The sequence below is a fragment of the Pinus tabuliformis genome, chromosome 7 (assembly GCF_031772625.1).
Source record: "Pinus tabuliformis cultivar Carrire ecotype Pingquan chromosome 7, CPIR1, whole genome shotgun sequence".
NCBI classification, from domain to species: Eukaryota; Viridiplantae; Streptophyta; class Pinopsida; order Pinales; family Pinaceae; genus Pinus; species Pinus tabuliformis.
This window is the reverse complement of record NC_142293.1, coordinates 1295876740-1295948828: the sequence shown is the minus strand read 5'-3', so window position 1 is coordinate 1295948828 and position 72089 is coordinate 1295876740. Positions and strand designations below refer to the sequence as shown.

At 35.7% G+C, this 72089-nt stretch overlaps 1 pseudogene; it reads right to left on the bottom strand.

Moving 5' to 3' along the window:
• Positions 1-62113: 62113 nt before the first annotated feature.
• Positions 62114-63376, bottom strand: LOC149252250 (cytochrome P450 750A1 pseudogene; annotated as a pseudogene).
• Between the last annotated feature and the right edge of the window lie 8713 nt (positions 63377-72089).

The following is a 72089-nucleotide window of genomic DNA, read 5'->3' as shown; positions in this document are numbered from 1 at the left end:
CAACCGAAAGACTTTGTATGGCGTTCGACATCAAATCATTTATTCACACCATTCAAAATTTATTGTAGTACCTTGAGGGTCATTATCATTATTGGTGATTCCTCTCGCGTCTGTTAATGGCTTACATCATTCGCTGGTAATCAGATGATGTCTTCTCATGTTCGAATTCAGATCATCTATTCACATGGTTAGACTTGTACTTGAGCAAAAGATTGAACAAGATTGAAGACCTCGAATCTAGTTTCATCCATCTGGGCTGCGATATTTTCAGGAGTACTAAATCAAATGTATAATGGCCTTACATTCATGGTCATCCATTCATGGGTCTATATCTGTAGATGACTATATTTGTACATGTAATGAAAGTTTATAAGTTGAGCATGGGTATGCCTTCCCTCACCAAGTTCATGAGAAAAAAATCAAATTATCATGATATATGTATTGTAATTGATCCAAGTCACCTTCCGCTTCAAAACCTCCTCTCCACATGAGAAAGCATTTCACTCGACATACATATTTACGACTTCATGCTTTAGGGGGCAACTATTACAGATCCATTTGAGCACATCAGCCCCAATCTATAGATCAGTACTATTAGGGCCCATCAAACTCTAATTCGGTTGTTACATGCCCTAAGTAAGTCAACCATCAGAATGCCTAGCTTTCCAAGAAGTTCCATGACTGAAATCATCCAAAAACTGCCTCTAAGAAGATCAGCTTAGGTAGGCCTCCATTAGGGTGCACTGCAGTGTAGTCCATACACTAATAGGGTGCTATGCAGCGCACTTGAGCCCTATTTGACCTGTGCTGGACGAATTTGAGCAAAATTGCATTGGGGTTTTCAAATATTCTTATCCATTGGATGTATCTAGAAGTTTTCCAAGTTTATCTACTCCTTTGAACTCGAATTTGGATGAGGTAGGGAAATAAGGGACATCAATCCCTTTATCCCTTGCTCCATGGAACTAAATGCTAAGTTTGGGAGGGCATTCATTATCACCATTTATGGCATAACTTCCTTTATTCACCTATAAAAAGACCACTCATCTAAGTGATAAGGGGCTATAAATCATTGAATTATAGGGAGATGTTGTTATTATGAGACTTGAGTGGATTTCAAGTATTGTGATGATGTCAAATGTCTTGCTTTTTATGAGGAGAGGATGGGATTGAACTGGAGGAGTGATGCTGAATCAAGCAAATTGGGTTGTAACTCTTCCTTTTACTAATAAAGTGTTCAAAGCTTTTTCCATATGCTTGTGTTATTCATTGATGCTTTCATATGTGTACTATGTACTTGATTCCATACTATGTTTAATCAGTAGATCATTATGATATGCTTTGATCGGTTTTTTTCTTCTGTCTGTGTGAAGGTACTTTTCAAGTGGATTAAGTACGGAAAGAAGTGACAGAATTGGTCAAGGGAGATAAGGAGTAAGTGAAAGCTACAGGTAGGCTTCTTTACCTCTTATTTAATCTATTGGTCATAGAAAAAGTAGAGAATGCTTTGCACTATTGTTCTAGACTTAGCTAGTAGTCTAGGGGTTTAAACGTTTATCTGTAGACACTAAAACTTCCCAAAACAAGGAGGCCCATTTTAGACCTCAAAATTCCCCTAATGCAACCTCTATCTCTTAAGATAAAAACTTGGCTTTTAAAAGTGGTTTCTAAGGTGGAATCCTTATTTTTGTCTATCCTTGCCTCATGGAATAGAAGTGATCCCATCATTTTATCAACTGACAACGTTGTCAAATCTTTGGCTTATTCAATAGTTGTTATGACAACATCAAACGTAGTAGACAGATATCTAAGGACCTTCTAAACCACTACTTGATCTTTAGTTTCATCGCCATAAATATTTTATTGGTTTACAACAGTCAAAACCTAACTCGTGAATGAATTGATATCCTTTGTTTCCTTCATCTACAAATTTTTAAAATATCTCCTAGTATTATATAACTTAAATATCTCTCACATTGTATTTATTGAAGAAATAGTCATAATATTCTGGAAGACTGCTTGCTCCACACCTTCTTGGATAAGCTGCATTGCATTGCATTCTTATTTTTATCTTTCCTCAATTTCTCCCTCTCTGCATTGGTGAGGGCTCATTCTTATGCTTCATTTTGAGGTTCCAGAACTCCAAACCTAACATACTCCCAAACATTATGAGCCTTTAACATTGTCTCCATCTTAATGGCCCACATATCATAGTTATTCCTTGTAAATGGTGGAAACTGGAACTGGAAACTAGATAAAACCATCTTTAAAAATATTCCTCAAATAGTAAAGAACCCTTCCTTTATAAAATCTTTTCTCTTTAATATATAAAAATAAATTTTTGAAAAATCCCTTTTATAAGCTTTGAAAAGCCCCATTTTGAAAACGCTTTTTAAAAACTCTTTTAACATATTTAAAAAAAACATCTATAAATAACCACCACTCATATAACACCTTATGAATAAACCCATTTTTTTTCTAACTTTGTAAATGGGATTGACACGTACTATTTTAACCCATAAAGAAAGGAGTAGTTTAACTAGTCGATGATTTCCCCTTGTTTTTTTGCGCTCTCCTCACACTAGAGATTATCCTCCAACAACCTCAAATTTCTTTTTGATTTTAGTTTTTTATTCTGTCACGATGTCTTCTCCCCAACTCCTTTGAATTCTCCCATAGTTTAACCATTTTCGTTGTCGGACACCCATCCATCTGCATCCATGGATCCATCCAACCCAATTTAAATTTCAAATTTGAAATATTGGTGGGCTTGAAAGTACAAATTTGATTTGAATATGGGGACTATTTACCTATTCTAATACTTCCATGGGATCATTCATATACTATCGACATTGAAATTATAGTGATTGAAACAACCAAAACTAATTCCAGTGCCTAGGTTATCGATTCCAGTGATTTGATCAATTTATTGAATGAAAATTAATTTTGCAGGTCTCTTGTGAGGTAGGGTACTCATTTTCCTGGTATTGGAGAAGAAGAACCCACCAAGAGCACCAGTTAGGATGTTGGGGATCAAAACACGATGATGCGAAGAACGGTAGAAGGATAACATGGATTTGGTACCTACTGGTACCACTACTACGAAAGGAAATTAGGAGAAGAGAAATGAAGGCAAAGATTATTTCATGCTCATTCCCATTGATGGAGTCCCTAAATCAACATGTATGAATTATAGATTCATCTATTCCATTTGATTGTAGACTTCTTATAATGTTTACTATTTAGATAAATCTATGGGAACTTCAAGATATAACAATAATGGATTATTCTTTGGGATAGTCAGAATAGTATGAACAACATTTGTAGAAGAGAGGAGTTCAACGAGATATCAAGAATTCATTCGAACGGGATTGAGTGTTGCTACAAATGCAATTCTCTAAACTTGCAAAGACAACCATGTTATTCATGGAATTCATTCATGGTGTTTTGTGTCTCTGGGTACTTCTGGTGTTTGGTGTATGGGTACTTCAATTAATTAATTTATAGTTATCAGGTAAAAAGCAAGGAATCATGAGGATTTTTTTAAGAGAAAACCTTAGCTTCAGTGAATTTATCTAAATGATCAAGTTGAAAATTTGAAGGGGCAAAAGCAAAATTAAGTAGCTTCATAAAGTTTTATTTAGTTATAGTTTTTGACCCAGTTGTAGTTGTTCTTTGTTGTAACTACTTTGCGACAATTCCCTATGATAGTGGTGGAAACTTCTTGTACTTTGTAGCAACTCATTTTTAGCTTATCACAATTAGGTTAGAATTATCACAATTATGTTAAAGACATTGAAGTGGCAAGTCAAAGTGATCACTTTTGACATTGGTAAACGGTGGGAGACAACAATAGAGCGAGGGAGAAAACGTCGTGATCGAATAGACAACTAGCATCACAAAGAAATTTGAGGTTAATGGAGGAAAATCACCAGCCGGATGAGGACACAAAAAACAAGGGGAAATCATCAACTAGTTAGACTACTCCATAAGGAAATAACCCTTGTGTGACTCCTCTATAAAACTTTTCAAATTTTCTTTGACTTTTATGATGATTAATGTGGCCTTTTCAAAGGTGACTAGGATGTTGCACTTCTCGATAGACTGCACCTGCGATAGTGATCCAAAAATTCATTTTTCCACACCCTTTATACTGGCAATGTGTAGGTGTTACACCAAACTACTGCACTTTTAACACTTTAATCATGCAACACTTCTGCAAAGTATTTTTTTTTTTAAATTGTCACCTTCTTCACTTGGCTCTATTCTAGCTTTCTCTGTAGGCTCCACAGATCTTGTATTCATTCCCAACTCTTACACCAAATCATTGGAAAGGCAGAGGAATAAAGGCACAAATTTGACACACAAAAACAACACAAGTTGCTGCTCTTCTATTGATGACAAAAAACTTGATGATTACAATGAATCCGATGAGGGGTATTTATAATTTTTCAACTAGTGACTCACTCAAATAACTTCAACATGCAAACACCGTCTAAATTTGACTTTACTAGATATAAGACTGAACTAGAACTCACTCACACTTGACTCAGTTATCTCTCACTGGCACTAGTTAACTCAAACTCTAAATTTGGACTGCTCTTCATGCAAGATTAATTAGCTATCTTTAATGCCCGTGCATGTCTAGTCATTTTTGTAATGAACCAAAATGTGAATATGCAAACAATTACATAAATTTATGCGATTAATAATCAACACATGACTATCCAACTAACAAACATAGAGTTTCGACCGCGATCAGGGTGTGTACCAGTGGTTGGGAACTCGAATAGAGGTTTAATGAACTGTATCCCCGATTACATTACCATCGCCCCCCACTTGCTTGAGGTGATGGGTGTGGTGGCCCTTTGCATGATGGCATGTAGGGAAGGTGGGAAAGGTGGCAGCGAGAGTTATGTTAGTGATGGCCTTAATAGTAGTGAAGGGAAACAGTTGGGTGTTGTAGTTCGAATAGCTTGTGGATGAGGAGACTGGTGAAATTGACAGTTTCTGTGATGTCATCCACAACACCAAGCACATTGTCTTCCTTCAGGAGTTAACAGTTATGTACTTCGATATCTCTTAACCCTCGCAATGCTGACTTGTTCTAGTTTTTGCTTGACAATAAGGGGGAGTATTATGGGTGAAAAATGCGAAACTGAGCAACGCTGGAGGAATTGGGGGTGGAGGTTGGTGGAATTTTGTTGGTCTTGTGTTTGTGCCATGCACCTGCTGGGTATTGTATCCATTTCCCTTAGCTCTGAAATTCTTCTATCCTACATGGTAACCCTGGGAATACTTGACAGAGGGCCAAGTGGGGTAGCTTGTAGGGGTCCTACAGGTATAGGTAGAGAGACAGGCCTGGGGGGTAGAGTTTTCCAATCCACCCGCAGTCTCAGAGATGGCCCTTGCTTTATATGCACGTGTAGCTGTTGGGAGATAAGTAGAAACCTTGGAAGAAGGGGAAAGGTAAAGAATTATGGGAGGGAAGTCTGGCAAGGGAACAAAGCTGGCTATGATAGGAAGATAGGAAACAACGGTGCCATGGGGCTTTGGGATGAGGGGATGACTAGGTTGGGCTCTTTGGTTATGTCCTGGGTAGACGGGAAAGGGTATGCATACATGAGTTGGTTGAACAAGGGCATGTGGTAGCGCTGACCAACCTGTAATTGGATACTGGAAGCTAACCTACTTAAGGCCGAGAGGGGGTGTTTTTGGCGAAGGGGTAGCATTGGGGATGGTAGTGGGTCGGTCCCCTCTAGGGAATTGAACTACGACCATGATGGCCCCAACACTACAATTGATGGGGAAGGGGAGGAACAGGGCGGGTTGGCAAGTTGTAACAGTACTACCTGTGTGCAAGACTACTGTTATATTCCATTTAATTGTCACCATTAACAAATTGTTGCAATGAACAGGGTTGGGACACCGCAACCATGGCTCGTCCTACGAAAGCTCGTTGTCATGGAAGAAGGGTCCAAGCGACCAAGAGGGACAAGGACCTCGGCACGTCTCAGGCCCGCAAAGGTAGGAAATATGTGGAAAGACTTATCAGTGAGGCGGAAGAGGCATACCGTGAAGGCACAAATGAAGGTATCCGTAAAATTCTAAAGGAATGGGAAGATGAAGTTAAACACAGAAGCAAGATAGACACGGAAATGGAGGACTGCAAGACCCTTGTCCCAGACCCTGGTAACACTAGAGGCAAGATCACTCAATTCAAACAGAGCCAATACCTATATTGGTTGATGAAAAGCCTGCTCGGCAAGGCTATGGAGAAGATTTCGGTGGGCATGGCTATCATTGTTCAAGGCATGCTGAATTATAAATAGGAATTTCAGAAGGCACAGTTTCAACTGCACAAACAAGATGTTAGACTTGGCAGAATTGAGATGCACATCCCTTGTATCTTGGAACCGACCGAACTGTTCGGAATGAACACCAAAGACCCAACGCTAGTGGAATCAACTTCTGTCGAACAACATGACTAGACAATCTCTCTTGTTAGTTTTGTTTATATATGCGGATAACTTTTACACTTCCTTATGCAAGTATATGTGTAGGTAGATATCTAGAGTACGGAAATAAATCTGAGACTTATATAGCTTGGATAGAAAGACTAAAACTCTTTTGTTATTAGATGACATACAATGCGGATAGGTGGCCAACAGACTTGGTTTCCCACTAGGTAAGTTGACGCCACCTAGCCAATCTATGTGGTGTAAATTTGCTTTATAAACTAATGAAAAATGAGGATCTACCAAGCTTAACAAACAAACAAAAAACAAACATAGAATTTCAAAAGAAACAAAAGCAAAGACAACTTACATGTAATGATGATATTCAATGTTATTTCGGAGTTGAACGCTATTTGACTCCCGCTAACCACAACAAAATTTTGGGGATGACACCACAACCAACTGTAGGCTCAACTACACATAATCTTTTTATAGTTGGCCACCGCCAAGCCCTCAATCAACGTACTACTGCCCGGGAATCATTTGTCCTCTAACACTATTCTCCCAAAAAATTGATGAATCTCATATTTCTTGTCATCCATTAAATAGACCAAAAAAATGGAAAAAGGTCTACATGTACACATTCCATGTGTCAACATGTCAACTTTTATTTCTATATTTTAAGTTTCACTTAATTTAATATTTCTCTTAGTTTAACTCTTTCTTATTTTTTGTTAATTTTACTTATTGTTATTATTTTTATACTTTACTTATATATATTTATTTAAAAATCCAGTTTATTATTTTCTATTTTACTAATTTTTTATTATTATATTCTCTTATTTTTATTATTTGTTTACTATTATTATATTTTCTTTATTATTTACTATTTACTATTATTATCTTCACTTTTGTTTGCTATTTATTTATTATGGTTATCTTTTATTTATTGTTTATTATTTATTTACTTGTATTTTTATATTATATTATTTATTATTATTATTTTTATTATTATTAAGTACATTACAATTTACTTAAAACGCATATAATTATTATTACTTTCTCTTTTGTTTACTATTTATTTATTATTGTTATCTTTTTTATTATTTATGTACTTATATTTTAATATTCACATGTTCCTCTTTCATAAATCTCTCATGCTTGAATTCGAAAGAATCTGCCAACCACACATTGACATCCCTTCGTAGCTACACACATTCACAATCAACGCTGCTTTCTTAGGGATAGAGTACCATCCTACTGTACCAGCCTGGAACCGCTAGCGGGGCCCCTGGGTATAATCTTAGCGTCTCTTTCACTACGCACTGGAGGTATTTCATCCTCACTACATCGGATTCAATCAATTATGGTATTTATAGTCGCCATAAGGTCTATCAAAGCTCAGTTTATCCCGATTATATGCGTGAATGTAGATGGTAAGTGAATTTCAAATAATCGTGAAGTAAATGGTAAATAAATTTCAAATAATTCAAAACCATGCACAAATTCATTTTATAAATGGTGAATAAATTTCAAATAATTCAAAACCATGCACAAATCCATTTTATTGGATCTTAAGAAGATATTAGATCATTCAGAATTTTTCAATAGCTAATTTTAATGCTAGAATTATTTTTTATATTAAATTTACTTACGGTATGAAAGTTAATATATTTGTTTGTTTGCTGCTGTTTTTAGAATGGATCACTTTCCAATTTCACCATAAAATTTATGAGAATTTGTTTTTATTTTAACAATGCTCATTTTCTACATTAGTCAAAACAAAGAAAAAAATGTTTTTTTAATTTTTGAAATTGAGCTTGATGGTACCTCCTTATAATATCTTAGTTTTCCTTTTTCCTTTCACATGTCCATTATTTCTCCTAAAATTTCGAAGTAATAATAATTTTAATATTATTTTTATTTTGAAAAATTATCTTCTCTTTTATTTAGCAATGGTCCAATCAAGACAATACATCCCTGCGCTGAAAGTGGGGATTTTGGCTAGAGTTGAAAGCAATTTTAGGAAACCTCTTCGTCTCCATGATGTTTAACTTCTTCTTATATACAAGATACCTAGTCATAATAATGCTTTTAATGGGGAAAGACTATCTTCAATCATGAGGACATGATAGGGAGTGTTACATTTAATCTTGATATTTTAGGTTGTAAACTACTGTAAGGTGTGTTCTATCTTCCTCCATGTATTTTTATAGATATTGCAGCTGTGCAGTGAAAATTTTAAGAAGCCCCCTAAATTTACATGTATAATAAATGGGCGAATCTCCATGGTATATAGGAAAAATGGAAGGCGAATTTATCAATAATATGATATGTATATATAATTTTTTGGCGAATCTCTCACCAGGAATGGCGAATATTTTACTCAATTATAAAATCTCGTGTTTATTGAATACACAAATGAAATCATTGCATTTTTTTAAAATATCTTTTGAAATAAAAAATTATCGAAATTACATATCGTTAACCTAGTGGGTGTAGGATAAAATTCACGCGTTCCATTCACAGAAAGCATGAGAGAAAACCTAATACTATATATAAAACCAAGAAAAATTCAAATTCATCACTTCTAGGGACCTTGTAACCACCTTGCCAATACACAAGTATGTTCCTATTTGCAATTAGAAAAATTACCCAAATTACAATCTATTTACTCCAGCATATGTTGGAAAGTTATAGAAGGATGACTAGTGCAATCAATCCATTCCTTTTAGCCCTACATTTGTTTCAGTTTAAAACAGAAGTATACAAATATACTTGTCCAATTTCTATGCTTTAACCATTCACCTTAAGATGTTTTTACAATATAATTTTCTAAGTCTATTTAATATCTTCATTATCCTAAAAACCAACCTATATCCATCTTAACTCCATAACTACCACTCTTAGGGGGATGAAATCTATTTATCCCTCTCAACACTTGGTAAACCCAGAATTAAGATGGATCTAAGATGATAGAATTTCCCCTTTAAATAGTCTATGCTCACATGACTACCATGGTATTACCATGGGTCAATACCATGGGTTATCATAATCCTGGAGCTTAAAAATTACTATTACTAATTTATAAAAATTAATAAATCTAATAGTTGGTTTTTATTTTATTTTTTATTTTAACCAAGCTAAAATGTTTAACATACATTAAATTACAACATCCATTTTTACTCTTGATCGGATCAAATATTTTTTCACTCTATGCTAGTTTGCATATCGGGATATTTGATACCTCTATTTTTTCACTCTATGCTAGTTTGCATATCAGGATATTTGATACCTCCGGGGGTTAGTAGATCCAGAGTAAAGATGGATCTATGTTGGTTTAATTCCACCATTTAAATATGCTACATTCCAGGGGAATACCATGGGTCAATACCATGTGCCACTTTGGTGAATACCATGGGTCAATACCATGTGTCATTTTTATTTTTATTAATACCAATATTAGGTTAATAATGTTTTTTTTCATGGTATTAATAACAATCTAGTCCATGGTATTTGTTCTATAGTATTTTTCCCATAGGTTTCACCTAAATATAACGCAGTTTTTGAGTCTTCGTAAATATAAGGTGACTTTGGAGTAAATATAAAAATATGTTTTATTTGTTTACCATACCTCTTATTTATTTATATTTTTATTAATTTACCATACCTCTTTTACAAATATGGTATTTGGCCCATAGGATTCGCTTAAATAAAACCTCTTTCTTGAGCCTTCATAAATAAAATGAGGGTTATGGACTAAATATAAAAAGAGGTTTTATTATTTACCATGCGTCTAGTTTATTTATATTTTTATTTGTTTACCATACATTTTGAGTAAGTATAAAAAGACGTTTTATTTATTTACCATACCTCCACTTTACTTATATTTTTATTTGTTTACACCCTTGCATGTATATAAGGTGACTTATGGAGTAAATATAAAAAATGTTTTATTTATTTACCATACCTCTCATTTATTTATATTTTTATTAATTTACCATACCTTTTTTATAAATATGGTATTTGGGCCTTTCACCCATAGGATTCACTTAAATAAAACCTATTCTTGAAAATGGGCGAATGGATTCACTTAAATAAAACCTATTCTTGAAAATGGGCGAATGGAAGTTTGTAACTCCTAATTTCAAGGGCTAAATTTACCTTTTTTACCCTCTCCCTTAAAATAAGGTGGGCTATTTGGGGTGATTTGTAAAAATGTACTATGATACAAAATATTCGCCCACTAAAAATTTAAAACCCTTTAATTTCGCCGAAGGGCGAACATTCGCCCCTAAATTTTCTATGCAGCTATGAACTTCATACCCGTATAAAATAATAAGAGTGATAAGAGTCTCAAGGAAGAGTTTATGTTTATGCCATATCTAAAAATATGCAAACTTATAGTTATTTTCAAGCCCATAATAAGTTTTCTATCATGGTCTTAACGTATCCTATTCAGAAGGAAAATATCAATAACATAAGGGAAGAGGGTTATAACAATACTATTGAAGTGTGGGCCAACACAACCTATATCTTCAATTAAATCCATTTAAATTTTACAATAAAAGCAAATCACCTCAATCATTTTTTTTTGTTATTGATGTATGATATCCTATATATGATATTTTTACATTTTATCTAGAATCATTGGTTCCTAATGCATCATAATATTTTTATAGAAACTTAATGTCTTTATATTAAAGTAGTGTGTCCTTATTATTTTAAAATAAAAATTATATTCTAAATTTTTTAAAAATTATATTCTAAATTGAGGGGAAAAATATTGTAATTAAAATTTTTAATTAGTTCTATATATATTCTATTTAACATTCAAAAATAAAATATAAACAATAAAAAATATCACATTATATTTTACACTTTAAAAAAATTTACACAGGAAAAAAAATTGATCCCTCTCTAATATAAATCTTTTTAAAAACTAAAAAACTCTCAATATTGTAGGTCAACTACATGCTACACCTTCAAAAGAAACAAGTAATCAAAAATCTAAAACATGTCTGAATACAACAAAAACTTCACTTTGTGTACTCGAGCAAATCACACTGATCATTATCCTACTTCCACTGGCTGCCTTCGAGAAGAGACCAAAATATGGGAAACTGACTGCACCTAGGAACTGAAAGTGATTACACCGCATTTTACATTTCTGGCAAATTTTATCGTATGTCATTATAGTTGAAAAATGATACCATTTTCGACTGTTGTGATCTGTGTTTCATGATTTTTTTACGGGAAAAATATACTAAAGTTTGAACAAATTATCTGAAGCTCGTTTGGCATTCAGGCTCTTTTTGGTTCAGTAAAATCTTAGATTGGAAAATTTATATAACATATGCTTTCTTCTTTCCAACTATAGAGTGTAGCATTCAGAAAGGTGTGGTATGGATTTTTTTTTTCAGAGAAAAAAAGCAGAATTTTATTATATTAAGATAATATAATAGTCTTCATGAGATACATAAAGGTGGCTTATGAAACCACGATCTAGGATGTAGAGCATAAACTGAGGCAGATGGTTCAAAAAAACTCCAAAAAGCAGATTGACATGATATTCTGTCATTACAATGGGGCATATATGCAGCCGCATTTTGAGTCAGTATCACCATATTACAAAAAGCAAAAAACTATTTAGATGGAATCAAAAATCCAGCTAAATTGAAATAGAGTCATATATAGCAATGATGCGATGGAGGATATTAGAATAGGGAACTTTGGAATCTCGGAAAATTTTGTGGTTCCTCCAAATCCAGGCACACCATATCATAATGATGATGAGAAAACACATTGGCTTCTGTTGGTTGCACCACCAGGCGAAAACTGCATGGATAGAGTCAAAAATAATGTGAGGAAAACCAAAAATATTTGCTAAATCATACCAGATATGTTGTGAAGACCTGCATTGGACAAACATGTGAAGATTTGATTCTTCGTTGGATTCGCACTGTTAGAGTCGGTCGAGTTATCCCTCCGTCAGAGATCAAAGCTCTTTTGCATTTCATGATTAGGTGTCCCATCAGTTTTGGTCAGTTGCATTTCGTTAGGCATGCCATAACTATGATGGAGCGGTTTGTGTCATTCATGCCCCTCGTGCTTGGCACTGCTGGTTCAGGCCTGTTTATTAAAATAAGTCTTCAAAGGTCATTTACAATCATGTTTTAAATTTTGAGGTCTTAGGTCTAGGGTTGAGTCAATTTTGTCTTGAAAAGTCTTATAAGACCAGCAGGCCAGAGGGATGTCTTTGATAGATCATCACTTCAATAATTTTCATCATTGTACAGCTGAATTAGGACTTCTCTTCAAAACTCTGTTTTGAAGATAAGTCGCCATCTCATTTTTGTAAAAATTATCAAAATTTTCAGTTCTTCAATCGTTCAAGTGCAGCCTTGGTCTCCTTTGCCAGAGCATATCAGAGCTATCCCTGCAAAAAATTATCATAGAAAATCATTATTTCAACCAATTTTAAAGGGGAAACCAAAAAGGTCAGAGCCTATTAATTTTGAAAAAGTGTCAACAACCAAACATAAGAAAAGGGGTTTTGGATTAAGCAAAAATTGATAAGGAGTCTATATGAAGATATTTCTCCTCATTTGTAACCCATTCCACATTCCAAGAGCAAAGAGCATTGTTCTCAGGTGATTTTGTGAGTTTGTGAGCAAATCAGGCCGTTTACAGGTGTGCGCTGCATGTTGGGGTGGCACGCTGCGCGTTGGGTGATTTGAGCCAGTGCAAAATTACACAGGTGCTGCGCGTTGGAGCGTGCACTGCGCGTTGGGGTGGCGCGCTGCGCGTTGAATCATAGCCAAAGAAAAAACTTGTCTATGCGCCCAGTTCGTATCTAAACGCCTCCAAAGCTGCAAGTATGTGTTCTATAACTGATTTAATCAATTTGATAGTGTTTATAGTGTGTTTGAAGAGAGGAGATGATGTGTTGGGTGTAAGAAATCAAATGAAACCCTAAGCCCTTAGCAAAATCTTTTTTAAGGGTATGAAAGGACATATGGGTAGTGGTGAAGATTTTTCTGCCCTTCCTTGGTGAAACATAGTTCCATGCCCATGTGAAAGCTTTGAGCCAAACAACACTTCATATTTTGGTCCATTTGTCAAACTGTCCTTATGACTGTTTTATGCCCAATACACTAAAACAGAATGTTCATTATGGCATAAGTCTCATGATATTTCGGTTGGTTTTTGAGCATGTATTGAAAAAGTAATTTCACCACACCTACAACCTACTATTGCAGACAGCATACATTTTGCAGACATTGTGTTTTCAGAGCTATGTCAGACACAGATTCATCTTATGAGCAGGGGTATGACAGTGATTCTACAGCAGAGGGTAATGTGCCACGAAGGTCTCGCAGAGGTGGCAAAGGTGGTAAGCCTCGTAGGGAAGAGCCTACTTCTTTGGATCAATTGCAGGCTTGCCCACTTGCAATGGATTGTTTTCATCGTCAGTCATGATCTCACTATTGTGAGCTAATTTCACAAATTCAGCATCATCGTGAATTAGCTCGTTTGTTCATTCTACATTTACATGATGGCCATGTAAACCTCGCAGGAGTTGATTTCATTTTGTCACCAGAAACTATTGCAGAGGCCACTGGGATACCAAATGTTGGAGAGCAATGGAATAAACTTCAATAGTTAGAGAAATATTACTATCAACCATACATCAAACCTGGGTATATGAGGCACTTGAGCAACATTTTTCCTTTTCAATACCTGAATGATCAGTTTGCACCTTTGATGAAACTCATCATTTGGTATTTTAGTTGTGAGGGCAGATTCTCCCGTCTTTATGCGTACCATGTCCGTTTGTTGATGCATTTTACAAGGGTACGTATAATGAACATTCCATACTTCATGTTTCGCAACATAGAGAAGATGGTGCCTCTTGTACAAAGGAAGACCCCAGCACAACAGCATAATAGTATTTATCATTACGCGTTGATCAAGATCGTAGTGGTTCATCAGTTGGCACAACAGGGCATCACTTGGGAGGATTTTATTTCTCGAGACCTTTTCACAGCACCACAGCCACCTCCTGAGATTGTTCATGATGAGGGAGGGCCTTCACATCAGCCAGACATTCCTGAGATAGAGCATGTCAGCGCTCCAGCATGTGTGACATATCAGCGAGGACACAGGGCCTTATTTGCATCTACACGACGAGTACTATCTCCACCTGGGGTGGAAGGGGTCTCGTTGACTTCATCAGCACGTCGAGTATTATCTCCACATGGTATGGAAGGGGTCTCACCTTCTTCTTCGGTACAGGTACAGGTTCAGGATAGACGAAAGGAGCCAATTTACGAGGAGGGCCATTCAGGTGGTCATGATATTGATGTTGCATTGAGTGATATGGAAAAGAGCGAAATTGATAGATTGAATGAGAAGTTGCTGAAGGCAGAATGTCAGATCAAGTACTTGGAGCAGCGCAATAAGCAGTTAGAGGACGAGCACACACTTATAGAGCTGCAACGAATCCATGAAGACCGTAGGTTGGCCCGTAAAAGACCGGGTGATTTGACACCTGTTACGCGGCAATTTGTGCTTGAGAAGGTCAACCGACACCTGGAGGGGTTGTTGGCGAAGGCCAATAGAGACAAGGACTTGCTTCATCACATGAAGAATCATTACTGGGCCCGCATGCATGTTTGCAAAGCGAAAATGAAGATCCTTAAGAGGCGATTGAGCAAGGCACTTAAACGGCAGAAAAAGCCCGATCCACTCCAAATTTTGGCCGAGGCTTCATTGGCGGGGCACAATACATGATAGAGGGTCATTACTCCGAATTTGGGCAAATTCGGAGAAATTTTTGTCATTTTTGAAAATTTTGTCCTAAAAACAGGTTTTTTGGTTCAACGGGTAGCGCGCTACCCCTAACATTGGGAGGTCCAAATCACAAATGGTTTGCATTTTTGGATTTGTCATAATGAAATGTACCTTCTCAGCTATTTCCGAAGCATTTCATTGAGATCTGGATGGTCAAAAGGCTCAAAAACACCATGAAAACCACCTTGCTGCCACCTTTTGCCACAGCAGGAAGTACCTCTGGGAGAATGCAGTTTTGAGGGGGAAAATGAGCTCCAAATGGGAAAATTCCACTTGGGTTGGAAAGCAGACATCCAGGGCTTTCCAACAAGCCAACCTGAGCTCAATTTGGATGCCGGGAAGTGCCTCAAAATCAGCCTAAAAAGTGCACTACGCGTAGAGATCAAGGCGCTGCGCATTGAGGATTTTGGCCAATTTTTCACCTTCCAGCTCAGGAATTCGGCTAGTTTTGACCATTTTTGACTTGTGATAGGATTTTTCACCCTTCTTGATGTAATTAATGGAACTTTATGTTGACTTGACACTTCTTTACCTATTCTAGATGATTCATTCATAAAATAGCAGAAAATTTAATGAATGAATTGGTTTCCTAGCTTATAGAGGCAAGTTGTTTTGACTACCTAGATTGTAGTGCTTTGTTTAGAATTTGTTGAAACAACTCCTAGGATGATGAGCTCGACCCCTAGAGGCAAGGGAATGTGTTAGTTTGCCTATATTATGTATTTTATTAGTCATTTTCAGGGTTGGACTCTTTGGGAAGAGGCTTTGAGACTTTATTGTACATTTTACTTCAGCATTTTGGCAAAGGGAAGACCAGGGTTTTGCAACACTATTTGGAATTCTTGTGGCTTTATGTCTTGATGGTGTGCTTCTTTCAGTACTTGTAAGTTTGTTATGTGTATCATTTTCCCTCTCTCATCTTCTGCAATTGAACAAATGAAGTGTTAAGGTAGAATTCATAAATTTGCTATGCTCTGCCTTTAAATTTGTTTAATTTTCCATGTTTTCTTCAGTTTAAGGAGAATCCTTGAGACTTCCTTGCTCTCCTTAGCTCCTCACCTGTCTAATCTATTCACCTCATTGCTTTAAAAGCATCAAAACAATTACCTACCTTGCTCCAATCAGACCTCTGCAGAAACTGTGTCTCATTCCCGCACCCAAAATTGCTTTTCCCTTTGATTCAACAAAAACCCCAAAAAATCACCTTAAAACCTCTGCAATTAATATCTAACCTAAGATCAATATTCCTTTTTGGTCATCTCAGCCCCTTTGAAAACCTTTTGCCGAGATAGACCCAAAGAGAGCCCTCTCCTGTCCTCGTAGGGCTAGCTACGAGGCTGAGCGTGGTATGATGTTGCCTCGAGTTTTGCCTTCCTCAGCCTGAGGCAGATTTGAGCGCTAACATAGTGGCGACCATACTGGGGAGAAATTTGTTATTCTTTGCTGGTTGATGTGTTTATTTCATAAGTCTTAGACGGAGTCTGAAGATATGCCAGGTAGCCTTCGAAACGCTTTTGCTATGCATAAGCGAAAGTAGATAAACGCTGCTTCAGTCGATCTCCGGTGAGCTTGTGAATGTAGCACTTCATTTGCAATTTACCCCAGTACACTTATTTGTTCTAGACCTTGGATGGTTGAGTCTAGCAAATTGATAGGCTGAAATTTATTGTGTCCCTTTGATTGTTCCGAACAATTCCACACTGGCTTCTAGAAGATACATGAGATTAAATCCTGATCCAGATCCACCTCCTATTTACGAAAATCCAAACTTGATTCGAAAAATCCTCCGTCAAGAAAGCTCGGCGACTCCCTTGGTTAAATCTCATTCATGTCCTGCAATTTTTTAGTATCTTGAAGAACTTGACTTTGACAAGAAATTTGAATTGTCGCTGTTTAAAACTCAATCCAAAAGTGCACTTGATTCTCTCGTTCCAAATCCTGACTTTGATGCAGCTCTTAAAGTTGAAAAACATAATAAATTAATTGAAAATTTTATCTTGAGGCACCTTCAGAGTGACATTCAGGCTGCAAATCTTGCTGATTTCTTAGAAGCTGCATCTGCGAATATTGGATCTGCTGTCACGGCTTCCGCTTCGAAAAATCCCACCGAACCGCCTTTCATTCCCACCATTCCTGTGCAACCTATAATTACTTATTCAGAATCTGCAGCTAATTCCCCTCCTTCATCCCACATCGCTTCTCCTCCGCATACACCACCTCATACTCCTCATACTTCGGTTACATCTACTCCACCAACTACTCCCAGACCAAATCCGCCTAGAGCAATGGCTGCTCGGTTTGCTCCTCTCGCTCTTCCTCAAGATTTGCATGATATGCCCGCGGATTATCAGAGTAAGATTCCTTTATTTGATGGCACTCCTCAAAGTGTGTCCGCTCAGCAGCACATAGACAAAATGGCAAATTTTTGTGATTTATATGAGATTGATGAAGAGGATGTAACTATGCGGTTGTTTGTGCAAACATTCGGAGGAGAGGTAAGAAAATGGTTCAGAGGCTTGGGAGCCAGAAGTATACCTACGTTGGCTGAACTTCAGAGACAGTTTCTAGATCGCTGGGAACTCAGAAAGGATCCACTTCAGATCAATGTCGAGTACAATAATATCAAACGCAATCATGGTGAGTCTGTCCAAGACTACATTATCAGGTTCAATACAGTTTATAATGCTATTCTGGATGATTTAAGACCATCTAGAAAATCAGCTATTCTCAAATTCCCTGATGGTTTTGATCTGGAGATGGCTTATTCATTACAGGATAGAGATCCGCCTACTTTAGAAGATATGCAAAAGATTGCTGTTAATGTTGAGGCGAATCTGAATGACAAGAGAGCACGGTTAAAGGCAGAGAAAAGAGTGACTATAAAGGAAGAATCTACATCAGAACCGCCTTGGCTTCGTGAGATGGAAAAAATGTTCAAAAGAATCAACCTTGACAAATCAGAACCGCAGATTCGTAATCCAAATTATCGTGGTCAGCGACAACCTCAGTTCAGAATTAAGCAGCGTGAACCAAGAGTACAAGAGCTGGCAGCCCAGCAACCGATCAAGACTCCTCTTTTGCAGAATTTTGTGAGTCAAGATTCAGATGAAGATGCTGATGTAGTAGGGGACCAAAATCACTTCTTTACTCCTGATGATCTGCCCATTTACATCACTGAAGAAGAAGAGTATGGAGAAAGTTCAGGTGCCCAACAAGATGAAGATTTTATCTTAGCTAATGATGCAGATTTAGATGATTACCAAAGAGGATATTTGAATGCCTTTTCCACTCAACAGAAGCAGTATTCGTTGAGAAACCGAGATGTGCCTATCAATCCAATTCAGAAAAGAAAAGAAGCTACAGCACCAAAGACGGATTCACCGATACCACAAAAGAAAGGAAAGGAGGCAATTGATCCCACAACTAGCAAGATATCAGCAGCAAAAAGGACAAATCAAGCAAATATAATCAAAGATAGGAGAGAAGTTCCGGTCAAAGAAGTCGACAAAGTTTCAGCATTTAGTTTGGAAAATGAAATTTCCAAATTAAAAGTATCTATTCCTTTGACTGAAATCATGAAAAACAGCAACTACCGAGGTCAAGTGTCTAAAATTCTGAATTTTGATCCCATGTTTGACACGGTGAACGTTGAAGATGATCAGCCAGAATTGATATTCAGGCCAGCATTGGATGGTGAGTCCCCTGATAGTGATGTTCCTCCCTTTTATATCAGTTTGATATTGCATGAATATGTTTTGCACAATGCTATGTTCGATTCGGGTGCTTCGCACAATTTGATGCCAAAGGCGATCATGGAGAAGTTGGGGTTAGACATTACAAGGAAATATCACGATTTGTATTCATTTGATTCCAGCCGTGTAAGATGTATCGGGCTCATCAAAGATTTGGTTGTTAGCTTAGATCAAATCCCAGCGAAGAATGTCTTGATGGATGTGGTTGTGGCGGACATTCCTCCACGTTTTGGTATGCTACTTTCAAGATCTTGGGGGGCTAAGTTGAAGGGTACTCTACAGTTAGACTTTTCTTATGCTACAATTCCAGTCTTCGGTCAAATGAGAAAACTATATCGAGAGCAAAAGATGAAATACATGATAACCAGCAAAGAGAAGCGAATCAATCATCCTGTAAATTATGTACATACAAATTTGGAGTCATTTGTTTTATTTGCTGATAGTTTTAATGATCTAGATAGTCAGTTACTTCAGGCGGAAGATATACCAGAGATCACTGAAAATTTCAGAGAAGTTCTACAAAAGGAAAGAGGAGAAAAGCAAGCTGAAGATAAGGGGCAGCAAACAGAAAAAACAGAGCTAACACAATTTCAACACTTGGAAGAAGATGAAGATGGTCTTTGGACCATGGATTCTGATGGCGTAGTAGGTAGTGATGGTGCTGGTATTGGTGTGTGGATTCGAAGTCCCTTGTCCGCTCAAGACAAAGTTCCAAGCAAGGTGAGAGTGTGTTCCTATAAACTAGCATTTGACTGTTCAAATAATGAGGCAGAGTATGAGGCTCCCATTGCTGGCCTTAAGATTCTTAGAAAGCTGAAAGCGAAGAAGATTACAGTCTATGGTGATTCTGAGTTGGTGATAAAGCAAGTTAAGGGTGAGTTTCAGGCCAAGCATCCTCGTATGAGGGCATATCGAAATGCAGTCTTAGATATTTTGAAGTTATTTCCTGATCATACCTTGACATGTGTGCCTCGCATACAAAATGGTGTTGCTGATGGACTTGCTAAAGCAGCAAGCAATTTAAAAATTCCGATGAATTCTAGCAACAAGTTTGAGATTCATGTGAAACATCGTCCCACCGTCCCAGACAATCAGCGATGTTGGCAAGTCTTTCAAGATGATGAAGAGATCAATCAGTTTCTGCAAAATAAGGGTAAGTTCAAAGATACCTCAATAGATACTGAACATGATGATGGTAGTGATAATATACAAGTAAATCAAATGGACGTGCTGCAACTTAAAGACAACATTATTCCTAAGGGATTGATTCCTTTAGAGGAGCTGTTTGACCAAGATGATGTGGCCCGCAAACCAACATTAAGACCGACTGAAAAAGGTGTTGAAGAGGTAAACATTGGGACAGCTGAGAATCCCAAGCGAGTAAAGCTATCAAAGTCATTGTTACCAAAGGTGAAAGCAGACTATGTGAAATTGTTGTCTTTATGTTCTGATGTTTTTGCATGGGATTACTCAGATCTAAAAACATATGACACAAATATCATTCAACATACTATTCCTATTAAGCCAAATCAGAAGCCTTTTCGTCAAAATTTGAGAAGAATCAATCTGAAGCTGCTGCCATCAATTGAAAAAGAGGTAAACAGATTGTATAAGTTAGGAATCATTGTGCCTATCCGATTTTCAGGTTGGATATCAAACTTGGTACCAATAAGGAAGAAAACAGGTGAGATCCGTTTATGTATTGACTTCAGAAATTTGAATAAGGTGTCCTTAAAAGACAATTATCTGCTGCCCAAAATGGACCATATATTGCAGCGAGTAGTTGGAGCATCAAGAATGTCACTACTCGATGACTATTCAGGATACAATCAGATTTTAGTACATGAAGGTGACCGTGACAAGACAGCATTCACCACTCCATGGGGAACATTTCATTATGCAAAGATGCCATTTGGTTTGAAAAATGCAGGAGCCACCTTTCAGCGTGCAATGGACATGGCTTTCGCTAATGAGAAAGATGTATTTTTAGTTGTTTATCTTGATGACTTAACCGTGTTTTCAAATTCTAATGAGGAACAATTGTATCATTTGAAAATTGTTTTCCAAAAGTGTAGAAAATATGCCATTTCGCTGAATCCGAAAAAGAGTCTTTTCGCCATGGATGAGGGCAAACTTCTTGGCCACATCATATCTAAAGATGGCATCCGTATTGACCCTGCACGTGTTGAAGCCATTCAGCAAATTGAACAGCCCCAGAACAAGAAAGAAATACACTCCTTCAATGGTAAATTGAATTTTCTGCGTCGCTTCATTCCAAATCTAGCAGAGCATCTTAGAGAAATCACGAGCATGCTTAAAAAGGACAGTCAGGTAAAGTGGACTGAAGAGGCGTTGAAATCATTTAATTTAGTGAAGTTAGCTCTTTCTTCAGCTCCTATTTTGATCAGCCCGGACTACACTCAGGATTTTATTTTGTTCTCATTCGCCCTTGAGCACACTTTGGTAGCTGTATTAATGCAGAAGAGGGAAGGTGTTGAAAAGCCCATTGCCTTTTTCAGTCGGATTATAAGAGATGGAGCATTGAAATATAACATCATTGAGAAGCAAGCACTTGCGCTTTTAGCTTATGTTCCTAATGCAGCAGTTAAAGATATTTTAGTACAGGCAGATCCAGAAGGCAGGCGGGGTAAGTGGATTGCTGTGTTATTAGAGTATGATGTGGAGATTAAACCAACCCAGCTGATCAAAGGTCAAGGACTCGCCAAGTTAATGGCTGAAATGAATTTGCAAGTTCTAGACATAAATTTGATTGCTGCTATGTCTGATGAAGATGAGGAGAATTCATCCGTTCAGGTATCTGAAATGTTTCTTTCTTCTCCTTGGTATGATGACATTTTATATGTACTTCAGCATTTGTCTTCACCTCCCGGAATGCCTAGAAACAAAAGTAGAACATTGAAATTGAAAGCTGCAAAATTCTGCATACTAAATTCTGCATTGTATTGGAAAGATCCTAGTGGAATGTTATTGAATTGTTTGGTAGAGGAGGAAGCCAAAAGAGTTGTGGAAGACTTTCATAGAGGTGACTGTGGAGGCCATCTATTTTGGAAAACCACAGCGAACAAGATTCTAAGGGCAGGTTATTATTGGCCTTCATTATTTTCAGATGTATATAAGGCTGTTAAGAATTGTCATGAATGCCAAATTTTCGAAGGGAAGCAGAAACTACAGCCTTTGCCTCTCAAACCAATCGAAGTCAGTGCACCTTTTCAGCAGTGGGGATTGGATTTCATCGGGGAAATTCATCCGGCATCATCAGGACAGCATCGATGGATATTGATAGCCACAGGCTACTTCACAAAATGGATTGAAGCAATTCCTACTCGACAAGCCACGGATGCGGTAATTATCTCTTTTCTTGAAACCAATATTTTGTCACGTTTTGGATGCCCAAGTAAGTTAATCACAGATAATGAAGCAACATTTAAGTCAAAAAGGATGGTTGAGTTTTGTTATAAGTACAATATCAGCTTGGGACATTCAACCGCATACCATCCTCAAGGAAATGGATTGGCGGAGTCATCTAATAAATCTTTGGTCAATATCATTAAGAAATTGTTGGAAATCAGTAAAAAGGGCTGGCACAAGAAGTTGATAAATTCACTATGGGCTGATAGGGTGAGTTAGAAAAAGTCTATTGGCATGTCTCCTTTCGAGTTGCTGTACGGAACAAACACGTTTTTTCCAACTTCGCTTGCTGTCCCGGTAGTCAAATTGCTTCAAGAAGCGGGTAGTGAGGAAGATCCTATGCAGAGAAGGATTAATCAAATGATTCATTTACAGCAGACACGGGAGGAGGTATTTCAAAACACTTGCAAGTTGCAGGAGCGCATCAAAAAGATTTATGACCGGAAAGCAAAGGCGGACACATTTCAGCTAGATGAAATAGTTTTGAGATGGGATGCTCGACATGAAGATAAGGGAAAGCATGGCAAATTTGAAAATTTATGGAAGGGTCCTTACAAGATTGCAACATATCGTGGCCAAAACGCTTTCCTCCTCAAAGAAATGAATGGAGATGAATATCCTGGAGGGCCGATTAATGGTTGGCTGTTAAAGAGATACTACTTCTGAGTATTTTCTGCTCATTTCATCATCATTGTACATATCATTTTACTTTTATTCTTTTGCACATGTAAACTAACTTATCATCTTCAGTCTGGGGCCCGAGGTGAAGGCTATAATTCTAAAAATGAAGGTTAGTTAGTCTAAGTTTGTCAAGTCAGTGTCTAAATCTTTTAGTTTTGAGTCTAGTTTGGTCAAAGCGGTTTTTGGTTTTTTAGTCAAATTCTCAAGATTTTGTGTCGGAATAATGACTCCATCGCCCAATGGATGAAGGCACTGTCTAGCTCTTACAGAGATCTGCGGTTCTTGGCATCTCCAAGGAGCTACCATCCCCATTGGAGCCAATGTTAGAGTCGGTCTAGTTATCCCTCCGTCAGAGATCAAAGCTCTTTTGCATTTCATGATTAGGTGTCCCATCAGTTTTTGATCAGTTGCATTTCGTTAGGCATGCCATAACTCTGATGGAGCGGTTTGTGTCATTCATTCCCCTCGTGCTTGGCACTGCTGGTTCAGGCCTGTTTATTAAAATAAGTCTTCAAAGGTCATTTACAATCATGTTTTAAATTTTGAGGTCTTAGGTCTAGGGTTGAGTCAATTTTGTCTTGAAAAGTCTTAGAAGACCAGCAGGCCAGAGGGATGTTTTTGATAGATCATCACTTCAATAATTTTCATCATTGTACAGATGAATTAGGACTTTTTTGAAGATAAGTCGCCATCTCATTTTTGTAAAAAATTGTCAAAATTTTCAGTTCTTCAATCGTTCAAGTGCAGCCTTGGTCTCCTTTGCCAGAGCATATCAGAGCTATCCCTGCAAAAAATTAGCAGAGAAAATCACTATTTCAACCAATTTTAAAGGGGAAACCAAAAAGGTCAAACCCTATTAATTTTGAAAAAGTGTCAACAACCAAACATAAGAAAAGGGGTTTTGGGTTAAGCAAAAATCAACAAGGAGTCTATATGAAGATATTTCTCTTCATTTGCAACCCATTCCGCATTCCAAGAGCAAAGAGCATTGTTCTCAGGCGATTTTGTGAGTTTGTGAGAAAATTGGGCCATTTCTAGGGCGCGCTACGCATCAGGTTGGGTGTGCGACGCATCAGTGGCGCGCAGCGCATCAGGCGACAAATTTCAGTGCTATCTTACACGCTTGAGGTGCATCAGGAGCGCGCGGTGCGTTGGGTGAGGTGCGCGGCGCATTGAAGTTTATGCCTAGACTTTGTCCAAAACACACTCAAACACCTCTTCTCACGCATCAAATCACAGGTAGGCTTTTATCCACGGCTCATTCTTGGTTTTGAAAGGTTTATGTAAAGAAATTATGCTATATTTTCCATGAAAAACCAAGTGTAAAAACCCTCCTTTTCCATTAGTTTGCTGTAAGGATTTAAATGCCAAGATTGCTGTAGGGTTTTCAAAAATAAATGTTGCCAAGGTTTTCCTATTTCCTTTGTTTCCCACCCCCTATATTCACCAATATTTTCCCCAATAATTCCTCATAAAACCCTACACTATCCTCCCTCAAATCCTAACCCCTCCCTTCTACTACAAACATATTTTCCCTACCCTACCTCATCCCAAACCCTAAAACTTCAAGATTTCCATGCCCCTTCCCTTCCCTAAATTCCTTGTTTTATTTCCATTTTCCCCATTTCCCTAATGTTTTCCCTTTCTTAACAATTCCCTTGTATATTTGTGTCCCCTTGGTCACAGCATTTTGAGAAAAAGAAAAAAGTCTACAGTCAATTTTGCACACAGTTGTATATCAGCATATATATATTCGAGCTACCTTGTTTTTAAAGAACATGTCAGAGACCGAGTCAGCTTATGAGCAGGATTATGATAGTGATTCTACACCAGAGGTAAACGTGCCAAGGAGGTATCACAAAGGTGGCAAAGGTGGTCAGCATGTCAGGGAGGAGCCTACTTCTTTGGCTCAATTGCAAGCTTGTCCACTTGCAATGGACTATTTTCGGTATCAATCATGTTTTGAATACTGTGAGCAGATCTCACAAATCCAGCATTATCGGGAACTAGTCCGTTTATTTGTTCTACATTTGCAGGATGGTCATGTAAACCTTGCCGGAGTGAATTTCACCTTGTCACCCGAGACTATTGCTCAGGCCACTGGGATACCAAATGTAGGGGAGGAATGGAGTAAACGCCAGCAGTTAGACAGATTCTACTATGAGCCATATATCAAGCCCAGGTATATAAGACACTTGACTGTAGTTTTTCCTTTCAGATTCCTAAGGGATGAGTATGCACCATTGATGAAACTCATCATTCGATATTTCAGTTGCGAGGGCAGATTCTCACGTCTCTATGCGTACCATGTTCGTTTGTTGATGCATTTTACAAGGGTACGTATGATGAACATTCCATTTTTTATGTGTCGCAACATAGAGAGGATGGTGCCTTTAGTACAAAGGAAGAGCCCAGCACATCAGCATAAGAGCATCTATCATTATGCATTGATTAAAATTGTAGTGATGCATCAGTTGGCACAGCAGGGCATTACTTGGGAAGATTTCATCTCCCGTGATTACTTTGCACCATTACAGCCACCTCCCGAGATAGTTCATGATGAGGGAGGACCTTCACACCAGCCAGACATTCCCGAGACTGAGCATATAAGTGCTCCTCCATATGTGACATACCAGCGAGGTCACAGGGCATTATTTGCATCTACACGATGAGTACTATCTCCACCCGGGGTGGAAGGGGTCTCGTTGACTTCATCAGCACAATGAGTGTTACCTCCACCTCGTGTGGAAGGGGCCTCGCTTTCGACAGTAGCACCGCAGGTACAGGATAAGGGTAAGAAGCCCAAGCATGAGGAGGGGCCTTCAGGTGAGCCATCTAGTTTTGTTACTATTCATGATGAGACAGCTTCAAAATCAGAGAAGACCCAATATATCAGGTATCTAGAGCAGCGGAATAAACAGCTTGAGGACCAGCACATGATCATAGAGCTACAGAACATCCGTGAGAATCGCCAAGCTGCCCAACATAGAGAAATTGAGTTCACCTCTCTAGAGCAACAGGTAAATGAGGATCGAGAGGCTAATCTCGAGAGGGTCAACATCTACTTGGAGGAACGGCTGAAAAGGGCCAATAGAGACCATGCATTATTGAAACACATGGTTATGCATTACAAGGTCTGGAACCTGGTTTGCAAGGCGCGAATTAGGAGTCTTAAGGCAAAATTGAGGAAAATGGTCAAGAAGCAAAAAAGACAAAAGGAGCTTGATCGTCTTCGGATTTTGGCCGAAGCCTCTTTGACTGAGCATAGTACTTGATTGGGGACCCCCAGCCCAAATTTCAACAAGTTTGGGGAAAATTTTGTCAATTTTGAAATTTTTGTGTAAAAAACAGGTTTTTTGGCTCAACGCGTAGCGCGCCGTGCGCTACCCATAAGATTGGGAGGTCCAAATCACAAATGGTTTTCATTTTTGGATTTTTCATGATGAAATACACCTGCTTAGCTATTGCCAAGGCATTTCATCAAGGTTTGGGTCCCCAAAAGGTCAAAAAACATGCAAAAAATGACCTCACTGCCCCTTTTTGGACACACAGGAAGCAGCCTTGGGAGAATGCACTTTTGGAGGGGCAAATGGACATCAAATTGGAAAATTCCACTTGGGTTGGAAAGTAGACATCCAGGGCTTTCTAACAAGCCAACCTGAGCTCCATTTGGATGCCTGGAAGTGCCCCAAAAGTAGGTGCAAAGGCACGCGGCGCATAGGGCTCAAGCGCGCGGCGCATAAGGGTTTTTGGCGTAATTTTCATCTTCAGCTCAGGAAACGAAGCCAGTTTGACCAATTTTGACTTGTGATGGGATTTTTCACCCTTCTTGATGTAATTAATGGAACTTTATGTTGACTTGACACTTATTTACCTATTCTAGATGATTCATTCATAAAATAGCAAAAATTTAATGAATGAATTGGTTTCCTAGCTTATAGAGGCAAGTTGTTTTGACTGCCTAGATTGTAGTGATTTGTTTAGAATTGGTTGAAACAGCTCCTAGGATGATGAGCTCGACCCCTAGAGGCAAGGGAATGTGTTAGCTTTCCTATATTATGTATTTTCTTAGTCATTTTCAGGGTTGGACTCTTGGGCTTGATACACTATTGTACATATTTTATCTGCAATTTTGGCAAAGGATAGACCAGGGTTTTGCAGCACTATTTGGGATTCATGTGGCCTTATGTGTTGATGGTGTTTTTCTCTCAGTACTTGTAATTTGTGTATGTGTGCCACTTTCCTTATTTAATTTTCTGCAAATAAACAAATGAAGTGTTAAGGTAGAATCCATAAATTTGCTATGCTCTGCCTTTAAGTTTGTTTAATTTTCCATGTTTTCTTCAGTTTAAGGAGAATCCTTGAGACTTCCTTGCTCTCCTTAGCTCCTCACCTGTCAGGTCTATTCATTCAATCACTTTAAAGGCATCAAAACAATCACCTATCTTGCCCCAAGTAGACCTCTGCAAAAACTGTGCCTCATCCCCGCACCCAAAATTGCCTTTCCCTTGAATTCAACAAAACTTCAAAAAATAAATTCCATAGTCCTTGTACTTCATACCTAGCCTAAAATTAGTCATCAATTCAGTCATCTTGAGCCTCTTTGATTACCTTTTGCCGAGATTGACCGGAGAGAGCCCTCTCCTATCCTCGTAGGGCTAGCTACGAGGCTGAGCTTGGTTTGATGTTGCCTCGAGTTTTTCCTTCCTCAGCCTGAGGAAAATTCGAACGCTAACATCTCCTTAAACAAAATCAACTACTTAACACATGCCTTCATCCATGCATTTCAAAGTAAAAGTATAATTTTTGTTATCTAGTAACATACTATTCTTCATTCACTATTCTCAGTTAAACATTTACCTCTACATCTTTCCAATTTAGAGAGTCTTTTTTTCCCTCCTCTACCTCTATATCAAGAGGTCCATGATTTGAATTTTCAATCTAATCTTTAATTAGCTTGTCCTAAACTGCGTTTTCCTTTAGCAAATGCTCATTGTTGATTTTGATACTGGCCAACTCTTGTTTGGGTTTTTGGAGGTGAAGTTTCATTTCCTATCTAAACTCAACTCTACTCTCCTTCAACAAGATATTTGACAAAATTTTCCACCATTGTTTTATTATTTTCTTCTTATTTTTTTGTATAATCATAACATATTCTTAATTATATTTATAGAGACTCAACTATCGTTTTATTGAACTTAAGCTGTGGTTTGGCCCTTTGGCCTCAAAATGTGAAACCACGACTTTGATACCACATGTAATGTACCCCAAAATTAACTTTATTACTTTTTTTCTTTATTGATAATTCACATTTATAGGGAATTTCCCATTAAAGATGATAACCTTTAATCCTAATATCAAGAGGATTATGAAAGTTATTTTTCTATTCATGTTTATTTATTACTTACTTAAACATATGTTTCCTTGAGCATTCACCAGTACACAGAATATCTCAATGTTTACCCTTTAATCCCCTAGGTTAATCTTTTCTATTTTATTCCCATGGTATTTAAGTGTAATTTAAACATGATGTGATTTTGTATTGACATGTTTGTAGGATGCTTTGCCCATTCACTATCATTCTCGACATGGATGTTGTTACTTAAGCTTCCTCTTATTCACATCACTCCTCTCCTTGGTATTTATCACGACAAAGTCAAATATTAATCAAAATTGATGTTCTGACATTACATTAGATGCACTATAAAACATACAACTTACACTCAAGAATTAATTAACCAAACTCACTTAATCCCTAATAAGTCAAAACTTGCGGATTCAACATAACATATAAAGATGTTCTTGCTGGAACCCCTCCACCTTGCCAACATACATATTGTCCTTGCCATTAGGCCTAACATTTTAACCTATCACATTATACACTTTCGTGAATGATGCCTCACCCCTTTCTTGGTTTCTCAAGCCTTGGTGTATGTGGTTTGTTTTCCCCTCCTGCACCCATGTCAATCTGGGTATGTGGGTTTCTATCTCTATCCCATATAGCTTAATTCACGTGGAGGTCAGGATGGAATGGCTAGGATTTATGCAGTGATCTACCAGTGAGATCATACATTTTTTCAGGATTTGGTTAGGGTAAACTCATTTTCCATTTTGAGTTTTCGGCAGCCAATTCCTCTGCAATAGCGGGGAAAGAAATTTACTATGTTCGTTCTGTCTCTTCTATCCTCAAGGCGTTAATCACTCTATTCTATACCCTACCAACTAGTTAGCTCATCTATTCACTTGATTTTTCTTTCAACAACTAACGTATGGTAAACATATGAGATTTGATAGGAGTTTTATTTATTCTAACATTCATTTTTTATTTTAGTAGTAAACTAGATCTATGTGACGCTCCTCTCGGTTGATTAACACTTTTTTCTTTTTTTGGCAAGTTGAATGCCCTTGAATTCCCTCCAATGTGCTAATGATAGTTTCGGTGTCTTGGCTCTACCAAAACCTTTTTTATCATAGTGCTTGTACATTTAATATAGCTACAAATGTTCTTCACAAATTTTACCAAGTACCTTGGGAGGATGTCTGTTGTCATGGTTATTTCCTTTCTTTTTTTCTGGAAAGTTTTGTCCCATTCTTTTATTTTTAGAACTTGTTTCTTATTTAGGTAAGGTTCTGGAGTGTAGGTATTTTTTTTTAACATTCTCCTAGATAGACTCTTTCATCGCTAGGGAAATTTTACCCTACATATAACTCACAATTCTCTTTTGTTGTTCTCTTCATTTGTATTTGGGTTTTGTTCAAAATTTCCCTACAGATAACTCACAATTCTCTTTTGTTGTTCTCTTCATTTGTATTTGGGTTTTGGTCATGTTTTTACTAGCTTACTGAGTTTACCTATCTTTAGAATAAGGACTCATTCCCGAAATTCCATATAGACTCAAATTGATTTATTTTCTTATTTTTAATTTCTATTATATGTGATATCTCTGAATTTTTTAATTAATATTGTTATTTTCCTACAAGTATGTGGCAGCCCATGGATTTCTTAAGCTATCCCATTGATAACTAATTTTTTGGGTTACCCACTTCTTTTGCTTGTGTATATTAGTTATATGTAAATGCAAGGTACTAACAAAAATCCCTTACCTTGGAAGGTTTTAATCTTTGTCCTTCATTCGAGTTTTTTTTATCTTTTATTTTGTAAATGAAAGGACTAATGTCCTCTGTAATAGCCTCAATTGATATTACCTTATTTTATGGGTATGGGGACGACACCCAAAGTCCTAGTTACTTTGTTCAACTATTTCATTTTTACATTTATGCATATATGACATAGAGCCTCTACCAGTTCTAAGATTCAAAATTTTCTGTGAGTTCATATATTTGGAATATTTGTTAAAATAATCTCCAGGGTATGTGTGTGAAACTGAGAATGGAGATAACGTGTGAATAAGAATGATTTTTATTCTCTATATATAATTGAAGTTCTTGAAATCTTATTGGTAATATATAATTGAAGTTCTTGAAATCTTATTGGTCATTATAATTCTACTTTATGACTTCCAACGAGGGTTTATAGGGTTGTATTCAACTCACTTTTTTAAAATTTAATTACTCCCATTACTCTCATTGCTCTTATTCCTACGAAGGGAGAGCCCGAATCTTTTCTGGACTTCAGGCCGATTTCCCTATGCAACATAGCTTTCAAGATTATTACAAATATTATAGCAGAAAGAATTAAAGGGACTTTGTCATCCTGTCTCTCTCCAAATCAACATGCTTTTTTAAAAGGCCGTAATATTCTAGATGTCATCGCCAGTACACAAGAATGCTTACATTCTATGTCTGTGCATAAAACTGATGCTGCTATCATGAAAATTGACCTTAAGAAAGCATATGATGTTCTGGACTGGGGATATATGCAATGTCTCCTGGCAAAAATCGGTCTGAATCCTGGCCCTATTCGATGGATTATGGCTTGCATCGAAAATGTTAACTATGCTGTTTTAGTAAATGGCATTCCCTCTCCATTCTTTCGGGCGGAAAGGGGCTTTCGACAGGGCTGTCCATTGTCGCCTCTCCTATTCATACTGGCCATAAATGCATTGAGCTTGCACATCAACCGCGCGGTGCAGGAAAAAGCTTATGCTCCGGTCAAGATCTGCAAACAAATATATATCTCTCATAATCTATTTGTAGATGATGTATTGTTATTTGCTATGCTATCTAAAGCATCCTGGATGTGTATAAAGTCTATTCTTGACCGCTTTCAGAGGACCTCTGGGCTTGCTATCAACAAGGCCAAATCAATCCTGTATCATAATCAAACAGACGAGATCATTACATCATGGATCTCCCAACTCTTTGAAATCAACTCTAGACCTTTGTCTGAAGGTATCAAGTATCTAGGTTTTCACCTAAAAGCAAAGGCTTATTTAAAATATGATTGGAGATGGCTTGTTGAAAGATTTTTTAGTAAGATCTCGCTATGGGAATACAGATCTTTATCTTTGGGTGGCAGAGTCGTCCTTACTCAGACAGTCTTGATGCAGATGTCGGTCTACTGGGCACACCTTTATCTGCTCCTGGCCAGTATTATCCAGGCTATGAACAGGATTTCCGCCAATTTTATTTAGGGGGAAAAAGCTAAAAGAGGTAAAATCCATCTATCAAAATTGAATCACTTATCTATGCCAAAAAAAATTGGGGGCTGGGGTCTGATGGATGTAAGGATATTTGGAAAAGCTCTCGTTTGCAAATCCTTATGGAGAGGCATCTTAGATTCAAATCCCTGGAGTGCTATTATTCGCCAAAAGAATCAAAAAGGAAGAAGCTTGGAGTTCTAGTTCAGGTTTGGCTCCATTGGAATCAAACAGGGGTCTGCTATCTGGCTAAGTTTCAGGAGAATTGAGAAATACTTCCTTAACAATCTTAAATGGAGGATTTTCTCTGGAAGGAAAATCTTCATTGGCATCGACTCTTTTGCTGGTTTCGGGGGTAATCTACAAGTTCTAGCTCCTCTTCTTTTTTTCCTTCATAGATCGGGGATTTTTACTTGGAACAGGGTTATTGAGGAGTGGAAGGGGTTCTCTCCTTCGCTCAAGACTGCAGCTGATATTGGCCTCCCTCAGGCCTTGTCTCTTCTTTAGGATAACTTTAAGATCGCACTTGTTCAAGGAGGCATGGAACGGGCTGAGTCTGATGATCATGTGGTGTGGTCTTTATCATACTCTCACTCTACAGCGACTGTAAATGATATCTACTCTGATCTCATCTCCAAAAAAATTATGCCTGCTAGACAGATTTTTCCGGTGTTCTGGTGTAAACTTGGCTGCCCCCTCAAAGTGATTATCTTCTCTTGGTTAGTCTTTTACAATAAGAATCTAACTTGGGAAAACTTGAGGAAGCAGTCTTGGCACGGTCCCATCAGATGCATGTTATGCAAAGTGGAGGAGGAAACAAACTATCATTTGTTCTTCAAATGCACGGTCTCCCAACAAATCTGGTATGAATTAGCTTCTCATTTTTCTTTTCCTCATCTCAATTTCATTTCTGTTAATGTAGCTTTTCCCTGGTGGGGAAGACAAGAAGCTTCCAAGTGCCCAATCCTTCCCATCACAATATGGTGTCTTTGGAAGTGGAGGAATTCAAAAATCTTTGAAGATTCAAACAATTCCTTCAAATATGTTATGTTTACTTTCTCAGCACTCTATCTTTCCATCCAAAGATAGGTCGAAGGCTGCAGTATGTCTGGCACTTAAGTTTTCGTTTTTGTTCCCTGGATTGAGCTCTGCCTACTTTAGGAGGCTTCCATCTGGATGCTATGGGATCCCCTCTTTGTATTTGTGGTTTCTTTTTGTCTTTTGCCATATCTGTAGCACATTATGACAATGTTGGTGCTAATGGTATTCATCCTTTGATCCTATGTGGTGCTCCATGTTTTTATTTTGTATGGCTCTCAGCTATTTGTCTTCTTATATCTGTTCTCAGATGTGGTCTCTTTTCATGAGATCCATTCCTCTTTCTGTTTTCACAGAACATGATGTATATATTGCCTCAATATAATATATTGCTTTTCTTTCTGAAAAAAAAAGATAATTATTTTTGTTAAAAATAGACTCAATGTTATACATAGAATTGTTAGAATTATTTTTATCCATACCTTATGTGGGATAAAATAATGGTAAGGTTATTACACCTCGAATTTTTTCAACAGTTAATCCTTGCCGAACTTACCATCCCACAAGGATTTTAAAAATCATTCTATTTCATTTACATTACTTCGGAATAATATTATATGCAATTTTTTTCCGTCCACTATACCTATTTCTCAAACAAAGCATGAGTACATACTAGAATGTACATGAGATTAAGAGTTTTACTTCTTATATATATATATATATATATATATATATATATATATATATATATATATATATATATATATATATATATATATATATATATATATATATATATATATATATATATATATAGATATAGATATATATATTTTACTTAATCATTTAGCTTCCTCCTTTTGTCATTCCATATTTGTTATCTTCTTAATTCTTCCCTTATGTAGATAGACACATATGCATGCATGCTTAGCTATGATATCGGTAAGCTGCATAACTTCGTGAACCATTTGATTATTAGTTACTTTATGCAGTGCAAAAACAAGTAACTTCCCAAGATTTATTACTTATCTTTATTCATTTGATACCATCGTATTTCCTTTGACATTTTGTGTTTAATATTCAAATTGAAGCAAGGATGATAACACTTATGTTTATGCTTTCCATAATGTATTTAATAAATACTGATTTTGTATAGGTTTCGTAGCTTTTCAAGTTTGCTCTACTACATGGCTTATGCCATAATTTACTTCGGCTAGCCAGTATTATATAGGAAACTTACTGGTTTTTAATAGTCATGTAGGACTTGATAACAAATAACCATACAAATTTTTTTGATAATATTTACCCTTTCCACTCCCAAATTCTTCAATAACTCGATATTATAACAAGATATACATCTAGGTTTTATTCTTAGTGAAATATAAATTCATATTATTCCTATATAACACTTACTACATACTACTCATGTGTTCATTTCTACATTTCTTTTTCAATCCTAGTTAATCACCGAATTGCTAAAAGATACATCATAATTTATTTACTTATCTGATTATTAAACAACCTCAATAGTTAACTGCATGTGTACTTCTTTAACATTTAATTAAATCAAAACAATTCTCTATTGAATAAGAGAGCTTACACTTTTTGTGTTATATAATTAACAACTTATTTGGCCTACAATAATTCCTTCAGGAATAAAAAGGGAAAAGGTATGTTCCCCCAGCCAATGAGTTTGATGCCTTGCAACTCCCCGTGAGCTCAATCTCCCTGCTCTCTTGGTTTCTCTCCAACTATGGTTGTCCAAAGTGTTTCCACACATTGGTATTTATTAATTCTCTTTGAAAAAAATTAACAATGTCCTACTTATACGGTCTTCATTCCTTTTTTCCAAGGCTTTTATGTTTACAAGAGATAGGAAAAAGCTCTAATTTTATCCAATTTAGCATTTCTCTCTAGCCAAGATTTTCATAATATTTTTCCTTCATAAGCATGTCTTTCTCTCTTGTTGTGCTTATTCTTATCTTTATACCCAACTTAGCATATCTCTACAAGTATGTTTATATTTCCACACAATGTAATCTTTCTCTCTCATTATGTTGTTTCCCTTGTGGCAATCTTTCTCCCAGAAATTTTGGGACAATTTTGAAACATAATTTTTTATGGTCCACCATGGTGTACTTAACCAATTTTAAATTCTTGGATAGAAAGGAAGCCCACATCACTCACATGTCAGTTCCCATAATATTTCCAAAAGGAATAAAATATTTATTCATCAAAAAATTATTTACATAAGTTATTCCAGTGAATTCATGGCCCCCTCTACCCTTATGCCCAATAATGTTAACACATAATTATAAATAATAATGTATAGAAAAATAAATACACTAGGGATATCATATCATTAAACATTGGGCATAGTCCCATTATCTCGCTAGCCTAGTGATATTCAAGAGTGTTAGCTGTGAATCATACAAACTTCACTTATGAACATACTTTTTGTGAAGATGCACAAGACTTAATTCTTATATCGTTGGTTATATAAATATTTCTATTTACATGACCATTAAATCTCCAAATCAACTAGATCTTCTAAATTGATTGAATGATCGGAGGAGTATTTCATATTGATCAGTCAATTTCATTCTTGATAACGTTCACACTCTTGATGAATTAGAACAAGCTTGGTTTGTTATAGCTCGAGATATTGAATTGCAAGAAAGAAGATAATTCATAGAAAAGGCATCTCAGAGGTCGTGCCAATCATAGTGGCTAGATTATGACTACTGAGCCTCATGCTTCTAGAATAATTATTCAAACAACATGTTGATTCATTTTCATGGGACTATAGAGGAATGAAGGTAGTTCATCCTTTTGTGTTCACTCACCATATATGTACCAAATAAATTCATAAACATTTTTTACTACCACAAAGGTGAATGAACCTCGCATTAAAAGACATTTTGAAATATGAGTTACATATGTTATTGGATGGAGGATTTAGCTATCTAATCTTAGATAGTGAATGGGTGTCTCCCCTACTCATTACTAAGAAGAATGGAAAATGAAGAATCTAGGTTGATTAAGAAGAACCCAACAAATTGATCAGAAAGGATCATTTTTCATTGCCCTTTATTAACCAAGTTTTCAATGTCCTTTCATAAAAGTCTTTCTCCTTTTTGGATGGGTTTAGAGGGTACAATAAAACTCACATTATATCCAAATATTAGGATAAAACGGCTTTCACATGTGTGTGGGGAAATTTTTCTTATAGATTTCTCCCATTTGGTTTATGTAATGCCCCTGCAAGCTTCTAGAGGGTTATGTTAAGTATATTCTATGACCTTCTACATGCTTCAATGGAAATCTACATGGATGAATTTATACCCTATGGAGACTTCCAAGAGGCTCTCTCAAACCTATGCAAATTGTTGTAGAGGTGTAAAGAAATTAATCTGTCATTGATCCATGAGAAATGCCTATTTTTTATGAAGAAAGGGATTTTCTTAGGCAACCTCCTCTCTTCAAAAGGAATCCAAGTGGACCCAAGAAAAATAGAAACCATAAAAAAGGTTCATATTCCTCAAAAAAAGAAGGATGTTAAATTTTTTTTAGTCCTTTCTAGATATTATCGAAGATTTGTCAAAGATTTTAGCAACATTGGTTCTCCTTTATTTTCATTACTGAAAAAAGATGCAAAATTTGGCTGGACAGATTTATGTCAGAAGCATTTGGGGAAACAAAAAGGAAAACTAATATTTTCACCTATACTTAGAGGTCCAAATCAAAATTTTCCCTTCCATATCCATATAAATTCATCAAGTAAATTATTTGGGTAAATACTAGGACAACTCAAAGGTATACTTTCCTATTCCATTTATTTCATTAGCTAAAATATATCTAAAGATGAACTTTACTATACAATTACTGAAAAAGAACTTATTGTTGTTGTTCTTTGCTTAAACAAATTTAGGCACTATGATATTGGCTATTAGGTCTTTGTACATACTTACCGTGGACTCATCAAATACTTAATGAATAAACCATATGCATATGATCACATAATTGGGTTTTTAATACTGATGGAAAAAATTAAGCTAACTATTGTTGACAACCCTGGAAAAGAGAATGTTGTTGCATATTTTCCTTCAAGATAAACCGTACCTACAGATGATGAAGAAATTGTGGCTGACTAGCTCCCAGATGAAAATCTTTCTTACACCTCACTTCTATCTCCATGGTTCACTAACATGGCCAACTTCCTAGCTACTAGCCAATTCCCTCCTCATATTTCTTCAACGTAGAAAATCAAGATTGTTAGAAAGAGAGCCTCCTACACATGGAATTGGGGTAACCTCTTAAAGTTGGGGCCTAATTGGATCTTAAGAAGATGTGAGAGAGGATGAATCTCATGAAATCCTCTCAACTTGTCATGATAGACCCTCTGGGGTCCATTTTGTGGCCAAGAGGACAAGCTACAAGTTCCTACACATAGTGTACCATTTGTCAACCCTTCGAAATGATGCCTAGAGATACACAACACAAATTATTTGATAAGTGCAAAACAATGAGAAAACCCACTCAAAAGGATGAAACGCCTTTACAACCTCAAGTTCCTTTTAATTCATTTGAGATGTCAGGCATGGTTTTCATTAGTCCTATTGACCCTCTGTTAAAAAAACATATACAATATTGTGTGCATTGATTACCTGACTATGTGGGTTGATGTTAAAGTAGTAGAAGCAACAACATAGAATTAGGTAATTGAGCTTCTAAGAGAAAAAAATATTCTACAAATATTATTTTCCAAGGGAATTGTAGATAGACCAAGGCTCCCATTTCACCTCCAATATGATAGAGGGAATCATGAAATAACATTACATATAACACGAGAGGTCTACTCTATATCACCCCCAAGCAAATGGACAACTAGAGATTTCCAATAGAGCATTAGAAAGCACTTTTACCAAGTTGATCAACAGTAACAAAAAGGATTAGGTAGAGAGACTTGTTGAGGCAATCTAGGCTTACAACACCACCTAGAATGCCAGTACTAAATACACCCATTATGTGTTACTATATGGAAATAAGGCCTTATTTTCTAGTGTGTTTGAGTGCAACACATTGAGGGTGACAAGCTTTCTAAATACAAACCCCACTAAAGCACTGAATGAAAGGTTATAGTAATTAAATGCACTTGATGAACGCATTATGCAATTCTTATTTCATATTGAAGTGGTACATTTACAAAGAATAATATGGCATGAAAAGCATATTAAAACAAGATCCTTCTAGGAGTGTGATTGGGCCCTCTTGTATTACTAAACCTTTAAGGATCTTAAAGGGAATCTTATGACTATATGGATAGCGTCTTATTTGGTTTAGATATTTTATGGTAATGGCTTAGTAAGGATCAGATCTATAGATGAAGAGTAGAATCATTTTTAGTAAATGCTTATCTATTGAAATTCTACAATAAGCCCCTCTATAGGGCTGAATTTACTGATTCAATAAGAAAAAATATACATTTGATTAAGAGCATTAGAGCTCCAAATCCATTTAACACCTGACTAACATGAAATAAAGAAAAAAAGAAAGGAAAACAAAACATTAGCAAAAGCTTCCTTTTAGGCATTTGAAGCAAACTAATTATCTGAAAACCTTTATGAGGCAACCTATAAGTATAAGAAAAAGAAAAATAATAAAGAACCCAAAGAGAAAACATCCTCTAAGGAACTTGGGGTAGACCTACTAGCTAAAAACCTCCATGAGGAAACTAGTAGGCCTAAAAAAACGAGAAAAGAGAAAAACAAGAGAAAAATAATTAAAGAATGTGCTCTATCTTACCATGATTTGTGTGTACGTATCATAGAGTAAAGTACCAAGAAGATGGGTTAAACAAACCAGCCTACACATTTGGCCCAAGGCATGAACACATGCATTTTTAGAGGGCCTAGATAGTGTCCCTACACCATTTTCCATCATCATCCATCATCCATAGCATTATATCTGCATCTCTAAATCCTTTCCATGGATTTATTTCCACTCCCTTGAACTATTATAGGAAATTCCTATAATACTACAAGATAATAGAGATTTGATAAAAATACATAGATTAAGGAACTTCTTTCTTCGCAGCTGGGAAAAGACACCAAATGCATCCTAACACATAGTTATTCCATCAATGTACATTACAACCTAGCTTTTCCTCCATTGTTCACCATTTTCAATATTCCAAGCAACTCAAATTCCTTTTTGTCCCATCACAATCCCCATCAAAAGCTTCTCCATCACCAACATCATCTCCTCCTTGAATTATCAATACCCCTTGGTGTTTTAGAATAACATTTTAATGAGAATCAAGTTTCTATGTGGCTCCTACTAGAGACTACATAGTCCTATAGAATCATACCAAAATCCTACGAGCCCAAGTCTCCAACATTCCTAAGAAATATCACAACATGAAGCAAATTCCTACATCTCCACAACAAAATTAGCGATGTAGACACCACTTTTAGCTCTAAAAAATTACCCTGAGAAAATATAGGATTTCCTGTAGACTGCTACAGGTTACCCGTTCAATAAAAACAACATGAGAGCACCTACAAATACATTAGAGTAACCTCCAACATCATAAAAAGGTAAAAAATCATGAATCAAGACCTATTACACTCACCCTTTGATCCAGTTGATGCAATAGGAAATGTTATGGGTTCACAAAGTGAATGGTCTTATAGCCAGATAAACTGGTTAAGTTCTTATACAAATTTATTAAAAAACTCCACTCGGACTAAAATTTGTTCCCGCGTGTGACGAGGTCAATAAGACTAAATCAAAAGATTGCCTACTAGTGACAAGGAAAGGTGGATGTACAAGGACACTAAGACTAATGGGGGTAGGTAGGGAACAACTCAACTACTTCACACTAAGTTTTATTTCATTACTTGCCTATCACTATCTCCACTTAACCTCAAGATCAACTACATGCTTACCACCTATTCTCACTTCACATTATCCATGTAAATTGTATTAAAATGTTTCAACAAAGCCTGCCACCAATACATGAGAAGGTTATAAGATATTGAGTTCAAAAACTCATAGCTACATGAACCAACCTATAATGAGCTACATGATATAGAGGGTTCCACTATAGGAAACGAAATATCACCAAAAATGCTCACAGAGATCTCGAATAAGTTGAGAAATAAAGGTTTCCTCCAAAAATCATAAGTCTAACATATCTCCACTTCCTTATTGTCATTTGGCACAAGGATTAATGCTATATTAATTGAATTTTTCAGTTAGGTGGCATTCTGTGTACAAAAGTGAATAAAAATAAAGGAATAGTTAGTGTTTTTACCCCTCATTTTCTTCACTCTACACATATTTGGGAAATATGAATTGGAGATATAGGTTGTTAATTTTGAATATAATTTGTGGACTGCGCATTTTCTTTACCTACAGAAATTATTTTTTCCACAAGAAAACCATGATTCTTGTAGCAGCACAAATACAATATTACCTTGAAAATATTTTTGTCTAAACTAATGCAAGTTGTGTCACAAAATGGGGGGATGATTCACTAGGAGAAAACCCAATGATACCACTCAGATTCATTAGAATCCTGAGGTTAGTGCCATATTAGAAAATATCACTGGTTATGGTTCTTTTAGAAACTTACAGGATATGGTGGTGAAATTTCCCTAGCGTTTGCCATGAAGTTACAAGACCTTAAGGGCTAGGAATTAGTCATTGCAGTAAAAGGGTTGATAATATACATTGTTGAGGACTTAATCATCAGGATCAATTACCCTTCCAAAAGCGATGCAATGCAGTAAACAGGAGAGGAATGAAGCCATTATTGCCAAAAGAGGATTTTTTCTCCCTAATGAGAACCTAGATGAAGACAAAAATGGGATTAGAAGGGAAAGGTTACCTCATCCCTTTAATTAAATTACATATCATATCCTCGAGTACATCTCATGTGAAACAAGGATAAGCATAGTTTATGCTTACCAATTTAAGCTCCTTTATCAATTAAGTTTCCAAGCTTACCTACCTATTCATTAGAGGTTGAGTATCCCACATTTTCTCCTCCAATCACTAAAAGAAATGAGAAACAAGGTGAAGGAGGGAAAATAGAATTATATGGGCCATCACAACCTAACCAGATTAATAGTCATGGATGCATTAGAACATGTTCAATACCCCATTACTTGGGTAGAATTTGTTGACATGGATAGGAAGGCATTATTGAAGGCCCAATCTAAGTTAGAAAAAACTTAGATAGAGTTTGTAGATACAGTGTTGAAAAACCTAAGATTGAATTAGCAGAAACATAGAAAAAATTCTAGTTACAATTTACAAGACCTCAAGGATAATTAATACAAACTTAGGCAATGGATGAGAAACCAAAAAATAGGTGAACTAAAAAGAGAAAATAAAAATCAGAGGCAAGCCCTATAGAATAGAGGATAATATCTCTTGGTAGAAGAAGAAAAGAAAACTACAACTACATTAGCAGCACTTAACACTCCCACAAATCCATGTAGACCTACTCAACCTCTTTTTTTCTTCAGAAGGAGAAAAAGAACTAGAGTACAATATAGTGACAAGCCTAGGCCACCATCTCCCAATACTATCGCCATTGAAGAGACCCCTAGTCTAGAAAAATAAGAGCCTTAGGATGAGGAGAAGCAAAAATTAAAGGCACTAGAGGTACGAACAACATAATTATAAACACAGATTGAGGAAATGAGGCAGTGAATAAAGTCATAGGAGAGAAAAACTCATCTATAGGAATATAATTTCCTGATACAAGAACAACCTACAGAGCTATAGGAGATTAAAATGACAGCAAAATAGTCAACTCGAAGGAGATCCACCTCCTTTTATCCTTGGATTGAGGCAGGGAAAATGCTTCATGTACCCTTACCACCATGGCTATTAATATAGGTAAAGAAAGATTACTTTAAAACTCATTGATGGAAAAGAATTACCCAAACAAAAGGTGTCTCTAATATGGCCAAGATGGAAGATGAGATGAATAAGATGAGAGAAGAAACGGAAATCCTAAGGTTTGATGAAGTAAATTAATGGAGCACATGGAGAAATAAAAAAAGTAGTTGAAGATCTAATTATAGTAGACCCAAAGATTTCTATAGGAAAGACACACTCAAGTTGCAACCTTGGAGACATATTTGGGCACCATTTCACACATCTGTTTGGAGGTAGTAAATTTTGAGCAACCCTAAAAAGCTTACTCCTTATTCCTAAATGAGTAGTGGTGCCTGTTTTAGATTAACATGCTTGAAAAAAAGGAGCTCTCCTTTTGCAAGAAGTCAAGGAATTTTACCTTCATAACCTTGTGCTCCTAGAACTCAACATATGGGACCCAAATTCATATTTGGGAGATTCCTATTTATTGGCCCTATTATATTGGCTAAGGAATGAATATACAGAGATGAAGTTAAAAGGACCATGGATGGAGAGTTGAAGGAGCCATTATGGATTAGACACGAACACCCAAACCCATCCATCCTCACCACCACTCATGTAATCATGGAAAATGACCCTAAGGTGGTGGAGGTCTACAAACAGAGGCAAGTAGAAGCCATCCTCCACTTTGAGGATAGTTTTACGTTATTAGGAGAAGAAAGTTGCCAAAATTTCCAAAGGAGATGGAAAGAACTACCTCATAGCATGATAATCAAACAATATCGTTCCCCTGATAGGTTACATGTTGCATTGTTCAGGACTCCTTTATATAAAAGGATTATTTAGAGTATTGGATTCCAATGGAATGGACTTAGATTAAATCCTATTTTGATTCCAAGACTTCAGTAAGATCAGAGTCAAGAAGAGGAGTCACGGGAGTGGTAACTCGTTGAGAAGAATGCAGGTTTCCATTCAACAGGAACAACCACCTCATTCAACAGGAACAACCACCTCAAGCACAAAATGGAATTTTAAACATGCAATCAAATAAATAAATGAGGAAAAATGGAGGATGGTGGAGTAGTAGGTTTCTCAATGGGTGAGAAATAGTTTCATTAGGGGGTATGATGGGTGTTGGGAAAATTAATTGTCTTATTAAAAAAATTCAATTCACTTAAGAATAAATTATCAACTAGGATAACTCTACTTATTCAAGGTTATCATACAAAGTTTATGAACGAAAAAATGCTAACTGACATTAGCTATTTCCTAATGCCAATATTTATACTACAGAACTTGGCACTCAATAAAACCAAAACTTTTGTCACTCTTCACACTTGTAGGAATGAAAATAAGTCTTATTATGAAACCCTCACTTGCATAGAAATAACACTCTACACACAATGTTGGAATTAAAATCACATTTGTAGAAGAAACTAGCACCCATCCACTCTCAAATCGCCCTTGCGGGGAAAATAAATATCATTGCTTGAATCAATTGCACGAAATCATTCAATTGAAACCATAAAACCATCAAGCCAATCAGAATCAGCCATTCATTAACTAGATGATACAACGTAAAAGATGTAACAACCACCAACTAACATACTATTTAAGTGGTAAATTATAAATCGACAACATCGATCGATTAGTAGTGGCACAAGGTCAGTAAGGATCGATCCCAAATACAACTATGTTGACATAAAAATGATTATACAAAACATTCTATAGACCAATATTATCCAATAGTAATAATAATCTTTAGCGAGAATCTGTAACAGTGATAATTTAAACTTAACAATTATTAGAATATCACAACCTACAATAAATTAAAGTAAATTAACTATGCTATATATACAACACATCGATCGTTGCTAAAGGGGAGGGCCCTTCCTCCCTAGCAAGGGGCTGCTGATTCATAGCTCACAATTTAACAACTCGAAGATAAGCCACAAACTTGCAGTGATTGCATTTATTCCAAAATAAAAATACATGTTTCCTTATTACAAAGATAATAGTTCCAACACCCTTCCTAAAATCCCAATTTTCTCTCTGCCCATACACTTATACAAGCAAAGAGTAGGGGTGAATTGGAACAAATTTTCCCAAGTTTGGATTGTTAAGCATGGACAAATTCACATAACATTAAATTTTATGCATTCTTAGTTGAATATTTGATTACATAGGATTAAAATTAGCATAGAATCCATCTAAATTAGATATGTTGGAGTTGTTTCATTTGTTAATTGGTCTATCTATTTAGATTGTTGTTAGCCAACAACTAAAATAAGAAATTTATTTTTGGAAGAATCATGCATATCTGCCAATCCATGAAATTTTTGGAGAAACCACATGTGTGTCACCTAACTAAGGATGTTATGAGAAAAACTCATGTCTAATATTTTCCGGATTCATCATTATTCCTCCACAAAATGCATATAAGTTAGTCACCTCATTCTACCTAGCACAAGTTTTCCATACTAGAGATCATGAGATGTAGCCTAATGTAGTTGACCTGGGTATGATTTGGGTAACATAAATCCACGTCAATATCCATGGGAACAAAACCCATGTTCCAAAAATTTTCTTGAAGCTGCATAAGTATACCAACCTTGGAGTTTGTTGTTGTTATTGCATAGGAAGCACAATAACAACACTATAAAAAGAATCATTAGTAAAACCAACAATAATGCTTTCTAATTCAACAAAATAAAGAAAATTAACAATAATTAACTACTTTAATAACCGTAAGCTTAATTTGGCAAATTCACAAAGAAACACAACAAGATGGGTAATAGACGAGAAAAGAGGTGTGCTAAAATGACTAAAATTCTTGTTTAGAATGGTGAAAAAGAAGACAATTTGGTGATCCAACATCCCCCCCATGCGTAAAATTTTGGATGTCCTCATGTAAACAAGATAGAGTTGACAGCAAAGATTCACCTAACCTTTCAAATTCACCCAAATTGCATGGCTATACCAAACATATGTTTGACAACAAGTGCAATGGAATGCAATTTTCCAGCCTCACTCTATTTTTATTAATTTCATGAACACAATCTACCATCGAATTGTCACCATTTTTAATTCTACCTCCAGTGGAGATTTTTATTCAAGTTTTCTTTTAGGACTGCAAGTGCATCAAACTTTATTGTTTATTGTAAAAAGTCCCACTATGACACAACCCAATACCTCTGTCAATAATTTTCCCTTTATCTTGAATGATTTTCTTTTTGTCTTTCCATTGTCCTTCCATGAATGATTCTACCAAAATAATGTTGATGATCTTGATCACTTCCCAAAATAGGCTCTTGTGGAGCAACTTTCCCTTCCAGATCCAACAATGGTTCTTTTGTGGCAACATTGATTCATTTTGTGCTATGTTCAACACTAGTACTTGTGTGGCAGTGTTGTTCTTTTATTGCCTTGGAAATTTTATGCATATGTTGGGTATACATAGATATTATATATTTGCTTAATTTATTGATAAAATACAACCGTTCTTACTCATTAGCACCTTAAAACCATTTTGAACAATGGTTGTCCCATTTTGTTAAAATTGTATTTCTCATACAAAGACCTTCTTAAATCACGTATCCATTAGCATTTCATGAACAAAAAGAAAGTTCTCTTGACATATGATATTTCAATCCATGGTTATCTAGAACATATTATTAGTCTTATGTTCAATTCCCACAACCAACATACCTTCAAAACTAGCCTTTTAATAATCTTGGTGTTGTAACAACATGTCCACGGAGTTGTAGCAGATTCAAATACATTGATATGTCATGCAAGCAACACTTCATATTAAGGTGATTTTTGGTGGGTCTGTTCATCACCATTTAATGTCCTTATCTAGAAAAAATCACAACGAACCATTTCATAGATCCCAAGATATAACATAATAAGTTTTTATATGAATTACAACAAACTTTTATAGGTGTACCAACAAACTACTATAGGTGTAACAACAAAATTTGTTAAGAAATTACTCACAAAGTACAAATAGAATTTTGTTGAAATTTTGTGAGTAGGTTTCTACTATTTGAATACTTCTCCACACCAAAACTTAGATCCATTCAATGCACGAATCTTGAGATATAATCAAAATGACTATATGTGTTGATGCTTAATTTCACAAAAAAATATAAATTGGTTTTCCTTGAAACTTCACAATTTTTTTCATCTTACCATATTGCTTCCCTCCTCTAATTTTCATGATCATCTTATGTATAGATCTTGATATATAAGAAAAATTATTGTAGGGGATGATGTTTAATTTATCAAATATCATAAATTGGTTTTACTTGAAACTTTGTGGGTTTTTTCATCTTATTTTAATGATTCTCTTTTCCAATTTTCATGGTGATTTGATGCACAGTTTGGGAAATATCCATGAATAAAATTATGCATTTTGTATGGAAAAAATGTGTAGATAAATGAGAAATTTCTAGAACTAGTAATTTCCTTGTCCTTGGCAACTTGTTATTCCCATGCATGGACAAGAATTAATATAGTAGAAGATGGGATTCCATGTACGAATACAACTTCCGTTAATCCTCCCCCATGCCTACACTTATGCATGTCCTCATGAGAACATGGTAGAGGTGTCAACATGAGAGTCAACCAACCGACATGTGCCCCTATTCCATCTTCCATTTCTAGCACATGCTCGGAATTCCATCACTACAAATCCTCCATAAAAAGGTTCATATACTAATTCTAAAAGCTTTATACATTTTGGAATGATACCGCCAAAGGCTACCCAAGGATTAGCTTCAATTTCGTTCCCCTTTATTCTTCTCAAAAAAGGTTTGTCTTGTCATTGTCAAGCTTAACCATTCAAAAACTACTATGACACTATGAGTTTCTACTCAAGGCTTTTATGTTGTAAACACAATACAATATTTGAATGTATGATTGGAAACATGTCTGGGCCCAACATGTGTAGATAAAGAAAATAAGGAGGACACAATATATAGTGAAGAGAATGCTTGATGGGGACTGGAATAAAAGTTATAAATAGTGAGTGCTTATGCAAATGTCGAGAAATAATTGAGTCCTTCTTGCTGACTAATGAAGACTAGTGGGTTGGTAGGAGATGAGGGTTGAAATATATTTGAAAGACTGAGACAAGATGAAACAAAATGAAATTCCATGCCTATAATAGTCTCTTATAATTATCCCCTTTTTTTAACAAATAAAAAAGTTTGAAGCTGATTTTTACCTCAAGTTTTACCTCAACATTTTGATGTTTCTAGGCATGCCGATAAAGAAAATATGAATCTTAAATTGAGATTTTTTTTGAGTTGATCTAAGACAAAGCACTGGTGTATAATGAATATTGCTGATGAATCATGTTTTTCACGGAAAATATGAACAAACATCATGCTAGCCATTATCTAACAATAAAAACACATACAATGTAATAACAATCATTGTAATTGTACCTCAACATGGTTTTTGAAGCTTTTAAGGCGGTGAAGGCTGAAATAGTTGATTCCTTGGCTTTCCAACAATCAAATTGCTTTCCCTTAATTAAAAAAAATGAGAGATTGCAACTACTATTTAATTATCCACAAAATATTCATTGAAACCAAACCCATGGTACAAATATTCCCATTGAATGGATGTGTTGAAGTTGATCATGGAAAGAGTTCATTAGATTACTAGCCATTAATGAGTTTCATTAACCAATACGAGACAAGCCACCATTTATGTCAATAAGCATCAAGGTACGTTAGTACATATTGCTAGGTACAAATAGATTTTCTAAAGTCCATTCATCTGAAAGATATGATAATTAGGGGACATTGATTTATTCCCATTGTTATCTGTGAGATAACCAACCATTGATATATACAAGTCTCAGGGTACTAAAATAAATCTCTAGCCTTGAACCCAGATGGTGTGTTGAATTCGATCGGTTAGGGCTCATTATCAGGGGGAACTTAATGCATTCCGCATCAACTAACATGAGAAAATATATAAATATTGGAAGAATATGTAGAGGACCTACAACATTATGCAACAACTATTGAGAACTTGGCCAACTAGTAACCTAGTTTTCAAGGAAATCCCTTGTCTAATTGTTCCAATGTCCTTATTTTCATGGTTAAACTTATTTTTATCTTTACTGTTTTATTTATTTAGATATGTCATCCTAATCTACTTGAAAAATGAAGTGTCCTTTCAAGTGTGGGAATATTTCCTATGAATCCGTATGTGTAACAAAATTGCAAATAAAGTCATTTTGAAATTTGGAATATATTCTTTGAATACAATAATACAAGGATCTAACAAATCTTTCCTATTTGGTGCTAGGATATGTTTGATGACAGAGGAATTTTGTGGGCTAACAATCATTTGGAACTAAGCTTCAATGTAATCTATTCATCCTTACCTCCTTGGCTCCGTAAAAATTGTTGACATGTCCTTTGTTATGCCAAAAATATTTTTTGAGGCTTGTTTATTTTCCTCTTGAATGTGGATTTGATGATAGGCATGAAATAAATTCCCCGATCTCAGGTTCTAGTATCTACTCTCCACTAATTATTTCTTCTCCTTTAGGTCGGTAAGCATGATCACGGAAAATTTTGATGTTTTCTTCTTGATAATTTTCATGAAATTTCTTATCTACCCCTTCATTTTTCTCATAAGTCCCTTTCTCTTCTCCTCCTCTCTGAGATAAAAATGTATTTTTGATTGCAACTGGGTCGTACACCATGTTTAGAATAGTCATTTTTCCTATTTGCATGGTCATTGTTTTAGCAGTTTCAATAATAATAGCAACGTCAACTGGTATAGTAGTTTTAGAAATTTTAATACTAACAAAAACATCACTTCTTATAGAAGTTTCAATATTTTCATCAGTAACAACTACGTCAGTTGTTACAGTAGTTTTAGTAGTTTCAACAGTAAGAGGATCATCATTTGTTACAAAAATTTCAATAGTAACAACATCATTAGTTGTTATAGTAGTTTTAATAGTTTTAGCAATAACAACGACATCATTTATTACAACAAATTTAGCATGAGTTTTAATTATCTATTTTCCTCTAATGATCTCTAAATTGGGGCTTCTTCCCAAAGTGAATTATCTTCTTCATGCTCCTTGGCAATATAGGAAGTACCTAAATTCACTCCTCTCCCTAATCTCAAATGTAGGTCATTACATTCAGTGGGGGAGTATGTGGGAAAGATAGGCGCCTCTACCTATTGTGTAGCCTTATTGTTTGGATTTAGGTTAGGTTTCATATATAGTTGGGTTCATAGAGGAGGATTACTTGGTGGTGCATTAGATGGGAGTTGTAGTTATTTCTGTTGCATGGGTTTTTGAGAAGTCATAGGAATTTTCCTTGGAAAGGAAGCTCGATGTCATCCTAGAGGCCACCGAAATATATGACTCAATCTAGAGGACCAGTATGGCCATGGTTTAGGGTACTGAATTGGAAGAGAACTATGAGGTTTTCAAAGAATTGTAGAATTTTGAATTTTCTGAGGAAGTTTCTAAGGATTATAAATGATAGTCCAAGTATTAAAAAATTAAGAAGGATCTTAAGATATACCTAGCAATCAAGCTCTCCATGGCTTCTTAAAGCCACTAAAATATGTCTTCTATGTTTCCTCACTTGATTCCTTGAATATTTGTTTTAATAGTGGAAGTCATAGGCTTGTTTTGCTTAGTGAGCCTACTCACAAATACCACAAAATTTCACACTATTAAGTGGACAATCTTTGAGGAAGTGTTTCTTCCTGTAGTTGGGGTAGAATATTGGTAGTGCTTTTTCAGCTTTAGCTTACTCTTTTTTTTTTCGTACAAAACATCCAACCGTGAAGACAAGGATGTTGGCATTATATTTTTTCCATTGATGTCAACCAACACTCGTCACTGTTTTCCTTGTAACGATTTTTGTTCTTTATCTTGAGTTTTATCGATGATATTATATGGTTGTGACAATCTCTAAGCTTGCAAATTAATATTCTGAAGTTGGGTTGCAAATTAGGTGGAAGAATGATGCAATTTCCTTAATTTTTTGCATCCTCATAGGGAAGCAGTTGTCCTCACAGCGAGGATTTCACTATCCTCACTGGCATGCCCAACTATCCTAGTGAGGATCCTGTATGGGAGCATGTGCTGTCCCCACAAGGATATATTTATTTATTATTAATATCTCTTCTTCACTGTTTATTATTTTATTTACTCATATTTTAATATTATGTTAATTTATTATTTATTATTATTATTATTATTTTATTATTATTATTATTATTATTATTATTATTATTATTATTATTATTATTATTATTGGATTTAAGAGATCTGTGGTTTGTACCTTTTGAATTATTGACCGGAGAATCCACAGTAAGAATATTTTTACACCAACGTTTCGAATCCCAAATGGGATCCATCATCAGGGTATGAGAATGATGATGGATCCCATTTGGGATTCGAAACTTTGGTGTAAAAATATTATTATTATTATTATTATTATTATTGTTGTTGTTATTATTATTATTATTATTGGGAATTACAATTTACTTAAGACATATTCAAATTTTGTGTGATTTGTTAACCACTTTTCTCTTTTCACATATTTGATAGTAACATCAAATGATTTATGTTCATTTATGTGATGTCTTAAACTATCACTATTTATAAATGATCATTTATAAGGGCACAGTAAAAATAAATAAAATTACCTTAAATAAATTTAAGTTAATGATGTGTTATGTTTTAGATTATAATTATGTATAAGTGTAAACTTTTTTGTCTTTTTTGTTCGCTTGATTTATAGAGATTTGAACACTAAATTTTATGGTTTACATTATACTTCATAACATAGTGGTGTCTAATTGTATTGCTCCTTGTAAATTTATTTATAAGTGCAAAATAAAAGAATAATATTAATGTAAATAAATGTGAGTGAATGATATGCCTTAGGGTACTCAACTATAATTTTGTAACATAAAATTCGACAAGTTTTTCCTTTATTTGAAAGTTGTTTTTAGTTTATAAAGAATTTAGTTTATTGGTTGTTTTTAATTACTTGGATTATGCATATTTTCGTGACTCAAACTTATGAGTTAACAATTTTAACAAATCTTTAGATGGTTAGAAATATGTTTAAGAAGGATACTATTCAATTTTAACAACAAGACTTAAAGCCATTATAAAGAAGTTCATTGTGTCACTTGTAGGGAATCGAATATGGATGGGGAGGCTCCCAATAATTCTTTCAGACCACTGAAAATAGGCCCAATTAACATAATTATATGTTAATAATTAGACAACATATATAAAATATGGATATTTTCACTTCTATAAATATTGCATGCTATGTGATTATATGATATTTTATGTTAATAATTAAATACTCAATACCAAATAAAACATTTGAGTCGTAAGGTAATGTCTAACATAGGCCTTAATTAGCTACTACCTAGACGCATATAAGTCACTTGGCCTGGTTCACACTAGCCCTTAGCATGTCTAGGCCTATAGAAATTCTAACTGTAGATCAATCTGATTATGCAATATAACTAAAGAAAAATACTTAATCTACTTCTACAGTCAAATTTGTGGAAGCTTAATCAATTTGAGCAAGATCAAATGGAACACATATAACCAGAAGAGGAAACAATACACATGAAACATAGAAGAATACATTGGGGAAAGCCTCAGGTAAAAACCCTACTATCTGAATTATAATACAAGTGGAAATATATCAGGATTACACACAGCTTTAGCTCTCATAACTATTTAGCTCTCAGTACAATCCCTCACTACTGCTCATAGATAGAATAGACTGCTGATATGCCTATCCTCTACCCTTCAAGCCTCCTATTTCGTTGCGCAGTTTTCCCTGGGTGATCCAACTGTAACCTTGCGTGACACTGATCTCACACACTACTCCAACACACTGTAAAACTGTGCAAATCTCAAGGAATGAATTCCTTCTACATGTAAGAGATTTTCTTATAGGAAAATACTTGCACCTCATAGTACATTATCCCTGTCTTTAATCTCAACTAGGTCTTTGTCTGAACTGACATGCATGAGTTATTTATGAGAGAATCTTGAGTTATCTGGAGTACACTAGTTTCATGCATGCATGCATTAACTAACTGAACTCACAACTAGTTCCTCAAACCATTTGGAACTAATTTAACTGGACTAAACTCAATTAACTGAGCCAACTAATTAGAACTCAAATACAACTCATCCTTATCTCCTTAATTAAGGGATAATCTCCTCAATCAAATGGATAACTGTTGCATGACTTCACAAAGACTTCTATATTGAATTTCTCCAACTAATTAACTCAAGATGAATTAATTAATTATTTTTCAAACAACTAGTGAGACTAAATTCGAATTTTAATTCAATGACAAATTAAAATTGGAATATTCTTGTTGCCACATTTCAACACTCCCTCTCAACAAGAAAGGGATTATCTGCCACCCCGATCCTGTATCTACGGAACTCGAATTTACACTTTGACAATGCCTTAGTCAAAATGTTTGCATCTTGCTCCTTGGTTGAAATATACTGCAACAACATGATCCTCCTCGCCACACAGTCTTAGAGATGATGATACCGGATGTCGATGTGCTTGGACTTGTCATGAAATACTGGATTCTCAGAGAGTTTCATACAACTCTGATTATCATAATAGATCATAGTTGGATGCATCCTCTGATCAAACAAACCAACTAGAATTTTATGCATCCAAATGGCCTCACATGCTGCCTGACTTGCAGCCATGTATTCATCCTCTGCTGAGTTGAGTGCAACTAACCTCTGTTTCCTAATGTACCAAGAAACTGCAGCTGACCCAAGGTTGAAAATTCCTCTTGATGTTCTCTTCCAATTTGATGGACTCCCTACCCAATCTGCATCAGCAAAGCCCTGTAGCTTCACTCCCTCTATCCATCTATACCATAATCCATATTGAGATGTGCCTCTGAGGTATCTCAAAACATGCTTAGCTGCCTTCCAAAACATCTTGGTAGGATGAACCATAGCTTGACTTAGTTGGTTCACCGCATAGCACAAATCTGGTCATGTGTTCACTAAATACATCAGTGAACCCACAAGTTGTCGATACACGGTAACCTCTACTACTTCTCCTGAAGTAGCATACTCCTTCCTCTAGTTACTTGCTAGAGGAGTCTACATGGGCTTGCACTTCTCCATGTGGAATCTCTTGAGTATCTCATTGGCATACTTTCCTTAAGACGTGAACACTTCCCCATCCTTCTGCCACACTTCCATGCCAAGGAAGTAGTGCATGAGACCCATGTCTTTCATCTCGAACTCTCTTGCAAGGTCCTCCCTGCAACACATGATCAACTGATCATCACCTGTTAATATGAGATCATCAACATTAAAAATAATGATCAATGGCTTACCTTTCACAATGATGTGATATAGGTTCACGTTCGCTTCACTCTTTGTGAAGCCCAACCTGGTGAAGTAGTTGTTGATCTTGGTGTAACAAGCATGAGGTGCTTGCTTCAGCCCATACAAATCTCTTTAGTCGGCACACATGTGACTCATGATTGAAGGTCTCAAAACCTTCCGGCTGCTCTATGTACACCTCTTCCTCAATCTTTCCATTGAGGAATGCAGTCTTCACATCCATCTGATTGATCTTCCAACCCATCTATGATGATAGCACCAACATTGATCTAATAGATGAGTACCTTGTGACAGGAGCAAAAGTCTCATCATAGTCGATCCCCTTGACTTGTGAAAAGCCACGGGCAACAACTCTTGCCTTATGCTTTTCCACACTACCATCAACAGCTTGCTCTACCTTGTAAAGCCAATGGGAACTCACAATTGACTTGTTCCCTAGTCTTGGAACCACTTCCCAAACACTGTTCCGAACCATGGAGTCATACTTCTCCACCATAGCATCAACCAAAATTGGCTGTTGCACTGCTTCCTCAAAGGAAGATGGCTCGGTCTCAACACATTCCCAAACAAGGGCCATGTATCTAGTGTACCTATCAGGTGACCTTCTCTATCTGCGTTGAGAAGATGGTTCTCCGACATTCTCTCTCGCATCCGACAACAATCTGTCAGCTTCTCTTGTGTGCTTTAGTCCCTCTCTAGAAGACTCTTCTTGAGTGGATATCTCCACTCTTGGAACCTCTGCATGTGGCTACTCTACATCAGTCTGAGGCTCCTCCTCCTTAGGAACCAAAAGTTCCTCCACAGCCTGTAGTTGGAGCTCCCTCTCAAGGGAAACTCGCATGGCCTTCTGCTCATCAAACTTGAGATCTCTGCAAACCACTATCCTCCGAATGGTAGGCAAGTACACTGGATAGTTGTGAGGTGTATCAGTGTACCCCACAAGTATCCCCAACTCTGTTGTCGGCTCAAGTTTCTTCTGGGAATCCTTGGTCACATGGCAATATACCGATGAGCAAAAGATCCTGAAGTGACCCACATCTGGTCTCTTCCTGGAGAAAGCTTCCTTTGGTGTCTTCATCCCAAGTATGCGATATGGGTTTCTATTCTGCAAATAGACCGATGTGTTACATGCCTTAGCCCACAAATGAAGTGGTAAGCCTTGGTCATGTAGCATCACCCAAGTTGCTCCCACAATCATTCTGTTCTTCCTCTCGGCCACCCCATTCTGTTGTGGGTTATGAGGTGTCGTCAACTCCCATTTAATTCCTTCCACTGCACAGAAGTCCTTAAGCTCTTGAGAGACATACTCTCCACCATTTTTTCTTCTAAAGGCCTTGATCTTCTTCCCTAACTCTTTCTCAACCAAAGCGTTGAACTCACAAAACTTTGAGAAGGTCTGGTCCTTCTTCTGCATGAAATAAATCCAACATTTACGAGGAAAATCATCAATGAAAATCACATAATACCTTTGCTTCACAGTGGATGCTGTTGAGAATGGTCCACACAAATCAGTATGAACTCGCTCTAAGATTTCTTTAGCTCAACTGTCTCGATCATGAAAGGAAGACTTGGCGTACTTTCCCAAGGTATAACCTTTTCATGTGTCCACTTGCTCAAGTTTACCTTTGGGAAATTTGGTAGAGATTTGTTGCATTATCTTCAAGGCCCCATGATGCAAGTGGCCCAACCGCCTATGCCATAACTTACCAATGTCTTGGCTTTGCACCAATTCAGCTTTCGAACTCAATGTAGCACAATCATCTACCTCTAGTTTATAGAGATTTTTCACTCGAATCCTAATCCTCTTGATCTAACCCGTGGCTTTGTGTCTCAGGAATTCCTTTGCTTTACTGAAGACAACATAGCCTTTTTCCTCCAACATTGCGACCGATACCAAGTTCTTCTTCAGTCTAGGCACATACTTCACATCTGTCAAGGTGAGAGGAGATCCATGCTCCCTTTGAAAAGGAACCGTGCCCACTCTTGAACCATTGTACTTTCCATCGTCACCCATCTCTATGTGCATCTTGAGGTATTTCCCCTCCAAGGTACTGAATAATATTTTATCGTCGGTCATGTGGAATGAGGCTCCACTATCAAGATACCGAACACAACCCACCATCGATGAAACCATGCATGCGATGATGGTAAAATCCAATTCGAGCTGAGGCTAATGCCTCACCTTCTGATCCTTTCAAGGATCCATTCTTGGATTTCTTCAATGGGAAATTAGTTCCATAATGGCCCATCTCATGACAATTAAAGCATCTCACTTTAGATTTGTCAATCTTCTTCCCTCCATGAGAAGAATTCAATTTGGAATGGGAAGCCTTCCCTTTCCCTTTCCTTGCCTTACTTGCTAAGGCCAGATTTTCTTCATCATCATGCTTAGATGAAGAACCATCTCTTATGCTCCTCCTGATCTCCTCCTGCATCAGCTCTGACCATAGTCGTTGCCAATCTGGAAGTTTCTCCCTTCCATTCACAGAGTCCTGGTAGCTATGCCAGCTCTTTGGAAGGCCGAGGAGAGCAAGGCTCACCATATCATCATTGGCTGTAATTATTCCCACACTACCAAGCTCATCTTTGTAGGTGGTGAGCTTGTTTAGATATGTAGAAATAGTATCACCCTTCTCCATCTTGATTTTCCGAAGCTTATCCTTGAGCGCCAATTTCCTCTAGTCGCTACTGTTCTAATAGAGGTCGTTCAATGTCTTCCACATTGAAAACGGAGTCTCCTTCCCATGGAGACTCGAGACAATATGGTCTCAAACTCCCTCCAGAAGAATCCATCTCACCTTCGCCATAAACTTTTTCCATTTAGCCAATCTTGTGCATTAGCTGCAGTTGGTTTGGGGATTTCTTGATCAATGAAATTCTTCAAACCATTGTCTTCTAATACTGCTTCCATGTGATATTTCCATGCTATGTAATTCAAGCTGCCATCCAGAGCATACTTGAGTCTCAATCCATTGAACACCATTGGTGAACTTTGAAGTATGATAAGAATTTGATTTCTTACCTACAACCAATAACTTTAAAATTCGAATTTCCCTTCTCAGTATACTATTCACAGCCTTGATCACCCTTGCTCTGATACCATGTAGAAATTCTGACTGTAGATCAATCTGATTATGCAATATAACTAAATAAAAATACTCAATCTACTTCTACGATCAAACTTGCGGAAGCTTAATCAATTTGAGCAAGATCAAATGGAACACATATAACTAGAAGAGGAAACAATACACATGAAACACAAAAGAATACTTTGGGGAAAGCCTCAGCTAGAAACCCCGCTGTCTGTATTATCATACAAGTCGAAATATATCAGGACTACACACAACTTTAGCACTCACAGCTATCTAGCTCTCGGTACAATCCCTCACTGCTACTCATAGACAGAATAGACTACTGATATGCCTATCCTATGCCCTCCAAGCCTCCTATTTCCTTGCACAGTTTTCCTGGGTGACCCAGTTGTAACCTTGTGTGACACTGATCTCACACACTGCTCCAACACACTGTAAAACTGCACAAATCTCAAGGAATGAATTCCTTCTACATGCAAGAGATTTTCTTATAGGAAAATTCTTGTAACTGATAGTACATTGTCCCTGCCTTTAATCTCAACTGGGTCTTTGTCTGAATTCACATGCATGAGTTTTTATGAGATAATCTTCAGTTATCTATAGTACACTAGTTTCATGCATGCATGCATTAACTAATTGAACTCACAATTAGTTCCTCAAACTGTTCGAAACTAATTTAACTAGACTTACCTCAGTTAACTAAGCTAAGTAATTACAACTCAAATACAACTCATCCTTATCTCCTTAATTAAGGGATAATATCCTCAATCAAAGGGACAACTGTTGCATGACTTCACAAAGGCTTCTAGCTTGAATTTTCCAACTAATTAACTTAAGATGAATTAATTAATTATTTTTCAAGCAGCTAGTGAGACTAAATTTTAATTTTAATTCTCAATTTTAATTCAAGGACAAATTAAAATTGGAATATTCTTGTTGCCACATTTCAACAAGGCCACACTAGCACTTAGCATAACATGTTTTTTCCCTGCAAACTTTCTAATGGATGACCTTTACACCACTGAGTGCTTTAAGGAACACCCTCTCACCCTTTACTATACACCAAATAAATGAAAAATATATCTATTTGTTTACAACATTTCCTTAAAAAAGTAATTAAAATACATTAAATTACTTGCATACTTTCACTATTCATTGAATTATTACACGTAAGGCATTTTCTTCTGGGAAGAACTCCCCTAGTGCCCACCGTCCTCACTGTGCACCATTAGATCTTTCATTAGACGATTGAACTATAATCATCCGGTGATTTGAAATATGCCGACATGTGCTAGTGGTGACTCCCTAGAAACTTGTGAAGACTCGATGCTGACAGTTGTAATTGGAGAATTCTCGTTTCTTGATAGAATGTGATGAAGACCAGACGCTAGCGATTGTAAGTGGTGAATGCTTGTTTCTTGGCAGAATGTGATGAAGACCGGACGCTAACAGTTGTAACTGGTGAATGCTCATTTCTTGATAGAATGTGATGGAGAATTAAATGTTGAAACTCATTTCAAGCTAGATCAGTTGCAAGATTCTCAACAGCCGAAACCCTGAAACTGAGCACTCCCACTCGAAAATTTGAAATGTCTGGGATGGACAGACTATCATGAGGGTGTTCCTTTGGCATTGTGATCTTCTTTCTTGATTTTCTTGGTATTGGACATCGACAATTCTGGTTATTTTCATAGATGATCGTCTGCACTGTTTTTGTTGCTTTACTGATGTTCTTCGTCACCTTCTTGGTAATGAATATCTTTTCACCTTATGCTAATGCATAGGCTCCCACCCCTAATCCCATGTCTGACAGTAAGATCTTGCCTTTCTATTTTATTTAAATAATGTGGGTCTTTAAGGCATCTTTGAATACTTTATCGAACAACGATAAAGGAAAACAACCCTAAAAAAATTCGTGCGAAAATCTCGCAACATCGGCAGAGCAAAACAATATCACAAGTACTATTCGATTCTACTTAATAGAATTTTAAAGAAATTTTTTTCCCAAATTTATTAGACAAAGGATAACTCCACACCTATTAGATTTTGGATTCCATAGTCGCCTATAAGTTTGATGTTTGATGTGTATATGTATAAAATATGATTTCATTATAGTAGAATTTGAGTATCTAAACTCATTTTTTAATTATTGACTCATCCCTATCACACTCTAATAGAGGGAGAGCTTCTTGGTTTAGGATTTGATTTATCAGAATCACAATAAATTAAATCTTGTTGCCCTATTCTATTTTCAAATTACATCAAACAAAAAATGTTCCCCTCAAATCAGTGGTAGAATTTATGTTGAGCATGATTTTATTATGCAGAGTCGAATGAGAGTCCCCTTTCTCCCTTCTCACAATTTTCTATGCGGGGAAAGTAAATGTTTACAATGTATCGATAGATAGGGTGATGTAGCGTTCTTGCGCAAGAAGGATTTTATGCTTATCTCATGGATTTTATTATATTTCATTGGAGTCCTTGCAATATCAAATTTGCATAGTTTTTTTTTGTAATTTGCAAAGAAAGATTTAGACTCTCCCTACTGCAAAATTGATTAATTTTTAGACTCCATGTTGCCATATCAAAAATATCAAATACCTTATGTTCTACATATTCTTTTTATCTAGCTACAAAAAAAACCCTTCACCTTAATTGGTGGGTTATTGGCAAAACTTTTATAATGACAAGTTTTGATGTTGAAAATTGTCATATGAAATTACTTTTATTTAATTGCAACAGCCGAAAGTTAAATAATTTGAATGAAATAAATGAAAAAAAAACATACTTTTTTATAAACTAAATAATATTCAATAAATAATTTAACAACCGAAAACAAATTTAAAAAATTTAATTATTTAAAATTTTCCCATGTTTCTACCTTGGTCTTAAGCGTTAGTATTAAATATGTAAAAACCCATCTATAAATTTAATTAAAAAACAAAAAATCTCATTTTTAAAGTACGGAATTTCCCAACCAAATTTCGTCAATTATAATGGGAATGGGCTGGAGACGTCTTCTCCGTCCAATGCGAATGTTTATTGTAAATGGTAGTCATTTATATTATATTAAAACGTAGTAATTCATTGTTAATGCGAATGTTTATTGTAAATGGTAGTCATTTATATTATATTTAAAACGTCACTTTTATCACTAGTAATTCATGGTTACTTTTATGTACTATAATTAGTAATTCATGGTTACTTTTATGTACTATAATTAGATTTTATTATAATATAATTAATTTCATTGTTTTTTTCTCGATGTTATTTAATAGAGTACCTTGACGAATGATGAATGCTATTGGAGTGATATGTTTTTCTTTACTTATATTTATATATATACATAAATATTAATATTATTCAAAAAAATCATAATTTATGTTTAAATTTTTTTTATTAATTAATTTAATTAAAAATATAAAATTGACATAACTATTTTTAACATAAGTTTAAACTTTCATTAGTGAGTATTACTACATATATTATAAATTATAATGCATAGCTTAAATCCTTACTATCAATATAATAATAATGAAATATACCTATTTTAAAATAAACACCAAATAATTAAATTACATAAGATTATTTAAGTATATTGTATTTGTTTCCTTCCAAAACAACATGTATCCAAACTTTATATATATAGTCAAATGAATTTAGTTTGGGTGGTTGTGCTGAATAATTCTTATCTTCCTCATTTAAGTTCAAGTATTATATGGCATCCATTTATGCATTCAAAATTGTGTTTTAAACAATCGAAAATCACAAATTTGTTTAAAATTGTACTACTAAAATTCCGTGAAAAAGACTAGTTTGTCTAGAAGTTAGACTAGTCATATAAGTTGAGTCTATAACATATTAAACCATTCATTTTTTATAACTAGATTTGATTGTGTTAAATAGCTTTTGAGAAAAGTGTTTTGTACTTTATTTTTATTTAATCTATTAGTTTTTTACCATGTTTTTTTACTTTATATTTATCCAATTTACTAATTTATGTTTGTTAAGTTTCCTTTTATAAATTAAGATGACCGAACTAGGTGAAATTATTTTTCATTCCACATTTTATATTTATATATATTTTACTTAAATTAAAACATGTGAAGTGTGTGTGTGTATATATATATATATATTCTTACATTACATCTAACACATATATCCTATATTGAGTTATCTACGCAAAAATACAATTTATTATTTAAAAATTAGATCATAATATGATATAAAAAAATTTATAAGTTGTGTGAGTCCTATGATGATTGCACGTTTAATATTTTTCTAGAGAAACTATGATCTAGGGGGTCTAAGTTGTCAAAATCACACTTGCTTGAGAAATTATGATCCAGGGGTCTAAGATGTCAAAAGCATGGATCACACCAATGTTTAACATGGTTGGATTTTTTTCCACACGATTTCAAAACAGTGACCATCACAGTTAACAATTCTATAAATTTATTGCAAGAATATTCTATTAATTCTAATCATAAATTTATAAATTGATTGCATAAATATTTTATTCATTATTATAGAGTAATATGAGACGTTTGATATTTTGGAAAATGAAAATCATTTACTATATATAGTGATTGTTATACATTTTCTCAATTTCATTATAAATGACAATCAATAAATTTATTGCAAGAATACTCTATTAATTGTTATCATAATTTTATAAATTTATTGCATAAATATTCTATTCATTAATATAGAGTATATACCTTTCTTCCACATAGATAATTGCAATAATTTACTATATATAGTGATTCTTGTACTTTTTTTGAATCTCATTTTAAATGTTAACCAATCAAGAGATACTTACACCCAATATGGAAATGAAGATTCCAATCATATGATTTTACATTTATACCATTCCACATAGAGAATTGCACCAAAGATGGAAATGGGATATTATTTGGTATTTTGGAAAATGAAAATCATTAATTTAATTATATATTGTGATTGTTGCACCTATTTTCAACATCCTTGAGTTCAAAAGATGCATATTTTGGCTTCAACTTCATCTTTTTATAATCTATCCAAAATCATTTGATGCAGATCACTATGATCTTGTCCATAGATTGATAAAAAATAGAATAATACAAATGTTTGCTAGAGTTTGAAATGGGGGGACAATGTAAATGGATCTGAATGAAACCCAAGAGAACTATATCAATTGCAAGAAATCTTGAATCCCAAATGAAGTTCAAATAGGGTCTGGATAAATTCCAACCATTCAAGTAAGAAAATACTTCAAACACAAGTGTTACCAATGCAAATACATATGGATGTTTAACAGAGATCAAATAAGGTTCTTTTGTCATGTCAATGATGCAATTTTTTGAGACCCCTCTTTAACTAAGATCCAAAATTCTACTTACACCCTTTCGCAACATCTTGTGACACTTCATTGCCATCATGTGTTTAATACTACTCTTTCCTAAATTATTGCCTTACCGCATTTCCTTTACAACATCGGTGCAATTGCTAGTTTTATTTTCCTCAAATTATTTACAAAAATGTGATGCTATTGAAAAATTAGGAATATTAATTAATATTGGTGTCCGTTTATAAAGAAACGTTAATTTGATTGTTATATTATTAACGATCAAAATTCTATGCCAACAAACTTAATCACCAATGAGAAGGCAAGGTACGGAAATCAGCATGCTAACATAATAATCAACTTTACTTAATTACCATAAAGTAAATTACAATAACCTGTAGCGAAAGCATTGGCAGCGATAGTAGAATACCATAAACTAAATTACAATAACATGTAGCGAAAGCAATGGCAGCGAAATCGGATTAGAATAGCTTGTAGTGTAGTAGCGAAAATAGGAAAGCCACTGTACATAAAGCCCGCATGGTACCTAGCCTCCTCCTACGATTCATCGCTGGACTTCACTGGAAAGCCTATCCTCAAGCTTGGATAAGCAAACAGCGGAACTTGCCTTGGAATCGACGCCCCACATACTTCCGTCATATCGAGCTGGGACGGATCACCTTCAACTCTCCAGTTAAAAATGTGCACCAGCTGAGCCAATGTGAGTTCAATCGTGGGAATAGCCATGGGTGCCCCTGGGCATCCTCTCCTTCCTGCACTAAATGGAATCATACTGAAGTCTGATTGATCTGTTGAATTGACATGTTCGTCCTTCATGAATCTCTCAGGCTTGAATTCGGAAGCATCTGCCCCCCACACATTGACATCCCTTCCTATAGCCCACACATTCACAATCAACGTTGTTTTCTTAGGGATAGAGTATCCTCCTGCTGTAACAGCCTCTACAGATTCATGAGGAACAGCTAGCGGTGCCGCTGGGTATAATCTTAGCGTCTCTTTCACTACGCACTGGAGGTATTTCATCCTCACTACATCAGATTCAATCACTTGCCGATGTTCGCCGACTACATCTTCGATTTCTTGCTGCAATCTCTTCATGGCATGTGGATGCCTCAGCAGCTCACTCATTGCCCATTCTAACGTAATTGATGTTGTGTCTGTTGCGCCTACGAACATGTCCTGCATACAATTAATGCAAAAATTTGATTGATTTATGTTCTAACGACCATGTCCTGCATACAATTAATGCCAAAATTTGATTGACTTAAGTTCTAACGAATGATGATAAAAAATGATAATAGAATGGCCCAGGGCCTAGAGACACACCATCACAAGAGCCTTGATAGTTTCCCTTGTGATTTTGGAGTCGGCCTCAGCTTTCTCGAGCAGCACATCCACAAAATCTTTGACGTGAGGTTCTTCGTCTTTCTGGTGATTGGAAGTCGCGGCCATGCGATGAGCAACGTGGTCGTCTATTATTTTCTCCACAAACTCATTGAATGTTTTATGGATTTTCTTCATGCGCCGCTTGATGCCTTGCAAATCAAGCCAATCCAAATAGGTAATAAAGTCTCCGATGGGAAAAGCTCCCACCGCAGTTATCAGGTCTACTAAGAAATCCTTGAAACCTTTGAAATCGCCACCCAAATCATCGTCAGAAAATGTCCTCCCCGCCAGTATCCACCAAACTATATTGGAAGTGAGAGTAGAGAGGGCCTTGCTAATATTCACACCCTTTATTCTGCTCTCACTCTCCTCCCAAATTGAACGGATCATCGCAGATACTTCTTCCTCTCGCATACCCTTAAAGGACTCAATTCTTTTGGTAGTCAGCAGTTCTAACACGCATATTTTCTTCATTTCCCTCCAGTGATCTCCATAGGGAGCGAAGACCACATCTTTAGAGTTGAAAAACATCAATCTCCCAGCGGCTTTTGGAGGTCGGCTGGTAAAATTCAAGCCATGAGTTTTGAGAAAATCTTTGGCTATCTCAGAAGAAGAGACTGTAAATCTTTCTTGATTAATTATGAACAATTCAAATTAACAGCCCAAAGATCATCAATACCGAATATTTCACAAACAAAACTTAATATGATCTATTGTTTAAGATGACATACCTTGATTAACAGCGGAAGATGTAATGGCTGCCATCTACTTTCTTCTGACTCCTATTCTTCTTCTCAGAATTTGGTTTCTCTTTCTAGCCCTGTTTCTTTATGCACTTCTTGATGGAGAAGAATGCGACTCTTGGCAGGGGGAGAGAGGACCCAATCCTTTTTATATTATTTAACACTAAATCTGGTACGTCCATCATATACCAATTCAACGCTTTAATGCTTTAATGCTTTAATGCTTTTAACGCTTTTAACGCTTTAATGCTTTAATCAGGTCACATTAAGATTTAGAAACTGCAGATTTCTAACATTCTCCCACTTGACCCGACTATTCATAATATTAAGTGTTGAACATCATACTATGATAAATTGCTGAGAGTTATGGCGGTTGTGCACTATTAATTCAATGCATTTCCTTCCATATACTACAATACCAGCAAACCATCAATTCATACTCATAATTTATATAAAACAACATAATGGTCCACATAATGTCTTATATCATAATGATTAAACATAATATCTTTATAAGACTCTTTCTTGTTTAAAATTACATAAAATACGTACTACTATATTAAAACAAGAGACACATAATTGTATATCAGAAACACATAAAAGAGCTCAGAATGTCACACATCAATTATTATTAATACAACCAAGACCCATTCTTTGAACATGTTCCTTAAATTGTCTTGGTTGTAACCCTTTCGTCAAAGGGTCTGCAATCATAAGTTCTGTCCTGATGTGCATGATTGACACTCTTTGTTTCTGAACCTCATCTTTCACAACAAGATACTTCAGATCTATGTGTTTGGCACCTTTAGAGTACTTGTCGTTCTTAGAGAAAAATACTGCTGCAGAGTTATCACAATAAATTTTCAGCGGCTTGCTAATGGTGTCGACAACCGCAAGTCCTGAAATAAAGTTCCGCAACCATAATGCATGAATTGTGGCTTCAAAACATGCCACAAATTCTGCCTCCATAGTGGATGAAGCAACGATAGTCTGTTTCGCACTTTTCCATGATATGGCACCTTGAGCAAACATAAACAGGTAACCAAAAGTCGATTTTCTAGTATCGATGCATCCAGCAAAATCTGAATCGCTATATCCGATCACCTCCGATTCATTGGATCTTCTATACATGAGCATGTAATCTTTCGTGCCTTGTAAGTACCTCAAAACTTTCTTTGTAGCTTGCCAATGTTCCCTTCCTGGATTACTTTGATACCTCCCTAACATACCGACCGCAAAGCTGATATCCGGTCTAGTACAGGTTTGAGCATACATCAGGCTACCAACAACAGATGCATATGGAATTGATTCCATTTCCTTTCGTTCAACATCATTCTTAGGACATTGCATGAGACCGAATTTATCACCTTTCTGTACAGGAACTGTCCCAGGTGAACATTTACTCATTCCAAATCTCTCTAGAATCCTTTCGACATATCCTTTCTGAGACAATCCCAATATTCCTTGTGATCAATCATGGAATATTTCTATTCCAATCATATAGGATGCCTCTCCCATATCTTTCATTTCAAAGTTCGTTGAGAGAAATTCCTTAGTCTCATGCAATATACTTAAATTATTTGCAGCAAGCAAGATGTCATCAACATAAAGGACCAGATAAATAAACTTGCTCCCACTGATCTTTTGGTATATACAGTGATCAACCGTATTTTCCTTAAAACCAAAGGATGTAATAATGGTATTGAACTTAATATACCATTGCCGGGATGCTTTTTTAAGCCCATATATTGACTTCTTAAGTTTACACACCAATTGTTCTTTACCTTCTATAGAAAAACCCTCAGGTTGATCCATGTAAACATCCTCATCAAGATCTCCATTCAGAAAGGCTGTTTTCACATCCATTTGATGCAACTCCAAATCATAATGAGCTACTAATGCCATTATTATTCTTAGTGAGTCCTTTTTCGAAACAGGAGAAAATGTCTCCTTGTAATCAACACCATCTTTCTGAGTGTAACCCTTAGCAACAAGTCTAGCTTTATACCGTTCGATATTACCACTAGAGTCGTGTTTGGTTTTAAAAACCCATTTGCATCCGACTCTTTTACAGCCATGTGGTAACTCAACAACATCCCAAACTTCATTCTGTTGCATGGATTTCAGTTCTTCTTTCATGGCATTAATCCATTCCTTTGACTCTTTACTTTCTACAGCATGTGAAAACGAAACTGGATCCTTATTGATTCCAATATCATAATCTGATTCTTGCATATAAACCACGTAATCATCAGAAATAGCTGACCTACGATTTCTTTGAGGTCTTCTTAATGCTACTTGTTGTGGTTCATGCATATCAGCATTATGTAAGTCATTTCCTTCAGGAAGTACTTCTTCATTTATATGTTGTTCATTATCATCATGCTGTTCTACAACAGCTGGAACAACATTTGGAGTAATAGTAGATGGAGGAACTATTCTAGGCAATGTAACATTTACCCTTGTTTCCTTTATTTCTACTATTTCTCTTCGAGTACTCCCACTGACTTCACCATTCTCAATGAACCTTGCATTACCAGTTTCTACAATTCTTGGACTATGATTAGGACAGTAAAACACGTACCCTTTAGATTTCTCAGGGTAACCTAAAAAATACCCACTGATCGTTCGAGAATCTAATTTCTTTTCATGTGGATTATAAATTCTCGCTTCCGCTGGACAACCCCAAACATGCAGGTGTCTTAAGCTAGGTTTCCTGTTAGTCCGTAACTCAAAAGGAGTCTTTTGAACAGCTTTACTAGGAACCCTATTCAACAAATAATTAGCGGTTTTGAGAGCATACGACCACAAATTCTTAGGTAGTGTAGTATCTGACATCATACTCCTAATCATATCCATTAACGTCCTATTGCGCCTTTCTGCTACACCATTTTGCTGTGGTGTACCTGGCATTGTGTATTGCGCACATATGCCATGACTTTCGAGGAATTTTGCAAATGGACCTGGACACTGGCCTGACTCATCATATTTAACATAATATTCACCACCTCTATCAGACCTTATGATTTTCACCTTTTTATCTAATTGCCTCTCAACTTCCTTTACAAACGTCTCAAGGACATTCACAGATTGAGATTTTTCATGAAGCAAATAGACATAACCATAACGGGAAAAATCGTCAATAAAAGTGATGAAATACTTTTCTCCATTAAAGGCTGGAGTGTCCATAGGTCCGCAAATATCAGTGTGTATTATTTCAAGAAGCTGGCTGCTTCTGGTGGCTCCTTTCTTATTATGTTTGGTTTGTTTACCTTTAATACAATCCACACATAATTCTAGATCACTAAAGTCCAAATTTGACAAAATTTCATTACTTACTAGTCTCATCATTCTTTCTTTGGATATATGACCTAGTCTTTTATGCCACAAGAAAGCAGAATTTTCATTCACCATGCTACGTTTACATCCAACATTATTTACTACATTCAACAAGGAATTCGCATAAGTGTCATTCAGTTTCAATTTATATAAACCATCAATTAGAATACCAGAACCAACATTATCAGTATTCTTATATAAATCAAAATATCCAGATCCAATCATACATCTAAAACCAGAATTATCCAACTTACTTACGGAAATAAGGTTTCTAGATAATGAAGGTACATAAAGGGTACTGTATAAGTCTAATACATATCCACTTTCTAGAATTAGACGATAAGTCCCAATGCCTTCAATTGAAGATTTCATTCCGTTTCCCATAAAGAGAAAACGATCTTCATTTGGATTTATGGTTCGGATCATAAGAAATCCCTGCATATTATTGGAAACATGAGTTGTAGCACCAGTATCAAGCCACCATGTATTAATGGGAACTTCAACTAAATTTGATTCAAAACATACGAAAGATAGATAATTACCTTTCTTTTCGAACCAAGCTTTCCTTTTCGGACAGTCACTTTGATAATGTCCTTTCTTTTTACAGAAATGACATTGAACATCCTTTAGTTCCTTCTTTTCCTTATCCTGCCCATTCTTAGCAGGTGCCTTTTTCTTCTTGAAATGACTTGATTTTCCTTTCTTTTCTTTACCAGCTTTATTACTCACAAAACTTACTGAGTGATTCACTTGATTTTTCAAACGTCCTTCTTCCTGAACAAGTCTACTGGCCAATTCATTAACATTCCACTTATCCTTTATAGTGTTATAGTTAATCTGAAAAGGTCCATATTCAGAAGGTAGCGAGTTCAGGATGAACTGGACAAGAAAAGAATCCTCTACTGTAAGTCTCAGGGAGTTTAACCTTGCTGCAAGATTAGTCATCTCTATAATGTGCTCTTGCATAGTTCACGACCCATCAAACTTCATGGTCGTGAGTTCTGCCATAAGAGTACCAGCGAGTGACTTATCAGCTGAACGAAAACGCTCTTCCACAGACTGCATATATTCCTTAGCACTTTCTGTTTGTGGAATTGTTGACTTGATGTTGTTAGCAACAGTCATCTTAATAAACATAAGGCTCAATCTGTTACTGTGTTCCCATGCTTTATGGTGTGATTTTTCTGCCTCAGTACTATCTTTTGTAAGAGCAGCAGGTTTATCCTCAAGGAGTGCCAAGTCAAGATCCTGAACACCTAAATGGAAATTGACTTGTTCTCTCCATTTAGAAAAATTAACACCAGTGAACAATGTAACAGATGAAGCATGCGTATTCATGGGAACTCCTGCAAATTAAAAAAAAATGAAATAACTGTAAGCTCATAACTAACGCGATTCAGATGTAGACATAATAGCCTAATATAGCACTCCTTTGGGTAGATACTATCTTATACTTAACATAATTAAATACCAAAACATAAGTAGGTAATAAATATATTTAATTAAATAGAACTGACATCTTTGGATGATCAATATTTATTTAACCAAAATATCTATTAAACCTCATCATGTCAACTAGTTATAGAACAAGACTTTCCTTTGGGTAAGCTCTCAGGTTCTATCATTAGTGACGCCAGTGTTAATTGGTATTATTATAACTGGCAATTTCTATCAATAATCATTATGTCACTTATGCACTAAATGACTATTCTGATTTTGACCACTTTGGTGATTAACAAAATCATAAATCTCATGTGCATAAATGATTTATAACACATACTTTATGCAAAACAATTTCAATCCCACGAAGTAAAAATTCTGGTCGATTACAGGCCCCAACAAACCCAATGCAAAAATCTGGCAGAATATGGGAAAAGTGAGTTTCGCTCGCACTTTCCTTTCAATGAGGAAGGCGAAAGGAGCAAGCACAACCGTAGTGGCGGAATTCCGGTATACTTCAAGCACAAAGTGATTCATCCCTCTATTAAAAGAGACTTTCGAGATAATATTCATGCCTGCATATTCAAACTAAATTGATCGCAATAGGTTGCGAATACGTGGAGAATTATGAATCGAATTATGAATCAAAATTCCACCGAAAAAATTCCTGAGCTCTACATTTCACCAACGAATCGGATATGGGCAATCGCCGGTATCATATTCGTTATTATATTTTATCACGGAATGACAGAATTATTTTACTCAGTAATAAAGCAGTGGATGGTGGATCAATTAAAGCAGATACGCGAAGAAAGCAAATCACTTGATCAGAAAATTGTGGGCATGCGGAGGATTTGATTAACATCATGAGTAAAGCACAGAACAAATCAATTGCAATCATAGGAAATATTCAGTTATTGATTGGTGGCTCTGATGCCAAATGTAAATCTTTCTTGATTAATTATGAACAATTCAAATTAACAGCCCAAAGATCATCAATACCGAATATTTCACAAACAAAACTTAATATGATCTATTGTTTAAGATGACATACCTTGATTAACAGCGGAAGATGTAATGGCTGCCATCTACTTTCTTCTGACTCCTATTCTTCTTCTCAGAATTCGGTTTCTCTTTCTAGCCCTGTTTCTTTATGCGCTTCTTGATGGAGAAGAATGCGACTCTTGGCAGGGGGAGAGAGGACCCAATCCTTTTTATATTATTTAACACTAAATCTGGTACGTCCATCATATACCAATTCAACGCTTTAATGCTTTAATGCTTTAATGCTTTTAACGCTTTAATGCTTTAATCGGGTCACATTAAGATTTAGAAACTGCAGATTTCTAACAGAGACGACGACGGCAGGGACAGAGCCTAAGCGCAGAAATAAAATGGGACCATATTTGTCAGCAAGGACTTTAAGAGCACGGTGAGCAGGAGGGATCAGTTGGAAGAGATTTCCAACGATTGGCCATGGAAAGGGTCCTGGAGGCAATCTGGACCTAATCCTTCTCTTATGCAATAAGAGTATGAAAAATAAGCAGAGAAATAAACCAACAGTAGCTGCCGTATTAGCACCTCCACAGCTTTTAGCAGGCAGTGAGAGGGAGAATATGAAATTCCATAACTAACAGTCCCGCTGAATGAAAGGTAGAAGCGTATGGTATTTATAGCCGCCATAAGGTCTATCAAAGTTCAGTTTATCCTGATAATATGCGTGAAGGTAAATGGTAAGTGAATTTCAAATAATCGTGAAGCAAATGGTAGATAAATTTCAAATAATTCCAAACCATGCACAAATCTATTTTATTGGATATATTAGATTATTCAGAATTTTTCAATATTTTATTTTCATGCTAGAATTATTTTTTTATATTAAATTCACTTACGGTATGAAAGTTGGTATGGAAGTTAAAGTTAATGCGGTATGAAAGTTGGCATGGAAGTTAAAAGTTAATAGACTTGCTTATTTGATGGTGTTTTTGGAATTGATCGCATTCCAATTTCATATGAGTTTTATTTTGATAATGGTCATTTTTTTTTCAACATTAGTCAAAACAAAAAAATGTTTTTATTTTTATTTTTGAAATTGGACTTAATTATACTTTTTATAATATTTCAGTTTTCTTTTTTCCTCTTACATTTCTATTATTTCTCTTAAAATTTTGAAGTAATCATAGTTTTAATATTATTTTTATTTTACAAAATTATTTCCTCTTTTATTTAGCAATGGTCTAATCAAGTCAATACATCCTGAACTGAAAGTGAGGATTTTGGCTAGAGTTGAAAGTAATTTTAGGAAACCTCTTTGTTTCCATGATCTTTATCTTCTTCTTATATACAAGATATTTAGTCATAGCCATGCTTTGAATGAGGAAAGAATATCTTCAATCACGAGGACACTAAAGGGAGTGTTACATTTAATCTTGCCATTTTAGGTTATAAACTACCTTCGTGTGCTCTATCTTCCTCCATAAACCTTTATAAATATTGCAGTTTCACACCAGTATAAAATAATAAGAATGATAAAAATCTCAAAGAAAAAATTATTTTTATTCCATATCTAAAATATACAAACTTATAGTTGTTATTTAATATATATATATATATATATATATATATATATATATAAAATTAAATTTTTTAATTAATTTTATGTATACTTTATTAATCTTTAAAAATAAAATATAAACCATAAAAAATATCACATTATATTTTACACTTTAAAAAATTTTAAACATGAAAAAGAAAAAATTTTAAACATGAAAAAGACTGATCACTCTGTGATGTGAATCTTTCTAATTTTTGAAAAGCTCTAATCATTATACTTCAACTGCATGCTATGCCTTAAAAAGAAATAAGTAATCAAAAATCTAAAGCATCTCTGAATAGAACAAAAACATCTCTTTGAGCCAATCACACACACTAATGTGAACCCATTGATTTTATCATATGGAGACGCTGCATCCCCCGATCATTATCTCTAGTACCAAGAAAAGCGATGTAACGATGTAAAAGGAGGCCAAAGTCATAATGCACGAACTGTCCAAAATAATATGGGAAACTGACGAACGTCGTTTTAGCAGGAAGCATTTTACATTTCTGGCAAATTTTATCGTCTATCAATATAGTTGAAAAATTATACCATTTTCCATGGTTGTGATATGTGTTTCATGCTTTCTGGAATGGTTATATTGAGTAGAGGGGTAGGATTTGGTTTGTTGTAGCAAATTTTCCATATTTTTTCATCTCAATATGATAATGTTTTTTTGAATGTTTTATAGATATTAAAGTATGTTAATATTTTATATAAGCTGCAGATAATATTAATAATAGAAAAATAATGACGAGATGAATAATTCACATAACATGAATTTTACTTGTTTAAAGACTAATATTGTGTAAGATATTAATAATAGAGAAATAATGACGCAATGAATAATTCACATAATATGAATTTTACATGTTTAAAGACTAATATTGTGTAAGGTAAGGTATTTTATTTATCAAGAAGAAATTTCAGCTTATAACCCACTCCACCCATCTTTCCGGCTGCCTTGATATATCTAGGTTTACAACCCACTCTAATCATCTCTTTGGAT